This window comes from Castanea sativa, chromosome 7, assembly GCF_040712315.1.
Source record: "Castanea sativa cultivar Marrone di Chiusa Pesio chromosome 7, ASM4071231v1".
In the NCBI taxonomy this organism is placed as follows: domain Eukaryota; kingdom Viridiplantae; phylum Streptophyta; class Magnoliopsida; order Fagales; family Fagaceae; genus Castanea; species Castanea sativa.
In genome coordinates this window covers 24972655-25043769 of record NC_134019.1, presented here as the reverse complement: position 1 = coordinate 25043769, position 71115 = coordinate 24972655, and the positions used below count along the sequence as shown (strand labels likewise).

General features: G+C 35.0%; 9 protein-coding genes and 1 pseudogene across 14 annotated transcripts in view; 4 read left to right on the top strand and 6 right to left on the bottom strand.

Annotated features, from left to right (window-relative positions):
• The window catches only part of LOC142643638 (uncharacterized), a 7313-nt gene extending 6747 nt beyond the window's left edge, over positions 1-566 (bottom strand). For 2 of the 3 annotated variants that reach the window (XR_012845893.1, XR_012845894.1), the window contains exon 1: positions 248-541. Coding sequence is in view for 1 of the 3 variants with exons in the window: in XM_075818338.1 (XP_075674453.1) it covers positions 248-499 (252 nt within the window). In the remaining 2 variants the exon portion in view is untranslated. Of the gene's footprint in view, positions 1-247 lie in introns of all 3 variants that reach the window. The other variant, XM_075818338.1, reaches the window with a different exon arrangement.
• Positions 567-6057: 5491 nt separating this feature from the next.
• Positions 6058-6944, bottom strand: LOC142644216 (non-functional pseudokinase ZRK2-like). Its single transcript, XM_075818873.1, has 2 exons — positions 6492-6944; positions 6058-6408 (listed from the first exon to the last, which is right to left on the bottom strand). Exons 1-2 carry the CDS (start codon positions 6942-6944, stop codon positions 6058-6060), a joined length of 804 nt encoding a protein of 267 aa, XP_075674988.1.
• An 8985-nt stretch (positions 6945-15929) lies between these two features.
• Positions 15930-19765, top strand: LOC142644215 (SKP1-like protein 1A; annotated as a pseudogene).
• A 4097-nt stretch (positions 19766-23862) lies between these two features.
• Positions 23863-24678, top strand: LOC142644214 (uncharacterized protein At4g02000-like). The gene is made up of 2 exons (XM_075818871.1): positions 23863-24070; positions 24206-24678. The coding sequence occupies exons 1-2, from the start codon at positions 23863-23865 to the stop codon at positions 24676-24678; spliced, it is 681 nt and encodes a 226-aa protein (XP_075674986.1).
• A 7690-nt stretch (positions 24679-32368) lies between these two features.
• LOC142644213 (uncharacterized) lies at positions 32369-33109 on the bottom strand. Its single transcript, XM_075818870.1, has one exon. The coding sequence runs from the start codon at positions 33107-33109 to the stop codon at positions 32369-32371; it is 741 nt and encodes a 246-aa protein (XP_075674985.1).
• A 6519-nt stretch (positions 33110-39628) lies between these two features.
• On the top strand, positions 39629-44756 carry LOC142642113 (uncharacterized). 2 transcript variants are annotated; one of them, XM_075816461.1, is made up of 7 exons: positions 39629-39913; positions 40062-40088; positions 40190-40312; positions 41917-42163; positions 42647-42724; positions 43028-43111; positions 43905-44756. In XM_075816461.1, exons 1-7 carry the CDS (start codon positions 39858-39860, stop codon positions 44523-44525), a joined length of 1236 nt encoding a protein of 411 aa, XP_075672576.1. In that variant the 5' UTR covers positions 39629-39857; the 3' UTR covers positions 44526-44756. The 2 variants fall into 2 exon arrangements, with proteins under 2 accessions (XP_075672576.1, XP_075672578.1); XM_075816463.1 differs by having other exon boundaries at positions 39734-39913; positions 43935-44756.
• A 10774-nt stretch (positions 44757-55530) lies between these two features.
• On the bottom strand, positions 55531-56049 carry LOC142644211 (uncharacterized). Its single transcript, XM_075818869.1, has 3 exons — positions 56041-56049; positions 55792-55911; positions 55531-55641 (listed from the first exon to the last, which is right to left on the bottom strand). Exons 1-3 carry the CDS (start codon positions 56047-56049, stop codon positions 55531-55533), a joined length of 240 nt encoding a protein of 79 aa, XP_075674984.1.
• LOC142605337 (uncharacterized) lies at positions 55866-61900 on the top strand. 3 transcript variants are annotated; one of them, XM_075776795.1, is made up of 7 exons: positions 55866-55936; positions 57434-57460; positions 57584-57706; positions 58939-59185; positions 59669-59746; positions 60048-60131; positions 60962-61900. In XM_075776795.1, the coding sequence occupies exons 4-7, from the start codon at positions 58958-58960 to the stop codon at positions 61577-61579; spliced, it is 1008 nt and encodes a 335-aa protein (XP_075632910.1). In that variant the 5' UTR covers positions 55866-55936; positions 57434-57460; positions 57584-57706; positions 58939-58957; the 3' UTR covers positions 61580-61900. The 3 variants fall into 3 exon arrangements, with proteins under 3 accessions (XP_075632910.1, XP_075632907.1, XP_075632909.1); XM_075776792.1 differs by lacking the exon at positions 55866-55936 and adding an exon at positions 57229-57327; XM_075776794.1 differs by lacking the exons at positions 55866-55936; positions 59669-59746 and adding an exon at positions 57229-57327.
• A 1159-nt stretch (positions 61901-63059) lies between these two features.
• On the bottom strand, positions 63060-64936 carry LOC142644210 (serine/threonine-protein kinase ZRK1-like). The gene is made up of 3 exons (XM_075818868.1): positions 64634-64936; positions 64124-64497; positions 63060-63156 (listed from the first exon to the last, which is right to left on the bottom strand). The coding sequence occupies exons 1-3, from the start codon at positions 64934-64936 to the stop codon at positions 63060-63062; spliced, it is 774 nt and encodes a 257-aa protein (XP_075674983.1).
• Positions 64937-66824: 1888 nt separating this feature from the next.
• LOC142643851 (uncharacterized) lies at positions 66825-67624 on the bottom strand. Its single transcript, XM_075818570.1, has one exon. It carries the CDS (start codon positions 67506-67508, stop codon positions 67044-67046), a length of 465 nt encoding a protein of 154 aa, XP_075674685.1. The 5' UTR covers positions 67509-67624; the 3' UTR covers positions 66825-67043.
• Between the last annotated feature and the right edge of the window lie 3491 nt (positions 67625-71115).

The following is a 71115-nucleotide window of genomic DNA, read 5'->3' as shown; positions in this document are numbered from 1 at the left end:
CCTCTGTAAATCGCCAAAACCATTAGAAAACACACACACACAAAACAAGTTTTTTCTCATACCCAAATGTAATTGCTTCTATTACTTTAACTTTTAATCTTCACCCAGTACATTTCCCATTAATGATCACAAAACTATCACCATCATACGAACATTTAACAACTTAAAACTATTTCACAGCAGAAACACAAAAGCTGCACACATTGTAAACAAATTTTTAAAGAGAGAGAGAGAGAGAGAGAGGTGCCCTGGAAGGAGGGAGAAGTTCGGAGAAGAAGCGAGGGAGGCCACCGCGAGACTGGTCGGAATAATCTAAGGAAGAAGAAGATGAGAGTGTTCGGAGGCTGAGGAGCTCCGCAAAATGAGGCCGTATTGGTGTTACTTTTAGGGTTAGGGTTAGGGTTCGCATTTGATGAAACGGACTCTTCTTCTCCTTCTTCACAATCACACTCTGAAACGCGCACACAACGACAGACTGCATCTTCATCATCATATTCATAGCTTAGTTTCCACCAAACACTCAAAAGCGTAAAGACTGAGGAGGGACGGGACTAGGAGGTTCTCATATTTTTATATAATAAAAAAAATTCAAAAATATAAGTTTTTTTTTTTCATAACAAATTTTTTAAAATATTTTTCAAATCAATACTTTCATTAATTTTTTTTAGGCGTAAATGCACTTTTAATTCATACCTTTTGACCTGATTTCTATTTTGGTTTCTACATTTTATTTTTAATACTTTTAGTTCATAAATCAATTAACGCATGACATTTAAGTCTTTATCGTCACTTAACTAACAGAAAATGTTGATATAGCTAACGGCACAATAAAATAATAATTAAAAAATCTATTTTAGCATTAAAAAATTGCCACGTCAGCATTTAAATTAATTTTGATTCAATAAAAAAATTAAAAACAAAAAATTACAAATCTAAAAACAAGAACTTGTTCTTCAATGTTCTTCTTCAATCAAGAAAAAAACTCACGACATCAAACCCAGAATCAAAGAGCAAACCCAAAGACATCAAACCCAGCTTCGTCTTCTTCTCCGACCTAGAAAAACGGTTTGAGGAGATCTTCTATCCGCATCATGAGGTTCAGTCCAAGGAATCTTAGGCATCTGAGCATCTTGACCCATCTCATATGGGGAATGGTACTCACCTGAAACTGTAGATGACAACTTAGGGCATCCACCCGAATCCTCATGTGGGTATTTCGAGGATGAGGAATGACCACTCTCTTCATGAGTTCTTTAGGAACTCCACTCATAATGAATATCCAGTATAATTACACAAATCAATCTTTTATCCAACACAACAGCCAAAACTAAATCAGCTTGTCTTACTTCTCAAGTATTCGGAGCATTTGATAAATACCACCTACAAGCAAAAAAAAGAAGAAAAGAAAAAGGGTCTAATAAGGACAAAACAACTTCACATTACAGTAAAAATCATTCACAATTAAACAAAAAAAGCATGAATTATAAACTCTTAAAAGTTTTAATTTTTAGCTTCCGTTGTGACCAATCGACCTAAAACATTATACTACCGTACTTTTTTTTCTCAGCAACCAAACAGAGGAATAACGAATTCTCTTCAAGGATACCACTTTCTCTCTCACAAAGAAAATTATTATAAAACAAAAAACAAACAAAAAAACTCTTTACACTGGAAAACAAAACAATTGCCTAATAGGATCCCTTTACTAAGGTAGGGAAGTAGATACTTTTCATTCCAACTTCCGAGCTATTTTCTTGGCTGTCAAAAAGAGCATTAAACCAATTGAAATAGTAAGAAGAAAAATAAAAGGGACATTGTTAAAAGAAAATTTTAACCTTTTACTCTCAGATCTTCAAGAAGCTCATATATATATATATATATATATATATATATATATATAAACACACACACACACACAAATAGAGAATGAATGAAACGGAATCGTTTTAAGGTTTGATATCTTTGGGTTTGCTCTTTGATTCTGGGTTTGATGTCCTGGGTTTTTTTCTTGATTGAAAAAGAACATTGAAGAACAAGTTCTTGTTCTTAAATCTGTAATTTTTTGTTTTTAATTTTTTTATTTAATTAAAAATAATATAAATGCTGACGTGGCAATTTTTTAATGTTAAAATAGAATTTTTAATTATTATTTTACTGTGTCGTTAACCACGTCAGCATTTTCTGTTAATTGAGTGACAGTAAGGACTTAAATGTCACGCGTTAATTGGTTTAGGGACTAAAAGTGGTAAAAATAAAATGTAGGGACCAAAATAGAAATCGGGTCAAAATGTAGGAACTAAAAGTACATTTACGCCTTTTCTTTTTATAATTATCAAGTTGAGAAATTTGTGAAATATTTCACGTCTTTGTTCAAAAGGGGTATTATGAATGTGATTCTCAATGTTCTACCAAAAAAAAAAAAAAAGTGATTCTCAATGATAAAATAAAAAATTAAAAAAAAATTAAGGGCAAAAATACTATTTTGGTCTCTACATAAATAATCAATTTAGTCACTACATTTTAAGATCAGTCAATTTAGTCCATATTATTTTTAACTTATAATCAATTCGGTTCCTACTATTAACTCATCAACAGAAAATACATACGTGACAAACAATTTACACTATTAACATAACTAATATTAAAATATTAATTGAGATGTTGATGCGTATAAATTGCACTGGCCAAATCAAAGCTTTTAGATGGCAAAATAAGCCACACCAGCTTTCAAAAATGTTTTTCTTTCTTTACCAATTTTTTTCCCCTTTTTTCTTTTGATTCTATTATAATTCCTTTAACATATCAGAAATTCATTTTATATTTTGTTCTCCAATTGTTCTTCAAGGTCTCTGGGTATCAGTAAGAGCATCCGCAACAGATACTGTATATCGTATATCTAAGCCCATTTTACAATAGAAGCCCAAAAGAGCCACTCCAGCGGAACTTGTAAAGTGAAAGTATTGCAAAAAAATTTGCAATCGTGCTACAATGTGATTCTAAATGTAGAATCACACTGTAGCTCAATTGTAAAAAATATATTAATATTTTATTTGTAAATATCAATCCTTCTCTTCACGGTCTCTCATCTCTCTCCATCGCTGAAACTCAAACTCACACCAAGCCTCTCTCTTCTCTCTCATCCCCTCTCTCTCTCGCCATCGCTGCCGATTCACCCACCCATCTCCAAATTTCTTTAATCTCAGGCTTTTCTCTCTCAGTCGGTCTCTCATTTCTGGGTATTTTTTGTGGTTTATGGCGGTGGAGATCGGCGAGTGATTTGGGTTTCTAACGGTGGAGATCAGTGAGTTGTGTGGTTTTTGGCGATGGTGGATTTGTGACTGATGTGGCCGTGGGTCAGGTGGTGCGGGGCGGCAGCGGCGGCATGGGTCGGTGGTGGGTTTCTGGTTTTGATTTTGGATTTTGGATTTTGATTTTGATTTTGGATTTTGATTTAGATCGGAGATCGACGAGTGATTTTGAGTTTGATTTTGGATTTTGGGTTCAGTGGAGATCGGAGTTTTGATTGGCGTACATGGAGATCGGGTTTTGATTGCGTGGGTTTCGTTCCAATGGGGTTTTGATAGAGTGGATTTTCCCGGTGGGTGTGTGGTGTGGTGGTGGTGATTGGTGGTTTGTTGGGGTTCGGCGGCAGTGGCAAGTCCGATCACTTTAAAGATCAGCATGGATTGTTGATGGTGGGTTTTTCTTCAAATTTTTGTTTTGGGATTGTTGTTGTGATTTGCTGGGGTGGCTGGTGGTGATTTTTTGTTATAATTTTGGTATGAATTTTTAGATTTTTTGTGATTTTTTGTTGTGATTTTGCTGGGGTGGCAGGTGGATTTCTGGTACTTGTTTGATTTGGGTGATTTTTTGTTGTGATTTGCTTGTTTTGATTTTCCTGGGTATGGGTTTGCTAGAGGTTGAGGCCGGTCCTAGAGGTTGAGGGAGAAAAAGAGAAATAGTAAAAAAATGATTAAAAAAGAATATTTAAATAAAATGGAAAAAAATAGAGTTTTGGGATGTTGGGTGTATTGTAAAATGGTATGGTATAATTGATAAAGTAGCTTTCTAGATGGTAAAATAGTATAGAATTAGAAAAAAAGAATGCTGATGCTCTAAGTGGGTACAAGTCAATAGTTGCAAACTTGCCACATAAGTATTTTCAATTAATAAGTTAATGGTAAAGACCAAATTGATAGTAAATTAAAAATAATAAAGACCAAATTAACTGTTTTGAAAATGTAGGAACCAAATAGATTATGGCTCCAAAATGTAGAAACTAAAATAATATTTTTGCCAAAAATTAAAAGGAATAAAAAAAAGAGAAAGAAATAAAAAAGAAATAATGGTTTTTCTACAAAAATTGTCAAACTTAACGGGATGAATATTTGTTATTGTTTTTCAAGTGAACTTGTTTGTGTCCATTTTACCTCAACAAAGAAGAGAAGCACCAAGTAATAACTTAGTGTCTATATGGCATGATTAAATTTGCCAGCTTATCTTACTATTCAGCTTATTTTTGCTATTATTTATGGGCTCCACTGCACTTTTTGATATTATTCATAAGTCTTACTATACTATTTCAGCTCACTTTTATCTTCATTAACTGTACTTTCAACAAAAAGTTTTTAATTTCAGCAAAATAAGCGAATCTCGTACAAACCCTTAATATGTAACTAGCCTCATCACATGTGCTTCGCGCATGCGATGAGGTTTTTTTTAGCACAAAAAAAAAACTGTGTTTTTATTTTATATATATAATTTTTATTTTGACAATCTAATTTATAAGTGGATAAAGCAATTTGAAAATTAACAGAGTTGTCCTATTTTTTAGGCAATGTTTTAGTGGGAGTTAGAATTACATTTTTACCGGATTGTCATTTAGTTTTGTTTCTACTTAAACATAGAAGTGTAGGAGCATTTTTTAACTAAAAAATGAGGAATCCAAACAAGGGAAGCTCCTTAAATAGTAGTATAGATACCTCAAATTAGATTTGTGTGAATGTATGCCATATAGATGTATGTTGAGTCTCACATTTGTTAAGTGAATTTTGGATTTATAAAGTAATTGCGAAGAACTCCAACCACAACGTCATTTGGGCATAAGAAAAACAAAAGGGAAGTGGGTTTTATTTTTTGTTCATTCTTTTTTTTTTTTTTTTAAATAATTGAGGAATGAAATATGAGTTAGTGAGGACTAAAATGAAATGGGTCTATTCAATTAAAAAAAAAAAAATGAAATGAGCCTAGTTTTTGTTAATGGACAATTTTTAAAAAGTTTCAATACCACTTTTATGGCCAAAATGGCAAAATACTCGTTTCACCCAAAACAAGTAGCAAAATGCCCCTATTTAGAAACTATTTAGGGATATGCTCATGTTTTAAACTCATTTTTTGAAAATCAAGTTATAGGCAAAAAAAACTTGCAAAAACTTACATGGAACTCGAGTTCCATGAATTCGAGTTCCTATCGAGTTTCAAAACAGGGGCATATCCCTAAATAGTTTCAGAATAGGGGCATTTTGCTGGAACTTTTAGGCGAAATGGGTATTTTGTCATTTCGGCCCCACTTTTATAGGAAACATTAAAAGCTGTAAAAAAAATTTATTTTTTAATTTTTCCATAAAAAGTTCCTAAAAATATTTTCTAAATCAATATATTTAGAGTATTTGTTTAATTTTCCCAAATGAAATTAACAATTTTGTGAAGAACAAAATGAAAACATTCTTAAAAGTAGAGGACCAAAAACATATTTTAAGACAAAACAAAAAGTTGATAACTAAAAGCATATTTAAACCAAAATAATATAATGTTACACTATGAAATTGGTGCCAATGTTGAATCATGACTATTTTCTGATGATAACAAGGAAAAATCACAATGATTTCTCAATCCGTATGAGTTCTTTTGCTACATCGATCAAATCCGGCCTTGCTTCACTTTTCTTTTGGCTGCATGCTGATGCTACTTTTAGAAAAGATCCAATTTGTTGTGCTTTTCCATCTTCTCCTCCCTCGCTAGAAAGTTTAGGGTCCACAATTTCAGTTAATTTATCATTTAGAACAGGATGTCTCTCATATTTTTCAAAGTGTCATACATAGGCCTCTCTCCAGCTAAGAGAACAAGTAAAAGCACACCGAAGCTATAGATGTCACTTTTTTGTGTAACAGAGCGTGAATATCTATATGTAGGATCAAGATACCACAAATCCCCCTTCACTGTATCTATAGCAGGAGATTGGTCAGGAGGGATTGTGATGGTAAGTGAGAAGTTGCTAAATTTAGGAACAAAGTCATGGTCCATGAAAACACTGTTGGGTCTTATATCCCTGTGGATGATAGGCCTAGAAAGTGCAGTGTGGAGATATGTAAGTGCATTGGCAAGCTCCTTTGCAACCTGTAGCCTAATCTTCCATGGTAGATATTCGTTGGCTAACCTCCTTGATCATTTAGAGCTCCATTTTTTGTATTTTCAAGAACTAGAACTGGTACCGGGAACTCTAAACAATAGCTTAACAGTTTCAAAACATTCTTGTGCTTGCTCATTTGGGTTGTAATGACCATATCACGAATAGCAAGAGACCTGAGTTCATCTTCTCCGACTAACCCTATAAACTTCTTAACAATAATTGGGCAGTCGTCTAGACAACCTCTATACATAACATAAAAGGCATAATTATCATCTTCTCCATAAAGTTCAACCTCATCAACTCTAAACCCATGTTCTAGAAAAAGTGGATTGGGTCGACCCGAAGATTGGTTTTGTATCGGGAATGGGCATTGCTTGGCACTGCAGTGCCTTGGGGGAGATTGCCTACCGAGAACCAAATGGCAGTGGGAACAAGTTCGAACATAGTCACATCTATCATAGAAGGTGGGCCCCACTTGATCAAGAATATATCCCATAGGAGTCCCACCAGCATAAAAAGTCGCATCTATCATCATGACATACCCAATAAGGGAAGTCTATAAATAGGGATTGGAAGGGTGAGAGAGGGAGTTGGAAAAACAAGGGGTACGAGAGACACACGAGAGAAAAAGGGGGAACAACCATTAGAGAAGGGTACCTCATCATTAAGCCTATCCTCCTTGGGGAAGAGATACGGGCTAAAGATCCATGGGTCGGGTTTAAAGCTCCTCCATTTGGGCCGTTAGATTGGTCTGAAGAGGACTTTCCATTGTAAAAAACTTTTAACCCACAACATACAAGTAAATTTGGGGCTTGACCGCAAAGTCTGCCAGGTGATTTTTGGGTCGGGGGCCACACAATGGCATTTGTAAAACGCTGCTATAGGTCAATTTTTTGTTTTTAATTAGGCTATAGTAGCATTTTACAAATGCCACTTTAAGGTATGGACCTATAGTGGCGTTTAAAACGTTGCTATAGGCCAATTGTTTATATTTTTTTTTAATTAAGCTATAGCAACGTTTTAAAAAACCACTATAGGTCCATACCCTATAGTGGTATTTTTAAAACGCTGCTATAAACCCTTACATTTTTTTTTAAAAAAAAACTTGACTATAGTAGCGTTTCAAAACATCACTATAGCCAAAAACCACCAACAAAAAAAAAACAATTGATACCAAAAATTAAATTTTGGTAATCAAAAGTTTTTTTTTAAAAATTGAAATTTTTAAAATTAAAATTACAATTGTAATTAAATTAAAAAAATACAATACAGAAAAATACAAAACACTAGTCTAGCAAATTCAAAATGAAACACAAACCCACTCAAAAAAATTCAAAATCAAACACAACATGCTCACATGCAAATAAGAACCACAAAAAAAAAAAAAAAAAAAAAACACAGCAAGTAAGCAAATCCACCACACCACTATCTCTCTTTATCCAACAAACCCATCACATTCAGCCGCCAAACACCAACCCGTAAAAAGAAATCATCAAATAGACTTTGAATTTTTCACTACTTTCTTAATTCTATTAACAAAGATATTATCACACTTGAGATCTCTATACCTATCAATAATAAAAAGCCAAAGAATTCACAAAAATCAATCAAAAATCTCAGAGACCCATGAAGCAAAGTTGATAGCAAACAAGGAATAGACCAAAACAATTATTAAAAAAGGAATAGACCAAAACAATCATGAAAAATTTAAGAAAAAAAAATGCTTATTTGCAACTATACAACCAATGGCATCAAACACAATAGCACTCCTTCAATCACAAATCCCATAATAGTAGCACCATCTACCAATTTGAACAAAATCAACTAGCAGCAACACCATTTGCAAATCCAAAACCCACTAACATTAGCACCACCACAAATAAAATAGGGGAAATAAAATCAAAATGGAGAGGAAGAGAAAAGAAGAGTGAAAGAAAACGAAGAGAAAAATGGAGGCTTGGAGATAAGGGAGGGAAAAAAAAAGATGGAGGTGTGAATAAAAAAAACGAAGATGCAGAGGCGTGGAGATAAGGGAGAGAAAGAAAAAAAATGAGAAAAGAAGAAAGATGTAGAAGGGATGGAGATTAGGGCTATAAAGAAAATTGACAAACCAAATGGACTAACCAAAACTGCCCTATCACGCCCCAAACCCAAAAGGGTTCAAAGCATGCAAAACCAAACCTTCAAAAGAAATTGTAGGGGATTTTTTTTTTCTTTCCAAATGATAAAACAAATAAACATATTGATCTCTCCACAATATAAGTCAGAGCTCAAAGAGACATTTACAAACAATACAAATTACGAATCATGTCTCCAAATATACATGAAATTCCAAAGCTCCAAATGGATCGATGTAAAATCACAATTCTTCCTAGGATAGGCAACCTCAACAATAGAATCTAAGCCTACCATCCCCAAGTCTAACAAATCTCAAGAGCCCAACCTCCGATAGAATTAGCTATGGCCTTGAAAAATTTAGTAAGTTGAGTCACCAACCAATCATAGCATAACTCTCTCAATTAGCACAATGCTCCAATCACCACCAATTAAACAAGCTCCATGCATGGGGGTATAACAAATTTATCTGAATAACTGTTGGAAAGTGGGATGAGCTAAAGCCCAGTAAGTAGCATAATTAATGGGGGTGGGGGAAATGCAAGTTTCATTTTCAATAATAATAAAAATATGATATGACAAGAATGATTTAATAATGAAACACAAAGTTCCTCAAAGTAAATACCTTGAAACTAAATACTAGAATCTGTGAGCACTAACAATATAATTTCCAAAGCCATAATATCTAACATAAGGTTAATTATCACAAATATACCACACTACCACATAGATCAGTTAGGGGATCCACTCATTCACAACTGGCATGATATTGTCCTCTCTGTATGCAGACTCTTGGCCCCATGGACAGCAGCCTTACCCATACCTTCAAGGTTTTTCTCTCCCCTCATAGGCAGCAGAGAGAGTGCGTTAAATAGGACCTCTTTTGCATGTGGTCTTTTGGACCCATGGGCAGTAGAAAAGAATGCGTCATCCAAAGTGAAATGACACTGACCTGGATCTAATTTCATTGTCATAAAGACTACAGAAACCAAATCAGGCTATCACTCGGGAAATCACACATGGCATAAGGTTAAAACAACATAAAGCTCACAGGTATACATACTTTCAAATACATAGTTTATATCCACAAAGTTTGTAAGGTTTTTAACTTCATTCTTGTCAAAAGATTTTCTTTCAATTTCCCACATAACAAGACATGATAAGCATCTTTAAATTTTCTAATATACCATAAAATCTATGATTTCCTTATCAAAGATTAAATAAAAGATGTTCATTTTTTCATATCAACAATTCATGCATTTCCCCAAGTGCAATACCAAATATGATGCATTTTCATATATATATATATATATATATATATATATATATATATATATATATATATTAAGGTTACGACACAATAGTTTTTAAGAAAATATAGTTTCCATAAGTAGTTTCCAAAAGTATGTCCAACCCAAAAACAACATTTATGTAACATGGTTATTTTTCAAAAATCCCATTAAAAAGCTACTTACCTCAACAGACCAATCCAAATTTACCTCAACCGGGCACCGCATTCAACCAATCAAGTTACTAGTTCCATCACCAAGTACCTTGGAACCTATAAACACAAGTATTAAGCCTATTAATAAGAAGGCCTACTACAAAATTACACTATCAAATTTGTCTCCATATATCGGAAAGGATTCACTCAAAAATCAAACCTAAGGCCCTAAAGCCTAGCTTGACCATCCCAAGACAAGTACCCTTCCCAAACGGAAACCGAACAAGAATCCAAGAAACTCAATAGTGCTGACACAACCAAAACATTTTAAATTCACTACTGCAATAAAGTGCATCATAAGGTAATATAACATACTCATGAATCTCTTTGAGCACTAAATAATATATATAAGCCAAGATAAGATCAACCAGGGTTTGGGATTAATTTCACAATCTCTCAAACGTTTTAGTCTTACCTTCAAATTTTATACATAGCAGGGCAACCCTTTTTGTAAAAATTGTTTGGTCAATGAAAAGTTATCCGATTAATTCAAGACTTTAAGAGAACATTCCCCTATATGTATACAATGTACCACATAAAGTTCATCCCAAAACAAGTTTTCTATAATTTATTAAAAATCATGTATTGCAGCTGACTCAAATCTGTCCCTGACAGCTTTAGAAAATTGTTATAGTTTTTGGACTACCCAAATTATTTGAGAATCACTCCCATTAAAACCACAAGATTTAAAGTATATTAAAAACAAGGAATCAAACCTAAAATCTCATATAAACAACTTATCAAACACTTGGTATGCAAAAAGCACATGCTAACACTTCACTTGCATAAATTCGTAGTTATCACCTCACTCACACCCACATTTGCCAAAGTCATTTAAAATGCAAAGAACACACTTCCAAAAATCAACTCACATCAACATATGCAAACAACAAGACCCATATAGTTGATCTAGCAAACCAACCCTCAAATACCCTTTAGGAAACTAATCAACCAAAAACTTTTATCAAAGCAAAAACTCTTCAAATGATATGAAATTTTCGGATTTTAGCAAAACCATTGCTACCCAAATTATCTTAACCCTGTAATCTTCCATTATTCACCAAAACCCATCAAGTATTTACTATAATAATCATTAAATAGCAAAACGCAAAGGAAACTAAATAAACAGACTGCACCGACCGTTGTTTTCACAGTTCAGTGTCTTGTGGTTTTCTTTTTGTCTTGGTAGGTATCGGTTTTGAAGTAGGAAAAACCAAGGGTATTGGTTTGGGGCAAAATATGGCCTTCACACCAACCGAAACCGACCGATTACAACCCTAGTGGAGATAAAAAAAAGGGAGATATAAGAATGTGGTTATTTTCAATTTTGAATGGGTAGGTGGGGAAAATTTAATGAAGATAGTGGGGGTAGGTGGGAAAAGGTGGGGATTTTTTTTTTGCTAGACCTATAGTGGTGATTGCAAATGCCGCTATAGGCCCAGGACCTATAGTGGCGTTTGAAAACGTTGCTATAGGTCCTTTATTTTTATTTTTATTTTTTTTTAGTGCTGAACTCTAAGCTTTTAACTTTTTTTTTTTTGGTGCTAGACCAATGGTGGCGTTTGTAAAACTAGGACCTATAGTGGCGTTTATGATAGCAGCATTTTTAGAAAACGCCACTATAGAATACCTACAGTGGCATTTTTTGCAAATATCCAAAACAAAAAAAAACACTACTGTATGCAACTTTTTTTGTAGTGTTGACACAACTTAGATACTTGACAAGCAATAATTAATTGTGTCAAACTATCATTAAATGTGCCTCAATAGAATAACTGCTCAGTAATCTCCTTTCAATAAAGAAATACTTGACCTAACAAGATCAGTATAGTCTCTTATGAACATTTGTGGGGCTGAAATTACTTCCTACCAAGTTTAGTGAAATGACTGAAGTGTCCACTCCATTTGTTGGAACAATACTAGTCCATATTAAAAGCTTCCAATTGTTAAGTCTTAAGACTTTAGGAACTAATGTATTAGAACTTCAATTTGTAATATGTTGGCAAACCATGATCAAAACATAGAGTCTAAGTTTATGCTTGCTCAAAGTGTGTTTAATTGTAAAATTGGAATCAAGTGATTGCAGGATTTATTGGACAAAATCTGCAAGGCTCGATCGATCGAAAATTAGACTCGGGTGCAGATTTAATTTTCTGCAGAATTTCTAATTCAGCCTAAGCCCATATGACGTGTAGGGTTTTATTTTTCACTCCAAGTATAAAAGGAAAAACCCTAACTACATTTTACAAGTCTTTTAAGTGTTGTGTGTTGAATCTTCTGTGAGATATAGAGGTGTTTACCTTCATACACACACATGGAGTTGTCAAGATCAAGATTTGCGTCAAGAATTTGATAATCTCTTCAGTTGCTGCATAAAGAACTTTAAAGAAGATCTAAAACCTTTGAGTAGAGTCGCAAAGTCACAAGTAGGAGAACTTGTGATTGTAGTGAATCAAGGAAAGAAGTAGTTTGTGGACTCAGAGCTGTCACGTGGTCGTAGTAGTAAGTTTTCTACTTGAGGTCGCAATAGGATGTTAGTGGTCTAAGTTCTATTGTACAAACTTCAATTCTTTCATAGTGAATCTGTTTTACCTTGAGGATAGTTAGGTTAAATCCTCCCCAGGTTTTTTACCGGTTAGATTTTCCTGGGTTATCATATCATTGTGTTCTTTATTTTTTCGCATTATTTACATGATATGATTTTATTGTGTTAACCTAGAACTGAATAATTTATCTAAGTAATCACTTGGGTAAATAACTAGGTTAAACAACTTGTGTTAAGGGGTCTAACAATGTTCACCAATAATTTAATTTAGAATGAAACTTCCTCATTTTGTTCTTCAGAGTGGGTATCAACGTGCAGCATCATCATCATCATCATCGTCGCCGTCATCTTCGTCGTTGTCATCATCTTCTTCTTGTTGATTATTATTATTATTATTTAAAAAAAAAAAAAAAAAAACTTAAGGCAATGAGTAGTTCTATGCCTTTTGGTCCTATTTCAAATTTTTTTTTTTGTGTTTTTTTTTTGGTTGAAAAGTCCAGTGGCGGCTTTATGATTTTTTCTATGGTGGTCACTAAGAAATTTAAATTATACAAAATTTAATTAAGTGATAACTTGAATATGTGCTATAAATGTGAGTTGAGTCGCTAAAGAGAGAAAAATTGCTACGACCGCAAAACGAAAAATAGTATAACTATCATCACCATCAAGAAGAAATCACAACCACAATATTTTTCTTGATACCATTTTTTAAGGAAAAATGAAATTAGAGATCATTTTTATTGAATAGGTTGAATGAGCTTTAAATTTGAATGATTAGCGATTTTTATCTTTGTGTTTTATAATAAGCATTTTGTTGAATAATTTGTGTCACTTGATCTTGTATTATGTTTGTTTGGTTTACGTTTGTTGTTATTTGGGCTAGTATTTATTGTTGTTATTTAAGTTATTTTATTTTATTTTTTAAGAGATTAAGGATTATGTTTGAGAGGGGGGGGGGGATTTCATTTTGGAGTATTGCTATGTCCATAACTTTTTTACAATAAATCTTATGCAGAAAGCTGTTATTGGTGGGTAAAAAAAAAAAATCAGTATCGGGCCGAAATTAGAATCAGTAGCAACTTACTACATTGAATTTGTTGTGAAATTATTGTGAAAATGTTATGAATGTAGCATTAATCTTACTTTTGCTGAACCCAAAATTTTGCAATTCTCATATCAAAGCAGTCGGCATTTTTATTGGGGTAGTCACAATAGGTTAGTTTATCATATAATGCTGTGACCACCCTGACTTGCATGTGGAGCAGCGGGAAAAGTCTTAATTCAATTTGACATTTCTCTATCCTAGCGGATAGTTGTATCGGGTACCTGGATCTTGATCAAAGTATGCCAACAACAACTTTCGCAACCTTTGATAAGACTATTCTCAATCCCCGAATATCTTAGCAATTGCCTTTTGTTTCGCGATCCATACCTTATAGTAAGAAAGCTCATGATCATACTTAGTGTGTATGATGTCCCAGAGCTGATCAATACGAGCACTGTGATCTTGTCGTAATTTTGAAACAATTTCTGATGCAACAAAATTAGAATCCATCATTTTACCGTCTCTTTGCAGGCCAAAGGGTATACAACTGTGTGGACCCACATAAGACGTGACCACCCACAGATCATTAAGTTTAGGCTTCATGAATGCCCCAACATACCACTTGCAATTGGTGTCATTGCATGCAGCGCACAATATAGTTTTGGTTGACCTCCGGATTGTAAACTTTCTATTGCTGCATATATTATCAATGCATGCTTCACCGTCTCTTTATTTGCAAAAGTCAACCCTTTACTAAAATGCATTCCATCTTCCCAAGTAGAAACAAATGATATCTGAAGACATGAATGATTAATCATATTTTCCTAAGTATTTGCATAGAATGAGTCAGCAAGAGGTGTGTAGGCAGTGGTCGTATTTGTAACATGTTGGACGCCAATATCATCATCCACATCACCTTCTTCATGGTACTTCATATTTTCCTCTTCAAAATTGAGAGCAAGTTCATGGTCATCCACATTCCCATCAAAGTCGCCTCGCTCAATCCTCTCTTTGTACTCAACCATATCATCAAGATTTTCACCATTATTTACAGCACGATCTTCGTATTCGTCTTCCTCCCCTAAATGTGTCTCTTGAGGTTGGAGTGTTTCACCAATATTGGTAGCATGATCTTAAGATGGGAGTCTATAACCTCCCATTGTATAGCCTCCCATTGTAGTGCATCCATCATCTAGGGCTGTAAATTGTAAAGATGTAGTTGTTTGTTGCACCTCCTCAGCATCAACTACTGCAACCGGCTCCAAACTTACATACAACTCTGCAACATTTACTTGGGGCATTTTATGGATCCTATTAAACATGATCTTTACATGTTTGTCTTCTTTGATCGCCATATACCCGTAATTTATCCGTTTATGAAGAATTTCTTGTGGGTAACGGTAAATAATCTTTATGTCATAATAAGCAGGGTTTAAATTCATTCTTCCATTATTTTCATCTTCAAATCATTCAATGTCTTCAACTTACGACGTATTATGATATAATAGCACTGGATACCCGGCCTTTTAAATGGGAATCCGTCAATCTCTTCAAGATTGACAAGGGGTCCCCCGCAATATATATTTATATCAATATTCTTCAGAGATTGTGAACCTATTAGAGTCAAGTGTAATATGTTAGTGACATTTTATCTCTTTCATTTAATATCAATTACAAAACCTTTTTATCTACTCAAAGTACAAAAATTACAACTTCTTACATCATATGCATATACAAACACACCCCACATTTGCATATGCTCACCCCACATCACATACAAACACACTTAATCATTATCATTTCATACTCAAAAAAAAAAAAAAAAAAACTAAAAACAAAACTCACCCCCACTACAAAATTTCAAATCACTCTAACAAAAATAATAAAGAAAACTATTAAACCAAAAAAAAAAAAAAAAGTCAAGATAATAAAAACCTAACAATACAAATATATCTTAAATATTTTTTACATTTTATAAAAGCCTAGCAAATATATTCACTAACTTGTTACATCATATGCATATACAAACCCCACATTAGCATATACTCACCCTATCACATACAAACACACTCAATCATTATCATTTCATACTCAAAAAAAAAAAAAAAAACCAAACACACAACTCACCCCATTACAAACCTTCAGATCATTCTAACAAAAATATAAAGAAAAATATCAAACCAAACAAAAAAAAAATAGTCATGATACATACCCATAAAAAAAAAAAAAAAAACTAACAATACATATATATACACTAACAACTAGAGAGAGTGAGTGTTATAAAAACCTTACTTGACATGAGGATGTGTAAATGGGGGTGAGTTTTGTATGAGAGAGTGAGAGAGGAAGAGAGTACTCTGTGCTGCTGGGTTTTCTTACTTGTGCCCGAAAGACCCATAATTATGAGGATTAAGGACAAGATTGAAGCTGCCCTAACCACGTGGATTAATATCCACCACAGCTTACAAATCAAGTCTCTATGAGTTGATTTCCCTTTTAGAAAACCGAGTCTCTAAGGCTCGATATCCAAGTGGATTCCACGTGGAAACCACGTAATTCTTAGAACACAAAAATCGAGGTGCTAAGTGTCGAGACATAACTCGAGTTTTAGAGGCTCGATTTCCAGGTGGATGCCTTGTGGAGAAAATCCAAATTAGACCATGTAAATCGAGCCTTATAGTCTTAAGTTTGGAGGAGGAAATCAAGTTTCTAAAACTCAAGATGTTAGTCTGATATATACTTTCAAAACCTTGCCAACTAACTATATAGCTTGGCAATTGGAGTTAAATACTTTGTCCTTCACTCTTTCACCTTCTCATTTCAACACTACAGCTCTCTCTCTCTGCGCATCAACAAGCGTGATGGTGAGTGATAAGGAGAACAGGAATGAGAGCATGAAGAAGGTGACCCTAAAAAGCTCAAACGACGAGTCCTTAAAGGTGGACAAGAGCGTGGCTATGGAGTCACAGACCATAGTGCATAATCAAAGATGGCTGCGCCAACAATGAGATACCATTGCCAGACGTCTCGAGTGGCATTCTTTCACAGGTCATTGAGTACTGCAAGAAGCACAAAAAGGCTGGTGAGTCTGAGCCCTCTGTGACCTCTTACACTTCCAACAGTACCACCAACCCACTCACTGAATGGGACACTAAGTTTGTCAAGATTGATCAGAACACTCTTTCGATCTCATTCTAGTCCATACTACCCCTTTCTTTCCTTTTCAAAGTACTCTTTTGTGATTCTTTTCTTTATTTTACTGCTTTCATTGATTGTTTGTGTTGTTATCTTTTTTGGTTTGTTAATAGTTTAATGAAAAAAATGGTTTCTTTTCTTGAGAACCTGTTTGGATATTGAGAAAACAAGAGGGTGACAAGGAAAAAAGATTGGAACTTTACTTGTTGCTAGATTTTTTAGTTATCAGAAAGAAAAAGTATTGGAACTTCACCCATTACCAGCTCTTTAACCTATTAGAAAGAGAGAAAAAAAGATTGGAACTTTACGCATTACAAGCCTTTTAATTTATGTTTAATTTTTTTTATTTGGGGTTTTCAATGAGTTGTTTTCTTTTGCCCTTCATTTTGCTTTAGCCCTTGGGCTTGTTATGCAATCTTTGTTCTCGTTGTTGTTTAAAAAAAGAACAAGATTTTTGTTCTGAATCTCTGTTTGGATGTTGAGAAAATAGGATGGTGAAATGGAAAAGGACAGGAAATTTGATTCCTATTATGTTTTACTTTTCCAATGAAAAGGTTTTCTATTTTGGGGTTTCAATAGGTTGATTGATATTTTGCCCTTCATTTCTTTGATTAGTATGTGTCTTTTTTGTGGGTAAAAGCTCAATTAGTATGAAAACACTAATGCGTGTTTAGATCCCCAATTTTAAATTATGACTTACTTGCTTTTACTCTAACTTAACTAAGTGTGGAACAAGAGTAAAGCACGCGTTATAAACCGGTAACACTACTTTAAGCCATGAAGCACACGTTAAAAAGTAGGGAAGAGAGATGCAAACACAAGATAATACCGAGACGTGTTATCGAAGAGGAAACCGAAGTACTCAGTGAAAACCTCTCCACAACCTTCCAAGTCGAAATCGATTCACTAGTGAATAAGTTGGAGTACACGAATTTCAAAAGACTCTCCAAGCCTAATCTACCTAATGTACTTGAGCCCTCCAAACTCCTGCTACCAATGGACTTCACAGAGTTTTGTCTTCACTAGCTTTCCGGATCCCAAAATTCCGCAATTCCTCCTAATTGCATCTGCCACTCAATGGCTTCTTCCAATACTTCCCAAATGCACCAAACTTCTTTCAACACTCAGAATGGGTGAGGTAAGTGTTTGGGCTAAGAACCTCTTAAGGATGTATAGATGGAGAGGTAGGAGTAGAGGAAAACCAAGAGAATTTGTGTAGATGATTGCGGGTATGACAATCACTAATTCTCAAGTGTTTTGCTAGGGATTTCTCTCTAAAAATGACTTCTTACACTTTTGTGGGTAATGAGGATATATACATACATATACATATATATATATATATATACATACATATATATATATATATATATATATATATATATATATATATATATATATATATATATAGTGTGTGTGTGTGTGTGTGTGTGTGTGTGTGTATAAAGAGTTTAGGAAAGCACTTTTCATTTTTGCCAAATAGAGAGTTTCACGGGTACTTTGCGAGATGGCCTTTTCTCATGAAGTACTCACGAAATGACAGGCTAGCATAACTCTTCAACTTCTAGTCATATGCTTCACACGTGGCCTTTTCACGAGTTCCTTTACTTGTGAGCTCCTCGCGAGCTAGTCGTGAAACTGCACTAATCTTCATTGCATGCTTGATTCTTCACCGATCTCTCACACTCATCTCTTACAATTAAATGCACATAAATACAGGGAAATGATTGATTGAATTACAACCAAATTTGGTATGGAATTAAAGCCAACAAAGACTAGTTGGAAATCACAACTTTACAGTAGGATTATGCATTGAGTGGATTTTTTTTTACTATAGTAATAGTTCTTTTTTTTTTTGAAAATCACTAATTATGTGTTGTTTTGATGCTGAGAGAATAAGAGGTGAGAAGGAAAAAAATGGGTTCTTTTATCTATTTTAATGCTGGGTAAATAAGTTAAAAAGGTCAATGTTGTTTTTGATGATATGTTGATTATCTTGAGCTTTGCCTCTTCTTTTACCAAATTTTTTCTATGTTATTAAGTTGTGTTCTCTGTACATATGTTACGGAATATGTTGTCAGTCCTATTGTTAATGATTTTGTTGTCTTATGGTGTTTTCATGAATTGTTTGCTTGGTTGCAGAGATATAGTTGGGTTTGTTGGTTTAGGTGTTGTTGAGCTCATGGTTATTTTGTTATAATTAGTGAATAAAATAAATATTGATTAAGAGGTAGAAGTTCTGTAAATTGTTGTTCCTAGATGTCATTTCAATTACAAAAGATTTTTTGCTACAATGGGTAGCAGTTTGATAGTGATATCAATGCTATTTGCTTTTGGTTTAAAACTTTTAATTTGCATGATTACTCCTTGGGTATCAAAGGAATTTAGTTTGATGATGAGAAAAGGTGTTCTCTTAGCTCTTGATTGTTGACAAATTGTATTTAGAACCTTTAAGCGATTACGCTTTACTGTCATTGCTACTTGCTATGTAGTCATGCATCCATGTTGTAAGAAATTGAGCAAACAATGTATGATGCCTGGTTTTATAGAAAGGGCTACTATAGGATTATAACTTAGAATTTCTTGTATTTTATATGTTGTGATGCAGTTTTTGCTTTAGTATCTTTTGGTATTTGTGGCGTGCATGCCCTTTGGAGGATCTTATATTGACCAGTTTCATTTACGTTCACTCGTTTATAAGACATTATCATAATCTTCTGCAATTTTGTATTCATTGTATTACTTGGTGGACTGGTGTTCCTATTGTTCCAATTTTTAGGCGGCCAACTATCTAAACATTAAGGGGCTATTGAACTTGACTTGAAAGATTGTGGCATACATGATGAAGGGAAGACTCCACAATAGATTCGCGAGACATTTCACATCAAGAATGATTATACTCCAGAAGAAGAAGCAGAGGTTCGAGAGGAGAACCAATGGGCATTTGAGTGACATAGAATTTCCCTTCCATGAAGGAATGTTGATACAATGATAGGGTTCATTTTTGTTTTGTCCAAGAAGTAATAGGCTTGAGGGAGAAAGTTTATGTTTTATTATGCTTTTAATTAACCCTAAAACTAGCTTCGCTAACTCTATGGTCAAAATGAGTTAAAGATTTCTTATCATAGTAATATCTAGGTTTAATATAGAACTATTTGCATGGTGGAACATGGCTTTAAATGGTACTTTGCAGATGGTGTGTATCAGCCAATTAAAGTTATGGTGCTAATATATTCATAAAAAGCATATAATTTTGATGTCATCTCTTATGTTTTTGGTTTGCTTGGCAAGATTTCATATTTATCATATGTATTCTTGGGTGAGAAACAATTTAGTGTGTCATGAATTAGATTGAAGGGTTCAGTTAATAGGTGCATTTAGGGCATTTGTTAAAACAACTGATTATTTCCTCTTTACTTTTTAACAATAGTTTTAATCATTCTCTCCTATACTATCTCTTCCTAAAGGTTAGGAAACCTTATCAACAAAAACCTTATCAACTAAAACTAAACAATGCTACACTTAAAACCAAGCTTGGCTTTGGCTTTATCCAATTTTGGGTGAATCTTGCAATCCATCCTTGAATTATTGCTATTCATATGCCACACCATTTCCACATCTAGGCTGTCTTGACAGGCTTGGTCATCAGTGTGATGATGTTCATATGTATTAAGCTGATCTAATTAATTATACCCATTTTCACGTTGCCTACCTATGGTTCAAAATTTAACACTTTACCTACTTGAGGACCACTTTGTTAGAACTTTGTTACCAATTTCTGTTAAAAACGAGGGTAAATAAGTATTTTTTACTCCCCTTTTATAACTCTCTCCTCTTAAAAAAAAATCATACAAAAACAAAAGTAAACAATATAAAAAAATGCCATTATTGTAAAAATGGTAAAAAGTTGCTAAAGAACTCCAATTTTACAGAAAACTTTGAGAATTGTTTAGTAGAGGGAGGCAATGTAATCATAGGCACACCATAACAAACTCTCTCCAACATAGAATTCTGTCTTTGAAGGTCTTTCGAACAACCCAAATGAATGAATGGTTGGAAGCTTCAATAGCATGAGGCATCTCAACAAACTATCCCAGAGCAAAACTAGGTTTGCTTCTAAAACTAGTATAAAGAACCAAATTGGGCTATTTCTCAGCCTTATCAGTAACATTTGTGTTACATGATACTAGTCCTACAAGCCAAGCCTTCTTTCCCATCTCCTTTCTAATATAGTCTGCATAAGTTGGCTCTAATTCGTAGAAACTATTAACCAAAGACCCAAAGCTTTTTCTTCATCGTTTGGCATCTTTATCAAAATGTCCGAATTTGTCTCTCTCTGTGGTCCCTCTCTCTCCCGTCCACCAATAGTCACTACAACCACCTTTGAAACCCATAACCAATTGCAAAGCACAACACACAACCACTGCCAAAATCAAATCAACCACCACTACCACGCAAAAATTAGATCTACCCATAACCCAAAAAACCACAAAAAAGAGACCCACGAAGCAAAAACAAAGTCATCGTAGTCTGAATTAAGATCAGTGGTAGCTACTGTTTAGGGGTGTGTGTGTGTGTGTGTGTGAGAGAGAGAGAGAGAGAGAGAGAGAGAGAGAGAGAGATGATGAGAGAGAGAAGACAACAAACCCAGTGAAGCTTTGGCCATGGGTTCCTTGGATGAGAGCATACAGAGTGAAAGGTGGAAACTGAGATCGGCAGTGGATCGGCCATGGATCTGAGATCGGTGTGGTGGTGATGGTTGTTTGTGTGTGAGTTTCTGAAAGTGTAGGATTTTTTAAATTTAAGGTTATTGTATGTATATAAGTGTAGCTTGCGAATTGTTTTTTGGATTTATATGAATATGAAAATTTTATTTGGATTGACTGGCTCAAGAATGTTCATACCAAGAGATAGTGTGCTCTTCAACTAGAACTTTACAATATTTACAAATTTGCCTTTAGATCTTATTTCTATTGTTTTTTACGTATTATTTTGTTTTGGTAGGAGAGAGATATAAAAGAAAAGGTAAAACTACATATTTACCCTTATTTTTAATAGAAGTAGATAATGGAGTTCTAACAAAACAAATATCAGGTGGGTAAAGTGTTAAGTTTTGAACCACGGGTAGGCAAAGTAAAAAACGGGTCTAACTGCAGGTGGATTTATTGTAATTTGCCCTTAATTATATGATACTTAATTCTACACACAATATTGCATATACACACATATAATAAATGATTTAGAAAGGAAAAAAAAAAAAGTGAACGATTCTTTATAGCAAGATCATACAAGCCAAACCAGCGGAAACAAACATCAAACCCATAAATTCTTTGCTTAATCAAAATCCAACAGATTACGTTGGGTTTGCTGTGTTTGAATTTGGGCGTGTTGCATTTGCAATTGCATAATTTGTTTGAATTGGGTGGGCTAATTTGCTTGAATTGGGTGAGAAGACCACTTCAAATGGGTTTATATCAGTTCTATATAATTTTAAATATTAAATAAGGTACTACATCATTTAAAAATATCACCTTATTGCTCAGTTAGACACCTAGATAAGGAATTTGATGGAAGTTGACAAAGAGACCAATAGTACACAGTTTTTAACTTTAGGGATCGATAACGCTAGTTTGAAACTTTAGGAACTGAACATGATTAGTAGGTCAATTTTAGGGACCAATTCTTATTTCTTCTGATCCAAAAATATATATCTAATGTTACATAGTTTATGAAGTTTTAAATGACATTCTGTATGATGTCATATTCAAAAAATTAGTTACAAAAGAAAATGAGAGATCCTTTATATAATATAAACAAGGAGTTTTGTTTCCGTTTGGTTGGGAGGATAGAAAAGTGAGATGATAGAAAATAAAGAAATGACAAAAAATGAAAGGATAACAAATGTTTCAAGTTTCTCTAACATGTGTTTCATAATAAGGATAGAAAAGTAAAATGATAGAAAATGTGATTTTATTAAATTTATAGTTATACTTATACCCATATTACAAGAGGAGGATAAACAAATTTCCATTTTTTATACTTCATTTTCCATTCTTCCCTTTTCCACCCAACCAAAGTGAAACAAATAAACAAGACTACAAGAGGTGGAAGTGAAGGAAACCCCAAGGGAGATGTATATGATCCCATATAATTATATTAGCAATAAAATGGAACATTTTGGGATAACACACTCAAAATCAACTTACAAGAAGGGTGATGGTGTTATCGTGTTTTGTTTGCCTACTCTTCTGGTCACACATTACAAAGATTAGAGAGCTTAATTACTTTTCAAATTATGAGTTTATAAATGATCTTGAAAATAGGTTTGGATCCTCTTTATTTCACTTGAGTAGAGAGCGTCCATTTCAACGCCATGATTTAAAGTTGAATAAATTTAAGGTTTAGATTTTGTCAATCATTAATTCTAGTTTTCTTTAACTACAATTAAATTTTTTACCATAATTTAATTTTAAATAAGATAACAAAATTTAGATCTTAAAATTTATTCAACTTTAAATCAAATCATGGCCTTGAAACGAGAACTCTTCATTTATCCAACCCCAAGAACATTTTATGGTTAAACTTTGTTTTGCAGTTTGCTCCATTTCCACAGCTATTTACAGAGCCATTAACAAACCCACCGATTAAGGTTGATGATTCTTTTTTTCTCCTCTAAGATAGAGAGTATTCGCCGGCGGTCAGCCCAATGGCAGTTAAGTCTCTTAGTTACACCCTATTCTTTCTAACCAGCTGACATTCTTGTTCCTTTAGTCTTCTCTTTCTTTGTGTAGTTTCCTTACCTGTCTTTTCCTCCAACTACCAACTACCCCTCTTTATTCCGTCTCGTTTCCTTCAATTCATTTGCATGTGTGTAGTGTGGCCTACCACCTCAAACTTGCAATAATCATTCCTTCCCTTTGTCTTTCACCAGTTGACTCTCAGTCTCCCTTTCTAGTTTCTCTACTTCCCTTTGTGGTCCCTTTGTTTTTATCTTTCCTTTTCTGTGTTGTTCCTTGCATGCACTTTGTTTTTTGTCTTCTGTGTCTATCATGGTTAACGTTTTCAATGCGAGAGAGTATAGATGGACTGAGAGCAGTGACTCTAATGACAGCTCCGAACCTTTTGCCGATGAGCTTGAGTTAGAATCTCAGTCTAGTGATGACAATGAGGTTCCCTTTACGCGACATGGCCCCATTGTTGAAGCTGACCCATCGGATTTGTCAAACCAAAGAGAATTTTGGAGCAACTATGCCATAGGTTTTCTCTTGGACTACAGGAAGTTCTCAGTAGGGTATTAGCAACACACCATCAACTCTGCATGGCGGCTTAGAGGCCCTGTTTCAGTCGTAGGTAGAGACTCTTACTTTTATATCCTACATTTTGACCATCTAGATGATTTGAACCATGTTTGCAACGAAGGCCCCTGGTCAGTTGACAGAGCACTCTTTGTGCTCGAGAAATGGAGGCCAAATTTGATTCTGGGGAGACTGCAACTCAACTATGTCTCCTTGTGGCTCCAACTGCAGGGTCTCCTTCTAGAATATCAATACCCGGAATTTGCAGAGAAGCTGGGGCAGATTATGGGTATATTCGAAAGGGTGGATGTCAAAGACAAGCTACGAATGAACATTAGGTTCATGCGTCTACGGGTGCCGGTGGATCCATGGTCTCCTTTGCTGACAGGTTTTATGTTGAAATTGGATGATGGAGTCCGGGTATCGATACAATGCCTGTATGAAAGAGTTCATAAATTATGCAACCGTTGTGGTCTGATTGGCCATACCAGAAGCCAATGTACCTACAGCATGGATGATGTGGAAATGAGCTTATTCAGGCAGCGTGTACGAATCCAACAATTACATTAGGTACACTTTAGATTTGATGCATTGGAACCCCATTTCACCAATGAACTCAAGGCTTTCCACAATGTTAGAAGAGGTTGGACATCCCAACTTCGTTTTGGCAATATCCACCACCCCTATCACTTTGTCCCACCACATCAGCAAACACATACCCCTAGACCAGGCCCTAGCCTCTCTGATTCCACCTCAAACTCATATGCAACGCCCTCTCCTCTCTATCCAGACCCAGATACCCCCCATCCCCACCCCCTCCACTGTTTACAGATACTGCCTCACATCATCTGATACCTACTCAACCAGAAAATGCACATGCAACCTTAAAATCTGCCATAAATTCCCTTCATATGGGCAACCAACCTAACCCCCCCAAATTCCCCTGCCTTTGCCTCTAACCTTAACCTCCCCCCAGGTACTTTACTATGAGACCATCATGGTTCCCTCCCAAAGCTACAGGATTGAAACGGACATAGGTTCAGATTCAGGGCCGTTTATCACGAATGGTGACGTTGAGGTCTCGCAGATTCAGACTTTAAACACACACACTGATTCAATGACAGCAATGATGTTTAACCTAGACAATCTGAATGACATCAGACCTGAGGTTAGACAAGGATCTACCTGGGAAAAAGGGCAAATTTCGGAATCTCCGGACTCTTTTGTAGAATCATTAGTACAACGTGTAAATAGGGGGAGATTTCACTTTGATTTGGGTGACTCAAGTTCAAGACCTGGACTACTAGGAGCACAGACTCAGGGCCCAAACCAAGTTGCAAGCATGGCCCCAATTAACCCCTCAAACCCTGGACTGAACCCCATAGATGACCTAACCGATTCTTTAGGCCTATGCCCAGCTTCCCCAAACTCTATCCACTCTGACCCTGGCCATTATCAAAGCCATAGAGAAGAAGACCCCAGCTGTGATCAAAGCTCTGATACACGATCACTACAACTAGATGGATCAAGGAAGAGGTTTTGGAAGGAAATGGAGAGGTTTGGGCGAAATATCAGGCGACGTTTACTTTGTGGACTGTTTAGAAGGTAGATTGTCTATAAGGAAGAGTTCCCTGTGAATGGTCAAGCAGACATAGAACCAAATGTCGAGAACTCACCATCTACACTCTAGACGACTCCCCAAGCATCATCCCCTGTGAATCCAATTGGACGTTGGGAAGTTGGCCCTTAGTAGCTTCCCCAATGCTCATGAGGATCTTATGCTGGAATTGTAGAGGTTTGGGTAAGTCCTCTACAATTCTACAGTGTCAAAAGACTGCCCTCAAGTCCAAGCCTGATATAATTTTCTTTATGGAGACTTGGTTAGCTAAAAATAAAGGGAAGAGGATCTGGCAGAAATTTGGCTTCTTCAATGGATGGGAATTCCCAAGAGACGGCTTCAATGGTGGTTTCTTGTTGGCATGGAGACCCAGACAGCAAGTCAACATCACCTATGAGTCAAGAACCTAGTACACACTGATTTGGTGGATGATAGACTAAGAATGTATTGACCATTTGTGATGAATTAATCAATTAATTAGCTAAGTGAATTAATCAATTAATTAGCTAAGTGAATTAATTAGGTTCAATTACATGCAATGAGCGTGGCAGCACAAACAAATCACCAAATAACTAAATGCAGCGGAAATTAAATTTAACAAGGTGATATGTTTACGAATGAGGAAAACCTACATGGCAAAAACTCTACCAAGTGATTTTAAGGTCACCACTATCGAGAATCCACTATTATAAAAAAAAAAAAAAAAAGCGATTACAAGTAAAGGAATCTCAGTACCTTATACCAACGTACAGTTGAACCTTTACCCCAATACCCAATTGGACTTGTTCTGTAGTGACAATCCCCCCTTATATTGCGCGGATCTTAGTATGTGATTTGATCACCAACTTGAGAAAGATGTTAGCTACAAAGTTTTTCTGTTCTTCAACACATAAAGATCACGAAGTTGCTCGGTCACAAAACCCTACAGTGTATAAACACAGCAACTTCTCAAGAACTAGGGCAAACTAGGTTCCGATCACACTTGATGAATTATACTCTTGTACAATTGTGCTCTTAGCTATGCCACCTAATACAACCCTTAAAATAATCCTTATATATGTTTAGGGTTGTGAGAAAAGAAAGCCCAAACACATACTCACGGATTGGATGAAAAACAGTTCAGAAATATTGAGTTTCATAAACCTTGATAGATAGCCATCTATTGAGCTAGCTGTCGAGCCACGGGTTTCAGCAGCTTTTAAATTTCGATAGATACTAGCTGTCGAGCTTTAAAATCCAGCACTTCATTACTTGATTCTTGGACAAACTTGCATGGTTTTAACACTTGAACTTGAAACCTTATTTCTTGAAGCATTAAACACATCCTAAATCTACCCAATTACAAGTAAAATGTGTTTTGTCAAAGGATTAGCCAATACATACAATGTTGACATATGTTCCTAACATCCAATCACATATGTCCTAACAATCTCCTCCCTTGGCAATCCATGACAAAACCATAACAAACAAATGAACATATGAGAGAAGTCATAAATCATTCAACTCATACTCACTTGTTAAGCAGCTTTTAAACCTCGATAGATACTAGCTGTCGAGCTTTAAAATCCAGCACTTCATTACTTGATTCTTGGACAAACTTGCATGGTTTTAACACTTGAACTTGAAACCTTATTTCTTGAAGCATTAAACACATCCTAAATCTACCCAATTACAAGTAAAATGTGTTTTGTCAAAGGATTAGCCAATACATACAATGTTGACATATGTTCCTAACATCCAATCACATATGTCCTAACAATCTCCTCCCTTGGCAATCCATGACAAAACCATAACAAAAAAATGAACATATGAGAGAAGTCATAAATCATTCAACTCATACTCACTTGTTAAGTACAGTAAAATCTATCCTAACACAAACTCTTGAAAGCTTTGCAAGAAGAGAGTTCATGGCAAGAAAGACTTTGACAACCTGTATTTCTGAAACACTTAAACAAAACCCATCAAGGCATCTTTGTGTGAAATAGAAATAAAAGATTGCATACAATATAATAAGAAACATATGTATAAAGAGAGAAAAGAAACAACACATGTAGAGATAGGTGAAAGAACATACATCAAAATATATATAAATCAAATGTAAGTACAATGTATGTCAAAATGGTCACAAGACCCATGTACAAGATCAATGTATCTAAACTGGAAACAAGAAAAAGATACATCAAAATCCTCACTACATCCCTCATGAACACTCAAGAACACTCCCCTTATCTCCTAACTAACCCTCCTCCTATGAGTATGACTACTCTCATTTCAAAACTACTCCCTTTTTTTGTCACGGGTGACAAAGGGGTAAGTACATCAAGTAGACATTTCATCATCACTAGGCGAGCCAGCATCCTCATCCTCATCACTGCCGGAGCCATCGTCACTCTCATCCTCGGATGCCAGTGGAGATGGAGAAGAAGCAACCACGAAACCACCCATCACAGCCTGTGGTCGCGCAATACGAACCACACAGACGTTCACCTGACACAATTTATCACTAAGTGTGTCTAAGCGAGCATCCATGCGCACAAGCTGTGCCATGATGGCCTCAAGAGTCACTCTACCCGTTGAAGACGAAGGAGCAGAGGTGGATGGAGCAGTAGAAACTAGAGGAGCAGCCGTCTCGGTCTGAGTCCGCCTTGAGCGAAACTGTGCAAAACTCCGCTTAACGATAATGACATTAATTACACATATGTAAGAGAAGTGGGGAGACTCAGGATAGGAGACAAAGAAATGGCGAAGGAGCTGCGTGATAGCTGAAGGGAAAATGAGCTTATCACAAGTCGTCGTATCCTTATAGATATCTACAAGGGATAGAATGAAGTGAGAGGGAAAATCTATGGTAAGGTCCTCAATAAGGGAAAGCAAAAAGTGAGCACGAGGCTCTGTGATAGTGTTATAGTGAAAGAGAGGATGAAGAACAAAGGTCATATCCATGTTGAGAAACTGTGGACCTTTAGCAAAGGTCGTGCAACAGGTGAACTGACGATCACCCCAAAAAGAAGGTGTCTCATAGAAATGAGACAAGAGTTCGTCTTTGGACACAATCCTCAGATGCTCACAACCAGGATAGTCTAGGAAACTCTACCCTAGGAACGTGTAGTACCTCGAATACAATACCTGGAGTAACTTCCATGCGTATACCCCAAACGAAAGTGACAAACTGGGGTATAGAGGTGTCAAATCCGTGCATATTGAAGTAGAACTCCTGTATGATCACGGAAGGACATGTGACAAGAATGCCACAAAGAGACTCCCAACCCCTAATGTGAATGACAAAAAATTGGACAAAATAACTTGGCGTTCCGAATGAATGCTTCTTCGTGAAAAGTTCTCAAAGAAGTTTGATTTGGCCTTCTCATCACGGAATTGTACGTGAAAAGGAGTAGGGTCAGAAGAAGAAGAAGATGAAGAGGCCCTGGAACGAAGAGGGTTCTAAGACAGAACAGATTTATGCTTAGGTGCCATGATGCAACTAACGTAAGAGGGAGAGAAAGAGAGAAAGAGAGAGACAATCAAAAAAGTACCAAGCAACACATATATCCAAATATGTAGAAATGAAGGTACGTATGCATGAGAATGCATGAACATGTGACATGCTAAAATAAATTCATCATGGGCTCAACCCAATCCAAACCTACTAGCATACAACATAGCAATAATGTAAACACACATCTAAAATGCATGAAACATTGTTATAATGCATATATGATGCAATGCATGAAGTTTAAAGATCATTTTGACAAAAATCCATCAAAATTTTCCATAAACTCATCAATTTTGAAAAACCCCCCAAAAAATTTTCAAAACTCAAAACTTAGGTCAGAAAAGAGTGAAATGCATGATTAATGACTGAGAAAGAAACATACAGATGAAGAACACTTGATTTAGACTGAAGATCAAGTGAGGAATGTGTGGGTTTGAGTTTGAAGAGTTTTGGATTGAGAAAAGAGAGAAACTATAAAGAGAGATCGAGGAAATGAGTGCAGAAATTGCGAAGGCTCCTTATATAGAATCTTTATAAAGCTTGATCAATCAAGAGCTATCGAGCTTTAAAGAGGCACTTTTCAGCTGTTGAACTAGCTATCGAGGATCAAACGAGAGATTTGTCAACAAAGAAGCTCGATGGATCGAGGTAGCTATTGAGAAGCTATCGAGGAGACAGAAAGTTTCTCGATTGATTGAGATAGCTATTGAGAGCTATCGAGATTGCGATAAAGAAAAGCTGAAGAGTCTCGATAGATAGCCTATCTATCGAGAGCTATTGAGGAGCCATCGAGATTTCTTAAAAACAAATTTTCAAGGAAAAGAAAAACATAGATATGAATACAATTAAGCATTCTACTCAACCAGAAATTCAAACAGCATTTTGAGCTCTCAAAATCTTCTCTCAATGAAGAAAAATGTCATGTATTTAGATCAAAACACACACACACACTAAACAAGTCTAACCAATTTTATATTTCAAAAACAAATTAAGACAGTTTAGTGAGCATACATCAACACATGTAAATCTTGTGATGGCCAAATCACATTGTATCTGCACATGTATCAAAAGTAGCAAAGAATATTGCGTGTTGTATGTGAAAACATCGCAAGATTGCATAAGTGTCTTTATGTTATGATGATTTGAGGTATGAGTAAATCAATTTAACTCACACACAATCATAACTTTTTGATGGAGACTATCACCTTCGACGTACATCTTCGACGTACATCCTATAACTCCCACATCTCCTAGAATACACATTTGCAATCATTTATAAAGCATTTTGATTTTTTGCTTTTATTTTTCTTTGCATATTTTTCTTTTATTAAGCATGTCATGCATGGGTATACAAGAGAGAGAAAAGAAATATCCAATTATGTTAAGCTTTTTGACATTGCACTTTTGCTATGCGAAAGTATACAGATGTCATTTCATGATAGGCGGGCAACAGTGGTGAGATGGTTATTTATGCCTTTCTCTTAAGATTTTTTAGTCCTTCTTGTCAAAAAAAGTGATACGAGTGTTAAGTACAAGAAATAACTTAATCTTACTCATCACAAACAAAGAGCCACAAAGCTCACTTGCTTAGTTGTGCATAGAGATGCTCATCTAAGTTCCAAAAGATACAAAATTTAGAAAATTTTGTTTCATTGGCCATTCAAGGTACATAAGTACCAATGTAATCAAACACACATGTTTTTGTATTTTTTCTGATTTTTCAATTTTTATTTTTTATTTTTATGAATGAAACAAAATAAAAACTAAAACTAAAAAACAACCAAACAAAAGCAAGCCAAATAAAGCAATGCATAAAAACTATATGCAAATGCATGAAGAGAAGGAGGAGAAAAGAAAATCATTCCATGGAGATAACACTGATGTTTTGATGAAGGAACTCAAACCGTTTGCTATCAAGAGGTTTGGTGAACAAATCAGTCTTCTGGTCATCAGTGTGAATGAACTCAAGAGTAAGGGTACCATCTTCAACAATGTCACGAATGAAGTGATGTTGAATCTCTATGCGCTTGGTTTGAGAATGTTGAACCGGATTCTTAGAGATATTGATGGTATTGTTATTGTCACAGTAGATAGTGAGGTTTCCTTGACAAATATTATAATCATGGAGGAGTTTTTGCATCCATAGAAGTTGGGTACAACAGCTATTGTCAGTGATGTATTCAGCCTCCGCAATGGATAAGGAGATGGGTTATTACCTACATAAAAACAACCCCCTGAAAGTACTCTTCCTATCATCAGCATTCCCAGCCCAATCAGCATCCGAATATCCGGCTAAGACATCATTTGTGTCTTTGCTGTACCACACACCAAAATTGGTAGTGGTTTTGACATACTTTATGATTCTCTTCAAAGCAGTCATATGGGACTCTTTGAGATTAGCCTGATATTTAGCACACACTCCCACAGTGTAACTAATGTCTGGTCTACTAGCAGTGAGGTACAGAAGACTACTTATCATGCATCTATAGAGAGATGGATCAACACTCTTTCCCGAGACATCAACAGTGAGTTTTACATTAGGACTCATACGGGTTCTAATAGAACTAGCAGATTCCAAGCCAAACTTTTTCACAAGATTTCTAGCATATTTAGATTGGGATAAAAAATATACCTGTTTCTTGCTGACGGATCTACAATCTAAGGAAGTGATTTAACTCTCCAATCATGCTCATCTCGAACTCGGCCTGCATGAGTTTTGAGAATCCATGAGCAAGTTCATCCTTTGTGGACCCAAAAATGATATCATCAATATAGACTTAAGCAACAATTAACTCGCCGTCTTCCTTTTTGATGAAGAGAGTTTGATTAGTCTTTCCTCTTGTGAACTCATGTGACACTAAGTATTGTGGGAGCCGATCATACCAAGCTCTAGGGGCTTGCTTTAAACCATAAAGTGCCTTCTTAAGGTACAACACATGATCTGAAAAATGGGGATCAATGAATCCTTTTAGTTGAACCACATAGACATCTTCTTTAAGGAACCCATTTAAGAAGGCGGTCTTGACATCCATTTGGTAAAACTTGAACTTCAAATGGCATGCTAGTGCTAGAAGGATCCTAATGGACTCCATGCGGGCTACTGGAGCAAACGTCTCGTCATAGTCCACTCCTTCCATTTGTGAGTATTCTTAAGCCAAAAGACGAGCCTTATTGTGGATCACATTACCCTCTTCATCAGTCTTATTGCTGAAAGTCCACTTTGTGCCAATGATGTGCTCACCCTCAGGTCTAGGTACTAGCGTCCAAACATCATTCTGTTGAAATTGAAGTAGTTTATCATGCATAGCCTCCACCCAACTTTCATCTTGAAGTGCTTCCTCAACCTTGGTAAGTTCAACCTGCGACAAATAGCAAGAATAAGACATAAAGTTAGCAACACATTTAGCAACTGTGTATTTTCTTAGTGTAAGTTCATTCACATTTCCCACAATAGTTTTACGAGGATGATTCAATTGAACTCTGGAGGAAGGTCCTTTCTCTTTATGAGATTTAGAATCAGATGAGACAGATTTGTCTGCTGAACCCTCTGCAACATTTGGAGTACTGGGAGTACTTAGAGAGGCAGGCTCTTGATCAACAGGTTCTTGACTGTCCTTGGGCTCCGGAGGAAGAATTCCTTTGGGAATTTCCTCATTAACATTTTCAGAGCAAGACTCTGAAGCTTCATCGTTAAAAACATTTACAATTTCCATCACTTTCTTGGCTCTCTTGTTGTATACCCAATAAGCCTTGCTTGTGGAGGAGTATCCCAAAAATATTCCTTTATCACTTTGAGAGTCAAATTTTCCCACATTCTCTCTATCCTTGAGAATGAAGCAAGTACTTCCAAAGATTTTGACATACTTGACATCGGCTTCCTTCCCTTCCATAGCTCATAGGGAGTTTTTTTAGTACTGGGTCTGAAATATACCCTGATACCACTTGATAGACCAAGAATGTCTTGACCCCTTGTAATGAATTAACCAATTAATTAGCCAAGTGAATTAATTAGGTTCAATTACATATAATGAGCGTGGTAGCACAAACAAATTACCAAATAACTAAATGCAGCAGAAATTAAATTTGACACGGTGATTTGTTTACAAATGGGGAAAACCTACACGGCAAAAAGTCCACCAGATGATTTTAAGGTCACCACTCCCGAGAATTCACTATTATCAAAACAAGTAGTTACAAGTAAAAAAATCTCACTATTTTATACCAACCTGCAGTTGAACCCTTACGCCAATACTCAATTGGACTTGTTCTGTAGTGGCAATCTCTCCTTGTATTGCACGGCTCCTAGTACGTGACTAACCAAAAGATGCGCGGATTCCAGTACGCAACTTGATCATCAACTTGAGAAAGATGTTGGCTGCAAAGTTTTTCTATTCTTCAACACATGAAGATCACAAAGTTGCTTGGTCACAAAACTCTACGGTGTACAAACACAGCAGCTTCTTAAGAACTAGAGCAAACTAGGTTTCCAGTCACACTTGATGAATTATGCTCTTGTGCAATTTTGTTCTTGACTGTGCCACCTAATACGGCCCTTAAAATAATCTTTATATATGTTTAGGGTTGTGAGAAAAGAAAGCCCAAACACATATTCACGGATTGGATAAAAAACAGTCTAGAAAAACTGAGTTTCATAACCTTCGATAGATAGCCATCTATCGAGCTAGCTGTCAAGCCATAAGCTTTAGCAGCTTTTAAACCTCGATAGATACTAGCTGTCGAGTTAGTTGTCGGGCTTTAAAATCCAACACTTCATTGCTTGATTTTTGGATAGACTTTTATGGTTTTAACACTTGAACTTGAAACCTTGTTTCTTGAAGCATTAAACACATCCTAGATCTACCCAATTACAAGTAAAGTGCATTTTGTCAAAGGATTAACCAATATATAAAATGTTGACATATATTCCTAACATCCAATCACATATGTCCTAACAGTGGACAACAAAGTTAAACCCTTATCCATCACTTTTGGATATGAACACCATGACCATTCCAAACGGGAACATGTATGAAAGAAACTTAGAGAGCTTAAGGCCATATCACAATTGGCTCTGCATAGGAGATTTCAACCAAATTTTGTCATTTGATGATAAACTCTCTTTTAAGTGGGGTAAATTACTAAGCACAAATATTTTTCAGCAACTGATCTTTGATCTAGAATTATGTGAGTTAGCAGCTTTAGGTTAAAAATTCACCTGGTCAAACAATAGGGAGGGGGATGAGTTTGTTATGGAGAGACTTGATAAGGCTTTTGTCAGTGTAGATTGGGTGAATACATACCCCCAGTATGCACTCAAAAACTAGCCTATTCTACACTCTGATCATGGCCCGATTGTTTTGGATTTTGATCTCCAACATCCCTTTAGGCATAGACCCTTTAGGTTTGAACAGATGTGGCTATCTCACCCCTCTTGTAGAGATGTGGTTGCAAAAGCTTGAAGCACCCTCTCTGTTGGATCAAGAGCCTTCTAATTCAGGAATAAAACATCTAGACTTAGAACCGATTTGATTTCTTGAAATAGGGATTGCTTTGGCAAAGTAGAAAAAGAGATTCTTCTTAAAAAAAACCCAACTCCAACAGATCCAAGATGCCATTCTTACTACTGAGGATGTGGATAGAGAAAGAATGCTTAGGGAGGATTTGCAGGTTTTCATGAATAGGGAGGAAATGAAATGGGCTTAGAAGGCTAGAAACAAGAGCATAATTTTAGGGGATAGAAACACAAGGTACTTCCAAACAATTGTCAAACAAAGAAGAGCTAGAAATCGCATTTCGCAAATTAAGACTAGTGAGGGTACTGTCTCTGAAAACCCCATGGAAATAGAAAACATCTTTTTCAACCACTTCAAATATGCTTTTAATAGCTCATCTACTAGGGACTACCTCTCTATCCTTGACGAGCTACACTCCCTACCTATCCCAAAGCATTCTACCCATCAACTGGACATCATTAACAGGCCTATAACTAATGAGGAAATAGAGAATACTGTGTTCCAACTTGGGGCCCATAAAGCCCCTGGCCCAGATGGCATCCTTGCCTTTTTCTATCAGGAGTTTTGGGATATTGTCAAGTCTGATTTTTTCAATACTGTGCATGCCTTCTTCCACTCAGGTTTCCTTCTTAAGATCCTAAACCACACCTGCATCACCCTTATCCCAAAAACACCTTTCCCTGATGAAGTCTCCCATTTTTGTCCTATTAGCCTGTGCAATGTTATTTATAAAATAATCTAAAAGCTCATGGTTAATAGACTCAAACCTTTCATGGATAACCTTATTACTCTTTTCCAAAATGCCTTCATTCAAGGGAGGAATATCACTGACAACATTCTTATTACCCATGAAAATTTTGACTATCTAGGCAAGAGAAAGGGGAAAAAAAAACTATTTTGGGGCTCTCAAAATTGACATGACCAAAGCATATGATAGGGTTGATTAGGAATTCTTGAAAGCTGTCCTTACAGCTATGAATTTCAATGAAAGATGGGTTTAATGGATTATGGGGTGTGTCACCACTGTTTAATACACCCTATTGATAAATGGCATCATTACACAAACCTTCTTCCCGGGAAAAGGTCTAAGGCAGGGTGACTCTCTTTCTCCCTATCTTTTTCTCTTGTGTGCAAATGTCCTCTCTTTGGATCTTTCATAGGCAAAGAATCAAAAGAGCATCAATGGGCTTAAATTAGGTAGACATGGCATATCCTTTACCCATCTCCTCTTTGCTAATGACTCCCTGCTCTTCTTCAAGAAGGACAACCACTCCTTAATCAAGATTCAAGAGATTCTTACTTGGTATTGCTCTATATCAGGCCAAAGCATCAATTTTGCCAAATTTGACTTGTATTGCTCACCCAATATGGCGGATGAGGATAAGGAAGCTTTGGCACATGACCTTCAAGTCAACCGTGTTCAGTCTCCAAGCAAGTACTTAGGTTTAAATTTCAAACTGAGGGGTAGCTGATTTTCAATTCCTTGTGGATAAATTGCAGTCCAAGTTGCAAGGTTGGAAGGCTAAACTCCTATCTTAGGTTGGTAGGATTACCTTAATTTCTTCAACCCTCCAATCAATATCCCTGTACACCTTCTCCTGTTTTAAAGTTCTAGAAGCTATTTGCAAGAGAATGGATGCTTTTTGGTGGGGTCATGATCTTGGGGAAAGAAAACTTCACTTGATTAACTGGGACCAGATCTATAAACCAAAAAGAGAGGGTGGCTTAGGTCTTAAAAAGTTTTGCCTCATGAATCAAGCTATGTTAGCTAAACAATTTTGGAGAATAAGCCAAAACCCCTAAGCCCTCATTTCTAAAACCTTTAAAGCTAAATATTTCCCAAACACCTCAATTCATGAATGCTAGCCCAAACCATACCACTCTTGGTTCTGGAGGAGCATCATCACTCAAAACAATAGTAATTTGAAGGAAGGAAAATGGATCATAGGTTCTAGGTCTCAAATCCCCCTTAGCCATTAGGATTGGTTTCACTGTGACCCTCAATCTCTATGTGATAATAACTTAAGCTCTAGTACAGTAGCAGACCTTATTGACACTTCTAACCATTCCTGGAAAAGAAACCTTGTCAAAGCCCTTTATCTTCAGCACATAAGTGATGAAATCCTAAGTATCCGAATTCCTAGGACAGGTACAGGGTCGGACAAGTTAGTTTGGAGACACTCTTCCTTAGGAGACTACCAAGTAAAACAAGCATACAACAACCTTCATTGGGATGAAAACCTATCTTAGTCTAGCCCTTCCCTAGAAAACCCCCTTCCCCCTAGGTTATGGCACTTGATATGGAAATTGCATATTCCCCAAAAAATCTGCAATTTCGTTTGGAGACTTCTACATGACAATCTACCAACTTTTCTTGCCTTAAGGAATAGAGGAATCCCAGTCAATAATGCTTGCTTTTTTGTGAAATGGAGGATGAATCTACCTCACACCTTTTCTTGCTGTGCCCCTTTGCTAGAGCCACTTGGCATGGTTCTACCCTTGCTGTTCACACCTCTAATTTTGATGACATTACAGTCCAACAATGGATTGGAAAACTTCTTTTAAGGCACAAGAACATGGATCAGAATGATTTATACTATTTGCGGGCAGTCTTCACTACTTTGTGGACTATTTGGAATCACAAAAACCTTGTGGTTCATGAAGGGAAGTCTCCTAACCCTCTGGAAGTTGTGTTAATAGTTCAGTCTATGATGTGCAGGTTTACTAAGGCTTTTCATGACTGCTCCAACCCCTCTCAAAGTACCACCAATCGGAGTAGGAATGCTCAGGTAGTTGGAGGTCCTTGGCAGATCATTATCAAGGTTGCAGGTGCTAGAGCAAAGAAATTCACTAGGGCTGGTTTTGCCTACGAAGCTAGAAATAGACTTGGAGATATTGTCATGCAGGGGATAGCTAGTTGTACTGACAAGTCTTTGCCTATTACCATTTAGGAAACGATGATTGAGGCAGCTACCAAGGCTAGGACTTTGGGTTTCAAGCAAATTTTGTTCCTTTGTGATAGAAAAAGACCTGTCCAGATTATCAATAGAGGGTGTACTCCCAATTGGCAGGATAGAATTTTGATGGCGGATTATCTGGCTCAAAATGACACCAACTATCACACTCTGCTTGTTCCCAAGTATGTTAATAGCCCTGTAAATAACCTAGCAAAATTGGCTTCTATAATGCCAATTCAAAGTTTCTTAGTCGACCAGATTGCTTTTGTACCTTGACTATTTTCTTGAATGTAGGGCTGGTCCTAGGCTTAGGCCAATTAGGCCATTGCGTAGGGCCCCCTTACTAGAAAAGGCCCTAAATTAGGGGGCAAATTTTATTTTTATTTTTATATTTATTTTTTATATATAAATTTTTTTGGGAGATATTAAAACATTTTAGTTTACATTTTTTTTTTTCACTATTAAGAAGGCTGAAAGAATTAAGTAATGCTAGAGATAGAGATAAGACAAATTTAAATAAATAGGTCTTATATATAGACGTGTTACTAATCATAAGTAATTCAAATAGGAAAATGTTAAAAATACTATAAATACATAACTTTTATTTATTTAATTATTTTTATACAAGATAAAAATTATACTCTAGCCTAATCTAAGTGTATATGTGTGCGAAACTCTCTTCTAGAGACTTAAATCTCAGCTATTACCCCTCACACCCCACAATAACTTATACTTGTGGAGTGATCACTACACCAAGGGTGCGTGATAGTCTCCAAAACTTTTATAATTTGATGTGAAAATGAATATGATAGGTAGATTTCAACAAACTATTGAATGCATTTTTGAATGAATATTTGTGATTGATGATATATCTTTGTAATTTTCATGTTGTATATTTTATAATATTTCTAGTATTTTGTAAGCATCATGTCATTGATCACATTCATTACAACACCAGTTTGCAGTAAAATTTGTTATAACTTCAGCATTTTCTAAAAAAAAAAAAATCATGTTAAAGAGTAAAAAGAATGGATTTAAAAAAAATTATTATATAAAATACTAGTTAAATGTTATTTAAGTGACAATTTAAATGCCCCATTTGAAAATTTTGCTTTAGGACTCTGAAACGCTTGCGCGGGCTATGCTTGAATGGTATCATCAAAAAAAAAAAAAAAAACCCCGCCGTCACAGTCTTGGATCCGTTTTATAAAACTGCTTTGGGTCCTAGAGATTATACCAAATGCACCGAAAAATTGAAGCAACGTAGTTTATACCTACTTCCCTTAGGAATCAGGACTTACGAAGAGAATTCTAACATGCAATTGGAAGGGGCATTGAACTTGGTAATCTATATGGTCGGTGGTCTATGAGTGTGGACATACTTAAAAAATTTGAACAACCAATACCAAGTTTGAAATCCCTCTTAAAAAAAAAAAAAAAAAAACGAAGTCTGAAATTATGAGCATTTTTTCCCGTTGGAATTTAGCGTCCACATTTGTACATTTATTACACGCAAGTAGCTTTACACAATTTTATACAAATTACAAACCCTCAAAAACAATTGAAATCGTGATTTTACATAATAAAAAAAAAAATTGAAATTGTGATTTTTAAGATGAGAATCATGATTTCAATTAAAGATTTCAATTACTTTTTTAACTTAAAACCATGTAAAAAAGTTTGTACGTAATAAGTTAATTCTACGGTGTGTTTGGATACCGTTTATTTTACAGAAATTAAAAAATTATTACTAAAAATATTATAAATAAAAATAAAAATTAATTAAAATAATATAATAAGAATCATAAATAATACTAAAAATACAATAAAATTTATAAATAATAATAAAAATAAACTAAATAATGAAATAACGTCGTGAAACTCGGGTCCATGAGTCAATCCGATTTAAATACTTGCCACTCGTATTCAATTGGAACATAAGTTGAGCAGAGGAAATCCGTAAGACTATGAAAGCGACTGTTGGACTTTCCTCTGAAATTGCTTTTTACTTTTGTACAAGTTTCCTCCTTCCGCTTTCCAGCTCAATCTATTTGCTTTTCCTTTCTTTCACATTCATTATGTCTTTCCCCATCTTTACTTATATATATATTTACATATATCTTGGAGATTCGAGCTGAGAAATCCAAACAGATTAGTTCTATTTCAAGATGAGTCTACTGGGTATTCTCATATTTGCACTGAAATTCCTTGATGTCCTTTCATGGTATACATTTTGTGCAGAAGGGGAGAGAAAATTTCTTCTGCTTAAAAGAATGATAGAAATATTACATTTCATTTCTTTAACAGTATTTGATGAAGTTAGTTTTTTTTAATAGTATTCTCTCTGCTTTTTGTTTGTGTTTTACTTGCAGGCCTTTCTTTGCTTTGGGGTATCCTTTGTAAGTCTCTCTCTCTCTCTCTCTCTCTCTCTCTCACACACGCGCAAGTGGTACTTTTGGTGCGTGAACATGATATGGGCTACCATACATTTTCTTAACAGATGTGCTTCCATCCGAGCAATTGAGAACAGTTCAAATTCAGACACTAAGAAGTTGGTCACATATTGGATTGTCTTCTCTTTGATTTCACTCTTTGAGAATGCTTTCTTGAAGTATCTTGTAAGGTAACTTTGCCCTGCATTCCAGTGTCTAGCTCTGCATGAGTGCCAAGAAAACAAAAGAGAAAATGATTTGCAATCAACATTTGTGTGAATTAAATTTTATAGAAAACCTTTATTTTTGGAATGTAAATTTGTTCAATTTTGCGCTTTGTTTGAAGAACTAACGACATGAACAGGGATATCACTACTAAAGATTATTTGATGTGAAAGATCAATTGGGTGCTTAAATCAGATTACTAATAATCATTCACAAGGATATGCAGCGAGATTTGACAGGATGAACACACATACTTTAATGAATATCTTTTTCTGATCAAATTCATTTATTCAAAGAATTCTTGCAAGTTAATAGATTGTTGAGTAACAATTGGACCAAAAAAAGTCTTTTGATTTATACTTTGCATTGTTTAAATCATATGCATATTAAATTGAATGTTTTCTAAACCTGAAATTCTACATATTTCATTTCACACATTCATGTAAGTGGATTTATGTAGATGCCAAACTTTTTTTTTTCTTGCATTAAAATTTTGGCAAGTCATTCGCTTCTAAATGCACACATACACACAACATATGAGTCCAGTACTCCTCGGATTACTTGATAAAGAATGAAACTTCATTTACCTCAAAATTGTGCATATCATGAAGATCAAGATGTTACCATATTATGTGGTCAGCCCCGCCTCCCCAAACCAAAAAAAAAAAAAAAAAAAAAGCAAAAAGAACTTTATATGTTTAGTAGAGATTTCAGAAAGAAACAGATATATGCCTGATGGTAATCAACAATTAGATGGTAGACTAGCCAATAGGATACCTACAAGAACGAAGAAAGCTTAGAAAGCTACCAATATGGCCGTGGTCTAATTACACTGATGCTTAAGTCAGAGGAGTTTCCTTGATTTTAGCTGCCATATCATGATCATAATGGGAATATAACTCAGGGTGATTTTGGGCATGTGACTGTTGATCCCACAATGTGTTTAACAGTTCTGGGATATGGTGCTCAGTCCTCTAGTTTGAGCTTATCCTTCATGCTTGAGCTCTTATATATTTCCTCAGTACAGACTCCTCATCATTTGGCCAAGTGCCCCCTAGTCCTTGTTCATCCTAAGATGGATTGTGTCTAAGGAGTGAGGGGGAATGTTGTTATATTTTCATTAGGTTGTCCTTTTTTTGTAATGACGTGTCCAGTTGTGCTTACATGGCATTGTTTGACGAAATTCTCCATATATCAATGTCTACGCTCCCATCTCTAACTATTTTAAGGTTGTGATCTCTTACGCCCTTTGTTTGCATGATACTTGTTTCCATGTCAACAATAAATTGAGTAAACTAGAAGTTAGTGCAAATTCAATATTCGTTTCATGTTCTTGGGAACCGCTTGAAGCTCACAAATATAAAAGCTATAGGTTGGACTTCTTGAATTACAGAATTCTGTCACCTTGTGTTTAGGCTACTTCAACAATAAATCTGAGGGATTTCATTCACCATGTTATGTGCCAATGTTTAACTTGACTAGATTATTGTTTTTGTCTTTTCTTGATATGTGTTTATATATTCATGTGACATGTCTATTATATGTCTTGTTTACCATGTTTAATTGTCAGGTTACTGTTCTGGCCACGCATTAAGCTAATGATTGTCTGCTGGCTGGTTGTACCTCACTTCGATGGTGCCATTTATGTCTATAATCACTTTATTCATCCATGCCTCTCCATGAACCCACTTGTTGTCATTGATGAATTCAATAAATGGAAGGAATTCTTATTCAAGAGAGAGAACTTTCTAGCTCAGGCAGAGAGATATATAAACAAGAATGGACCTGAAGCTCTGGAGGAACTTATTGCTACCAAGGTATGACACTTCATGTTCTTTAGCTTTCAGTTAAGATAAAATGTTATATCAAACTTTTATATACAATTGGAAAACTGTTTTTTAGTTAGATAATTAGATATGTTGGAATTGACATTCAAATAAATGGGTTTTTATAATTGGAATTACCACAACCCAACTAGTCATATTTGCATGATATCCCAAAAGGATTGATCACAATTAAAGCTTCCCATAGTGACTTGTATAATCCAGATGGACTTAGTACTTGCTTGCTGTGCAACACAACACACACTTACGTTACACTTCACAATCCATATTCACATAGAATTCGAAAACTACAACTTTTTACAAGATGGAACAAGACTGATGCCCAAACTTGATAAACATTTTTTTTTTACTAGATATGTGCTTTTCTTTTGTTATATTTATTCGGATCTCATTGTGGGTGACAAAAAGGACTAATGATACACACCTTTATCTCTAATTTTGCCTTCTTTTTTTCAGAAAAAAAGCAAAAAGCCTAATCATGGCATGGAAGAGTTCAATGCTTTTCCAGTTATGGCCAAGAAAGAAGTGGAGTGGGTAAAGCTTTAAATGTTACTCATGCAACTAGAACATTTACTATGAGTCTTTTTATATTTTCTTATGCCCATCTGTTGTTGGTTTTAGTTACATGAATAAAAGGATATATTCCAAAGAGTTTTGAAAGAATCTTATCAATAGAATGTTTACTATTTTGGCAGTCATATGACAAATCCTAATTTCAATTATTCTTTAATTATTGAAGAAAAAAAGAGCTGTAAAGTATGTTCCTAATGGAAATAACGATTTTTTTTAAATTAATTTTTAGATGAGCTAATCTACAATCCTTTTCTCTCGATGCAGTCAAATAGCAAAGAGGCTAGCATTGTGCAGAAAGATAATAAATCTATGGAAGTAATAGAGAAAAAGGAAGTGCCTACTGCCAAGGTATAATTTTGTATTTTATTCACTAGGAAGTATATTGTTCAACTTTATGAAAAGTTTCTGTGGAAAACCCAATCTTTTGAGAAGGGGGTCAAAATGAGTATTTTGCATGGAGAATCGGTTCTTTGAATTCTTAAAATTGTGGGTTGATAATGTGAGTGGTTAATAATCAAGGTGTGGGAAACCAGAAGGTGGCAATGAACATAGCTGACTTAAAATGGCAGGACATTCTCAGGGGCTTCACATTTTGACCTGGTATAGGTCAGTCTAGACTATCAGGAGGGTCAGCATCATAATCATGATATAAATAATGACTCAAAAGAGCAATCATCATGGGGGTATGACCTTGGTGTGATGGAAAGTGCCTTCCGCCCAAGGCGAAATGTCACAAGTTTGAATCTCATGATCACTTGAAAAAAGAAAAGAAAGAATGGGGGCAGCTCACTAGTCATGTCTCCTAGAGCCTACAAAAGTGGGAGCTTTGCGCACTATTGGATTTTTTTTTTTTTTTTTTTTTCCTTCATGAATTCAATGCCATAGTTCCCCCCACCCACCCCAAAACAAAAAGGAATGGTTTTTTTCCTATCATTTGTTGTTAATGAGTTCTCATCATCATTTGCATTGTACATGCTTTATGTTTAAATTAAGAGATTTCTATAACATTGATTAAGTATTTTAGGTTGTTTCAGTAATGTTTTCTTTTTGGCAATGGAATTCTCATGCTTTTTCCACAAATAGGATGGAAATGACTAAACAACTGATTTGCTTCTAATTTATGTTATCACTGCATATCCAGATAGTTCTAACAGAGCCTATCCTTGATCAGACTGAGAACAGAACATCAGCCACTGAGGAGGAAACGGCAGTGGCAGTTGCAACAGTTAGAGAACTTCCTGATATTCCCATGCCTAAGGAACTCCGAAAGGAGTGGACTTGTGATATATGTCAGTTAACTGTTTTTAGTGAGAAAAACTTAAATTTACACCTTCAAGGAAAGAAACACAAGACTACTGAGGCACTGAAAGCAAAGAACCAGCCAAATATTGTCCCAGCTTCAACCACAAAGAAAACTGAGCAGCCAGTAGAGGAGCCACAAAAGACTGTATCCACCAAAGAATGGAAACAAAGAACTACTACAAATAATGAGGGTGAAAAGCATGCCCATTCAATGAGTGTCTCAGCTTCAACTGCTAAAGAATTTGTTCAGCCCTCAAAAGAGGAGCATGAAAAAAGAGTTTCAATGTCAAACAGTGCACTAGAACAGAAGAATGAAGCTGTTAGTGAGAAATATTATAGGTGCAACATCTGTAATACAAACTGCACTGGAGAGAATGACTTGGCTTCGCACTATTATGGGAGGAAACACAAGGCTCGGATTCAATTACACAATAAATTGGTTGGGATTGGGCAGGTCTGACCAATATTTTTGGTTCATTTCACTCTCAGAGGAACCATTGTGCTTGTTGCAGTAAATATGAATATGAAATTGGCTGAAAATTACTGTGTTTGTTTTACTCTTGAATTTTAGCTGATTGCATTTGCTGAAGTTGATAAACTTGCTGGTTTGGATAACATTTGTATTAGTATATTTACAACACGACACCAATACTAGATTGTGTAATCTACTGCAATAGAATTTTTTTGTGAATCATATCCTTTAGTAAGATACCTCCGTTAAAAAAAAAAATGATATCTTTCTTTCCTCAATTCTAAAACATGTAAGGCTACCTTAAATTCTTTCTCATTAGAGCCTGAATACAATCTAGGAAAAGCACAAAAGCAAGTTAATTTAGAACTGAATAATGAGAAGAAAATGATCAAATGGGACGCCCTGCCCTGATCTTCAACAGTCTGATTCTCTTAATAGCAAAATTAATCACTTCCACAACCATTCTTTATATATATAGATGTATTATTGAATCAGTCTAGCTGGGTCAGTTTTGGCATAGTACACTTCCTGATTACTTAAATTTTTTCTTCACTCCAGCTGCATAAAACACTAGGTTCTTTTTTTATTTCGATCCCGGGCGTTAATATGCATACTGTATTCCTAATCTGGTCATTTAACTATTTGTTGCACAAACAAAGGCCATAAAATTGTAAATTATTATTTTTCTTCCACATTAGAAACTAGCAGAAGACAGGACAGGGTTTTGATCTCCAAATTTAGAAAACCATTTAAGCTCCTCCTTGTCTAGGGGACATGGTTTAAGTTCTGTTCCTGATGATAAATCCTCCCTCTCATTTAAAGAAAGGGTGAGGCAACCACCAAAGCAGTTGACTAATCATATGTTAGCGTGTGCTTGGTTAGACTTTGATGAACTATCTTCCTTACTCTTGGTATGAACTTTTTAAAGATGAGAAGTACAAGAAATTTAAGAGAAATCCAAAACAACCAGTAACAACATCCACATCAGTGTGTGGATAATCATGTATAATGCAAAAAATTTTCAATTTTACACATTTTGAGCTACATCAGTAGAGCTAAAACTAGGTAAAATAGTGTAAAACCATCCCCGAGCTACAGTACCGTGTATATTTACACGGTTACTGTAGCTCGGGTAAACAATATTTTATCATTTCTCCTTCGCTCCTTTTTTTCTCTCTCTGATCCGTTCTCAACAGACTCCATCATTTTCTCAACACAGAATACAGAGATATACTTTGCTCAAAAAAAAAAAAAACACAGACATACACAAACAACCACAGATCGGTGCTTGACTTGTAGATCGGTGCTTGATTGGTCGGAGCTCATGGGTCTTGCCGTGAATCGGAGCTCGCGGACGTTGGATCGGAGCTGGCGGATCGGCAATCGGAGCGCTAGATCGGAGCTCCGATCGAGCGTTGATCTGGGTAGAGAGAGAGTGAGAGAGATGATCTGGGTAGAGAGAGAGTGAGAGAGAGAGAGAAATGAAGAGAAGAAATGAAGAGAAGGAGAGAGAGAGAGAGAAATTAATCAGAACTGAAGGAGAGAAGAAATGAATAGGCGCGTAGGTTAGTTGAGGGAATTAATAAAAAAGTGAGAAAATTATTATTTAATTAATAGATGGAGTAGGATAGATGAACTGATGTGGATAATTTGTAAAAATGAATGTGTAAAATTTTAAAAGGAGGTTTTTTGTGTAAAATAGAGGAAATTTTTACATGATCTGGTGTGATTGCTCTAAGAAGAAAAACCGAGAACTTCAGACACCCAATATTCTGGGATGTGCACAAAATCATGTTTGTGTAGCAGCGCAGGAAATTAGTTAAAGATAGTAAACAGAATTTGAAATGCATTAATTGTGTGCTGAACCCATTTACTGCAGTGGAGAATTTCAAAGGTAGGATTGCAGTGCTCATATTTAATTACTCTGGATATCTAACCTTATTTCTGTATCAAGAACCTCAAAGCTCTCGAGGCCTTGGAGATTAGTGATGGCTACAGACTACAGTATAGTTTGTATGGCAAATAAGGGAATTCATTTAGTTCGGTTTAGCAAAGATGGGAACTCCAAAGCTCCAATAGGCATTAGAGTAAAGGTTTTAATCCTCATAGGAATAGAATTAACAGGAAGCAAAAGAACATAATTAAAAGATTTAAAAAAAAAAAAAAAAAAGAACTTCGTCAATCAAAATTTCATTTGGAAAATTGAACTTCAAGTGTACGCTGAATGAACAAACTCTAAACATATTATGATTTCAAGAGTTCACAAAATTTCATTGCCTCAAAACCATCATATGGACCTCTTTTGAGGGCTCAATGAATGGAACTTCGATGGCCTGTTGTTGATGAAGATATTCTCTCTGCATCTCTCAAGAAACCCAGATTGATTTGGCTTACACTTACAGGCAAGGAGAACCTACTGCTACCTGCATTTCAGTACTCATTTCTAAATTCATCCCACAATAAATTTATTTATGTTATAAATTACTATGATTTGAATTTTATTCTCTTTTGCTGGACACAACAGCTACAGACACCACCAGAATTCCAAAATGTAATATAAAATTTGAATATCATGTGACAGCCCTCGCGTTAAATAAACAAGACCATAGAGCCATCAGGTTAGAGGAGAAGATGATTAGTAATAAGTAGATTCTATTTCATTCAATTTGTCAATGGTGGTTATAAATTCGCAATTCCCATAAGAATTTTAAATTCAAATCACTATAAGTTGTGGTTAGCTGACTCCGCTGATACTACTGCATGGTCAGTTTTAATATAACAAGACATCAATATACTTTGTCCACATATTGATGATGACAACAATCATCAATCAAGTAATTATATCAAGTAAATAACCATATTGAACACTGAGCAAAAATGACGAGGGTTCATCTAAGCCAAAGGGAGACAATGCATATATATATTAGACCACTCTCCATTATGTTTCGTTTATTGTAAGACTTAAGTCTTTTATTTGTCATTGTCATTTGTACCAAAAAATAAAACCCAACAAAGCTTCTTCTTTTTTTCACTCTCTCTTGCATCTACAAACAGGACATAGATCCTAACAAGGATTAACAATGATGTTGGAGCAACTGAACCACAGTAAAGAAGGCCACTTGGTCCATTTTGCTCGATCATGTTAACTATTACAAGATTAATCTTTTATTGGTCTATGTAATGTCACCAATCCACTACCCTAGCAAATTTACGCACCATTAACCATATTACCAATCCACAACCCTTTTATGTTGTATAATAACGCGCACAGAAATTTTCACTTCCACATTATACCAAAATGCATCATTCATCCCAATTCCTATTCATTGTTCAACAAATCGCATAAAAACATAAAACAACAACAACAAGAAGCCTTAATCCCAAACCACAATAAAAACATAACCCCAAAAAAAAAAAAAAAACCAACAGCACACCCATCAATATTGTTACTGTGGTGCCAGGTCCCCCTGGTACTTCCCTTAGGGATGATGAATTTGGGCTCCCAATTAATTTGTTGGCGAGTGTCCTTGCACTTCTACTAAATGTTGCCTCAAACACTGCCTTGACAGCCCAAACTCCTCTTCTTCCTTGTCACAAGCCCAAGCCTATCCCTCTTTGATCTCTCCTCTCACTCTCCTTTCTTCCCTTCTTGAATTTTCTCTTCTTTGTGTTTACCAACCAACCCCCTTCCCATTTGTCCTATCTTTTCTTTTATAGTCTTCACCTAGTGGGGATTCAAATTATTACTTTTGCATCAGTTCCCATGCAATTCCACTTCTGCCTAAAATCCCAAGGAAAATGATTCCTTTTGAGGATTCTCTTGAAATTTGTTACTGACGTCAAATTGCGTTTGGCAACAAGCTTCCCAAAGGCACTAATTGTGCTCGGGCTAGTTTTAGTTACCTGGGACAACCTTGGTTACCCAGGCCAGCCTTGGGCCTTGGCCAATCTTGGTCACCTAGGCCCAAGTCCCTACAGTTACCAATAATAAACCATCAAATACTTTTCAATCTTTCAAAGTAAAAAAACATTTAAAACAATAAATTCGCATTATTATCCAAATAATCATCCCACAAACATTCCATTCACATTATTAGCAAAATTACCATCCCGCAAGGAGCACAACCATTCCATTCACATAAACACACACAAAATATGCAAACTAATAACAACCCGTTGAAACACACACAACAAAGAGATATATTTGTTGATGCCCACTTTGACAAGAAGGCCTAGTAGCAAGAAGAAGCCCAACAATATATGAGGGAATAAGGAAGAAGAATTAGTAAAGTGAGAAGAAAACTATTAAGCCTGAATGGCAGAAATAATGGTCCATGGACCTATAAAAAGGTCCCAAAGAAAGCAAGCGGGCCCAAGAGAGCAAAAAAAAAAAAAAAAGTATTAAGCCCATGGGAATTATAAGAAATGAAAAGCAAGCCAAAATGGGTCAAAGGAGCCTAAAGGAATGAGTTAGTAAATGGGGTTGGCACAAAGGCCAATAACCCCAAAAGTAAAGGATGTGGTAATTGGGCTGGAGAAGCCCTGAAAGATTTAGCAAAACCCACGTGAATGAGGAATTGAAATGGGCAGAGGATACCCAAAGGAATGAAGTGGGCTGAGGATGCCCAAATAAATAAAATAGGCCGAGGATGCCCAAGATAGTGTGAGAATTAGCTCAACAAAAGTACTGGGGAAACGCGAATTGAGTAAAGGAAAAGTATATGGCAGGCCTAAAGGAGGCCTAACAAGCATAGGTTGGGTGATAACAAGGCAGAAGCAATGAGACAGCGTGGAAAAAGTGTCAGCCGATCCACAAACTAAAAGTAAGAGAAGGCAAGGGCTAGATTAAAGAAGGAAAGGCTCATGTCCAAGCAAAACCTAGTCCAAGAAGGAAGTGAGATACAAAGAACGAAGACCTAGTGACTCATCCATGCTACAAGAGGTTAAGAATGAGTAGCCAAACATGCAGCAAATACCAAACAAGCCCCCAGGCCATGACAAATGCATGAACAGCAGACAGGTCATGGACTTACATGAAAGTGGAGCACACACAAGGCTCATGCACCACCCACTTGTACCCAGCCAATACAAGAGCGGTGGGCCATGGGTCAGAGGTAAAAGAGGGTATGGTTTGGCGGTGGGGAGAAGGGAGAAGTCTTTTTTGGGGTTCTCGCTCAAACTTTTTTAGGGGTTTGCTGAGATGACATACCACCCAAAAGAGGAAAGGATGAGCTGGAATCATTAGGTGCATGCCATAGGAGTTAGTAAGAGAGAATACTCAACCCCTATCCTGATGGGAATGCCACGGAGACCAAGAAAACAAAAACCAAACTCTTTTGTCTGGGATTGGAACTTGGCACAGCTAGCACAGAAAAGTGGTGGTGGTTGGGCACCTAACGGATCAGTGGGTGGTTTGGGAAGGACACCCACACCAGGACAAAAGTAGTTGAGAGGTAAAATAATTAAACTCATCATGGCAGGCAGTATAAAAAGACCTTGGCTGTGCATAGAAAAAGGGAGAGAGAGGCAAGCAAAGAAAGCAAGAAGAGTAGGAAAAGCAATGAAAGACAAAACAAAGAAAAGCAAGTGAGAAAACAGCGAGAAAGAAAAGAAGCAAAAGATAAGAAAGAAAAGAGGGAACATAGGAATAAGAAAGAAAATGGAGAGTGTAAAGAAAAACAGAGAGTGGGGAAGCAAGAGTGTGATAGGGGCATGCACCAATAGGCTACTCCCTTCTTTGCCTTTCAATAGCCTACTCACTAGTAAGGTTAAGGGATTCGAGGATAAGACATTTAGGTTCATTCTTTCAAAGTGAGCAATTTTCGTGGCAGGACTTCCCTGCGAGATTGCCCACATTGAAGAGTGGTTCCTTTCTTGGACTTAAATCTCTTCAGCATGACAAACTAACAATTCTTTTTTTTTTTTAACTTTTTTTATTAAGCAAGCATTAATATTTTTTACTTTTTCTTTATTGCTGATACTAACCTATTTCTGCCATATGCATATCATTGTGTTTTTCTCTTTACCAAGAAAGTGGTTTAATCATTGTCTTTGGCTGGCAGCAAATATATTCTTCTTATTTTGTCATATTATACTCTCCTGCTATAACATTTTTGTGACAGCATCATCTGCAGTGGGCACGTGACCAAAGTCACTGCAAAGGGGTCCTAACTTGAGCACAAGCTAGCTTGAGGTGAGTTCCAATCAAGCCAGTCTTGACTCTCCTACCGTGGAACTATTGGGTCATAATGCGGCAGTAAGCAGTCCAACCTAAAAGTATAGAAAGGCCCACCACAATATTTAATATGTTGTTATGTTGGGGACATTTGACAGTATCATCAATAAAATTGTGCATGCACAAGAAGATGGAATGGAGAAATATACCCTTGAAGGAAGTGACCCACACTAATCTGCACATAACTTTGAATTCTTCTGCATAGTGCCATTAAAGGCACCACCATCACTGCAATAATGTTAATTTTTTATTAGACAGAGTGTTACATTTAAACATTTAGATGGGCCATGAGGATGTTGTAAAGAGCTAGGAAACTTACGGCAACACGGCATTACAGAAATCTATGCTGTGATCTAGACGATATTTTTGGGTTGAAATGACTGAAATATGTAGCTTCTTGAAACTGAGCAGGTCCTCCTCCTTCTTGAAATCCTTTGATGATTCTGGAGAAAAATAAAATGCAAAAGAATAGAGATACCAGTCATGCTTCACTTCAAATATCAGCATCCCATAGAACCACGGGTGACGGATGTAGGATTAAAATATAGAAGGCAAAATTTGGTACTAGCTAAATGGATAGGAGTTGGATCATTTATATAACCTAGAGTTTATTTCATCGTAGTGATTCTTCTCTCAATGTTAATAGAACCCTTGAACAACTCATTTTCATATAAATTGTAAGCATGGACAACCAAAAACACATCATCCTTTTTCAGCAAAGCCCAGAAGTGAGTATCATCAGCAGCTACTAAAGCTCTATTAGAACGCGTTATTGAAGACGCACAACGTAGATTGAAGGGGGGGAAAGTCAAATTCTGTCCAACAACTAGTAGGGACATCATATATGTAAACCACACAATCACCATCATAATCATAATGGACCTTGAAGTTGTTCCTAAGGAGTAAAGTCAAAAGAATTTGTTTAGTGTGCTCTAAAACAACAGAAACCATGCCAGAGGGAGCAATCCGAGAGGGAGGATTAGGCAATGGTTCCCACGTTTCACACGCTGAGTCAAGAACCTCCATCCAAATGTATTTGTCTCTGGCTACCGTCTAGGACAATGGTGTGAGGATAGTGTCTAGGAACATTCATTTAAGGACCAAGCTTCCAACAACAACCATGATAAAAAAATCCACATCTTTGTACTTGTGCGGTTAAGACAATATATAGATGAATTTAGATCGAGCTACAAAGGAAAGCAATTTGTGAAGCTCCACTACGAAAAACAGACTCATCTTTTCTGCTTCTTCTACATCAACTGACTCTGCATATGGGATTGGAATGGAATACCATTTAAACTTTGGCCCACCCTTCATCAAAATCGGTTCTTGTCCTAATCCGTTATAACCACCAAAAACTATGACAAATTCCCAGTCATCAGACCTTGATCTTCTTGATTTTGCCATTTGAGGTTTCGGAATTTGGAGTTTGGGTTAGGAAGAGAGAGAGAGAGAGAGCGAACGAAGATAACACAATTCTTTACATTTGTGAATGGACGGTTAGGTTAAGGGAACGTAGATTCAGTGCATGTGAGATGACACATAGGAGCTTAATGCAAAAGTTGACATATGGGAGTTTGTCTTTGTTTTTGTTTTTGTTTTTGTTTGTTTGTTTTTTTTTTTTTTTTTTTTAATTTTAATAATGAAAACATACTTTAACTCTTTGACCCCCATTTACCTACTACTAAATTTGAAATTTTGTAATAAATAAAGTGGGACATGAATGAGTAAATTCATTTCAAAACAAACATCATGTCTCTTTAGTACAAATCATATGTTTATTTTGCTTTCATTTTATGTTAATTTTTCCTTAGTCTTTTTTGAAATGTGACTTCTAGAATATCTCAAGAATGGGGAGTGGAGTTTTCTTGTCAAAAAAAAATATATATATATATTCTTGAAAAGAATACATGAAATTTAAATAAATAAATATTCATGATTCATACTATTTTTGTAATTCCACAAGAATATAGTAATGTTATATCCAGACTGAAATCTACTCACTTAGGGGTGCTTTTGTTTTAAAATGGGGAAAAACTCTTTCACTTAAAGTGTGAAAGTGTGTTAAACTCAAGTTTTCAACCAATTCATTAAAATACACTGTATGAAAGAAACACTGTGCTTTCAAAATATTATCCTAAAATCACAATCTTTAGTTAGTAAGAGTGAAGTTTGAGAGCACAAACTGTGTTTAACCCATGTGGCTTCCACTAAGTCTGCTCTCCAACGATTTCGTCGATTAAGTTAAAAAAGAAAAAAAATAGGAAGCATGGAATAAGCTATTCTAAGTGGAAATAGAAGAGAATATAGCAATAATGTTGAATTTGGAAAGTAAAGCAGTGAAGATAAACGAGAACCAGAATTCATTCATCTATTACCCTCGGATAAGTGAAACGAAATAAGACCAGGTCTTGGAAAAATGTGAAAACACAAATGTCTTAGCAAGCGCTAGTTTTCTAGTACCTTCCAATGTAGAAAACATCTACAAGCAAGTTTGATGTTGGACACAACTGTTTTTCTAGAAAAAAAAAATTATAATAGATTGAAACCTCACTTTACACGCTTCAAATGTGCCATATATTTTATAATTTTAATGCTATTCTGTAATATGACAATTAGTTGATATTATTTCAATATTAAAAATGTTCAACATATCCAACTATATGAAGATAATTATGTTTTTAGCAATACAATGGAATTAAAATATCTAAATATATGAAGATCAGATGTCTTTTTTACCATCTTTTACTGAATACACATGAAATTTAGAGATAAGGACTTCAAAATTTTCAATAGAGAAATATGATAATGTAGAAGAGTCAAAGCAAATCAGTTGCAATGCATTGAAGTAGGCATCTAATTATTTGGAGGACAACAATCTAACAGTAAAATATAAATATGATATCATTTGGGCATGAAAAAAGTAACCTATAATATAGTATTAGTATAGAGTACAACGGCAACACTAATTTACAAAATGTGCATCAAGGTTTATTTATCTAAGAATTTACAAGAATATAAAACAAAGTCGTGTAAAAATATAGTATTGTTACTACATGGTCATGCAAAATTGCGTAAAAATATATTATTACTACATTAGCCAGGTATTCATTGAACTATTCATTTTGTATTTCATTTTTTATTCTTTTTTGACATATTACAATTAGAGGAGTGTTATGTCCACAATATTTACACAATACTTTCATAACAAATCACATATAGTAAGTTGCTATTGGTTATAATTTGAATTCATAACTTCAATTATTTTTTTGTCCACTCATAACAACCTATCATTTGAAATTTGTTGTAAAAATGTTGTGGATATAGTATTTCTCATCACGATTACAAAGGAAAAGAGTAAATAGTGGTTGTTGTGTGCGAACAAATTAAGAGAAACAATTACAAAAATTAAGAAAAATTAATATTTTAATGAAATAATGTGGTGTAAAATAGATAATATAATGTGGGGTGTTTTAAAAAGTGAGTATGTAAAATAGAAAAAATAGGTTTTTGTACAAAAATAGACAAAAAAATTTGCACGAGCAGATGCGATTGCTTTTTAGGCCTATTTTTTAACAAACCATGGCCAAAATAAATTTTTTTTCCAAAATAGAAGATGACATTTCCTAGTGTGTATTGCTTAACAATGACATGATAGTCATAAAACAGAACGTGTATAAATAAGTAAATAATCAAATTTTAATGTATATTCTCAATTTGAAACAGAATACCAATCACAGTTGATATTAGATTATGAAATTAGTATTCAAGATTCTAAATTTCTTATATGTTTTTATTTATTTTTTAAATCAAATTAGTTATCCAATAATGCATTTGTAATTTAGTTTTATGTTTTGGAATGTTGATATTATGTAGACATGAAACTTGTGTGTTTATTTTAATTAGATGTTCAAAGGGTATCCTAGACTTCTTTGTGCTATTATTATTATTTTTTTTGTTAGCAATGAAAATATTTGTTTAATTTTATAATTATGGAACAAGTATTAATTTGTTGAGATAAACTCATTCTTGATATGAGTGGTGAATTCAATGTCATACATTTTACACCAAGTAATTTTTTGCATGACTTATTAAATGACAAGTAATTTTTTTTTTTTTTTTTTTAAAGATAGTGTGAAAAAAATACCTGTTTCCAACCTGTTTAAAGTGACACTTTTTTAAAAAAAAAACTGAACCCGTTTTCAATTTGAACTTGACTAATCTGACCCGATCCAACTGTTTTGCCATGTCTAAATACAAGTATGGATACGGTGACACAAGTAGTTTCTAAAAAATTATAGGGTAAACTATAAAGTTAGTCCATGTCCTTTATGCCATATATCAATTTGGTCCTTAACCTTTCAACTGTGTCAATTTGGTCCCTAACATTTTTAGTGTCATGTTATTTTGGTTCTTACCATTATCTCTTGGATGGAAAAATCTAATGTGTCAAACAGAATAACAAAAAATAATTTTTCATGCCACATCAACTACCAACTATACCGCCACATCAAATTATTAAAAAAAAAAAAAAACCAAATTTTCTGTTCACACCTGAGATCAAGTTTGGGGAAGATTAAAATTCTAAAATCCCTATCTTTCTCTTTCTCGTTGGATTTGCTAAAGAAATATCTTGATTCTGATAAATTCAAAACCAAAAGCAAAATTACAAAAAATTACACACTCAATCCAACTTCCATTTTTGTTTACATGGAGAGTATGTTACAAAATGGAATACAGACTCATAAAAAAAAAAGTCTAAAGAGTTGTGCCTTCATAAATTGTGCTCAATCTGTGTCTAAAGGAACAAACTGCCATCTTAGCTCTTCTAAAGGAACAAACTGCCATCTTTGCAACTTCCTGACCGACCTAGGCACTAGCTTGAGATAATCCACCAACACCAATTACACCCGATGGCTTGGCATCAATAACAAGGGTCTCGTTTGTATTATTAGGTCCATACCCATAATTACTATACTCAAACCCATTATTAATCTTGTTATAATTTTCTCAAGAAACCGATTTATTAACCACAAGAATACAAGCCTTCTTGCAGCGATGACCGTCCTTGCTCGACGCACTTTGAAGAGCCACGCTGACTTTAATGGCCAAAGTGGCCATATCTGACATGGTCAAGTGCTGCGAGAAGCACAAAGTAGATTTGGTTAGCATCAACTCAAGTTCATCGTTTAAATTCTTTAAATTGTTTTTGTTTGTTTGTTTTATTTTTTAAATTTAAATTTAATTTCTTTATTCCATATGGCGTACATGTGTCATCTGTAGTCACGTAAAAATAATTTTTTTAATTTTGACTGTTATGTATCATTTTTTATATGGCAGATACTATTTTGATACAATACTCAAATGTTAGGAACTGAACCGACACATTTAAAAGGTTAGAGACCAAATTTGTAATTTAACCAAAATTATAATATAACATGATGGGAAGAACACCCCATAACATGATAGGTAGAGCACTCCAAATGAAATGTGCTTACTTCCTATGGATCTCTCGAGTCTCCATACACTTCGAAATAGAGAGGATCCAAATCCAAAACAAACGAACATTGGATGGTTAAACTTTGTTTTGCACTATTTCCACAACTATTAGGAGTCATTAACCAACCCACCGTTACAGTCTTGATCCCTTTTATAAAACTGCTTTGGGTCCTAGAGATCATACTAAATGCATCGAAAAATTCACTCAGGAGTCAGGACTTACGAAGAGAATTCTAAGATCTAAAAATCATGGTCGATAGTCTACGTGGTCGGTAGTCATTATGGTCGATGAGTGTGGACCATGTACTTATAAAAATCAATACCGAGTGTGAAATTTTGAGCATAGGCCGTGTGCATTTTTTTCCCACTTGGAATTTAGCGTGTCACATACGTATAATGTCCTCAGGTACAACTTTTGTACCTACAAACTGTTGAGAATGTTATAGGCATAATTTTTTTTACAATATTTCTACAAACGGTTGAAGTAACAAATTTTTATTAGTTTGCATCTGAACTTACAATATATATAATTTTTTTACTTACTAATAATCATTCACCGTGTCAGGAAATTTTTTAAAAAAAGTTCATTACTCTAGCATTTTCCTTTTTTTTTTTTTCTCAAAAAAGTTAGCCTAACAATAAAAATTATCAATAGTAAAGCTAAAAAAAAATGACTATTAATCAACTAATTTTATCCAAAACAGACAACCTAGCAAACAAAGAAAAAAAAAGAAATAGCGGTTAAGCAACAGAGTCGGAGGCCGAACTCCCACCCTGTTACCACTCGTATTCAATTGGAACGTAAGCTGACCTGAGGAAATCCTTAAGACTCTGAAAGCGACTGTTGGGCTTTCCTCAGAAATTGTTTTTTACTTTTGTTGTAGTTTCCAGCTCAATCTATTTGCTCTTCCTTTCTTTCACATTTATGTCTTTCCCCATCTCTACTTTTATATATCTTTGAGGTTCAAGCTGAGAAATTTAAACAGATTAGTTCTTTTTCAAGATGCTACTGGGTATTCTCAATTTTGCACTGAAATGCCTTTATGTCCTTTCATGGTATTACATTTCATTTCTTTAACATATGGTGCATTATCTAATCAATATTTCATGAAGTTAGTTTTTCTAAAGTGGTCTCTGCTCTTTGTTTGTGTTTCACCTGCAGGCCTTTCTTTTCTTTGGGGTATCCTTTGTAAGTCTCTCTCTCTCTCTCTCTCTCTCTCACACACACACACACACACACACACACACACACACACAAGTGGTACTTTTGGTGCATGAACATGATATGGGATACCATACATTTTCTTAACAGATGTGCTTCCATCCAAGCAATTGAGAACAATTCAAATTCAGACACTCAGACGTTGGTTACATATTGGATTGTCTTCTCTTTGATTTCACTCTTTGAGAATGCTTTCTTGAAGTTTCTTGAAAGGTAACTTTACCCTGCATTCCGGTGTCTAGCTCTGCATGCGTGCCAAGAAAACAAAAAAGAAAATGATTTGCAATCAACATTTGTGTGTGAAATAAATCTCATAAAAAACCTTTATTTTTGGAATGTCATATAAAAAATTTGTTCAATTTTGCATTTTGTTTGAAGAACTACATGAACAGAGATATCATCACTAAAGATTATTCTGATGTATAAGATCAATTGGGTGCTTAAATCAGCTTACTAACAATCACTCACAAGGATATGCAGCGAGAGTTGACAGCATGAACACCATACTTTAATAAATAGCCTTTTTTGATCAAATTCAAAGAATTTTTGCATGTTAATAGGATGGTGAGTAACACTTGGACCAAAAAAAGTCTTTTGATTCATTCTTTGCATTGTTTAAATCATATGCATAGTAAATTGAATTTTTTCTAAACTTGAAATTCTACATATTTCATTTCACTCATTCATGTTAGTGGATTTATATAGATGCCAAACTTGTTCTTTTTCTTGCATTAAAATTTTGGCATGTCATAATGGGACTATAACAAAGGGTGTATCTGCCTTATGGCAGAGATTTTGGGCATGTCACTGTTGATCCTACAATGTGTATAGCAGTTCTCTGATATGGCGCTCAGTCCTCTAGTTTGAACTCATCCTTTACACTTGAGCTCTTATATATTCCCTCAGTACTGACTCATTGTCATCTGGCCAAGTGCCCCCTAAGATGGATTGTGTCTAAGAAGTGTTGGGGAATGTTATCACATTTTCATTAGGTCGTCCTTGTTTGTAATAACGCATCAAGTTTTCTTGCATGGCATTATTTGACGACAATCTCCATATCAATGTCTATGTTCCCATCTCTAACTTTTTTAAGGTTGTGGTCTCTTACACCCTTTGTTTGCATGATACTCATGTCCATGTCAACAATAAATTGAGTAAACTAGAAGTTTGTGCAAATTCAATATTCGTTTCATGTTCTTGGGAACCACTTGAAGCTCACAAATATAAAAGCTATAGGTTGGACTTCTTGAATTACAGAATTCTGTCACCTTCTGTGCTTCAACAATAAGAGAGTACTACATCTGAGGGATTTCATTCACTATGTTATATGCCAACGTTTAACTTGATTAGATTTTTTTTTTTTTTTTGGGTCTTTTCTTGACGTGTGTACATATATACTGGTGACATGTCTATAATATGTCTTGTTTACCATCTTTAATTGTCAGGTTACTGTTCTGGCAACACATGAAGCTAATGATCATCTGCTGGCTGGTTGTACCTCACTTCGATGGTGCTATTTATGTCTATAATCACTTTATACATCCATGCCTCTCCATGAACCCACCAATTTTCGTTGATGAATTCAATAAATGGAAGGAATTCTTATTCAAGAGAGATAACTTTCTAGCTCAGGCAGAGAGATATATAAACAAGAACGGACCTGAAGCTCTGGAGGAACTTATTGCTGCCAAGGTAAGGCACTTTGTGTTCTTTAGCTTTCAGTTAAGATAAAATGTTATATCAAACTTTTATATACAATTGGAATACTGTTTTCTTAGTTAGTTAATTAGATAGGTTGGAATTGACATTCAGATAAATTGGTTTTTGTGGAATTACCACAAACTGAGTATGCACTAGTCATATTTGCATGATATCCCGAAAGGATTGGTCACAATTAAAGCTTCCCATAGTCACTTGTATAATGCAGATGGACTATGTACATGCGCACTGTGGAACATAACACACGCTTGCATTACACTTCACAATCCATATCCACATAGAATTCTAGAACTAGCACTTAACAATATGGCACAGGACTGATACCCAAACTTGACAAAAAAAATATTTTAATAGATTTGTGCTTTTCTTTTGTTATATTTATTAGGATCTTATTCCGGGTGACAAAATGGACTAATGATCACACCTTTATCTCTAACTTTGCCTTCATTTTTTCAGAAAAATAGTAAAAATCCTAATCATGGCATGGAAGAGTTCAAAGCTATTTCGGTTATGGTCAAGAAACAAGTGGAGAGGGTAAAGCTTAAAGTGTTACTCATGCAACTAGAACATTTACTATGAGTCTTTTAATATACTCTTATGCCCAACAGTTATTGGTTTTAGTTAGATGTAATAAAAGGATTCCAAAGAGTTTTGAAAGAATCTTATTAATAAAGTGTTCACTATTTGGAAATCATATGAAAAATCAATTTTTTCCAAATTTCAATTATTCTTTAATTATTGAAGAAAAAGAGCTGTGAGTCTGTGATGTACATTACAATTTTTTTATTAAAAATTTCTAGATGAGCTAATCTCCACTCCTTTTCTCTTGGTTCAGTCAAATAGCAGAGAGGCTAACATTGTGCATAAAGATAGTAAATCTATGGACGTAATAGAGAAAAAGGAAGTACCTAGTGCCAAGGTAAGATTTTGTATTATATTCACTAGGAAGTTTATCGTTCAACTTTATGAAAATGTTCTGTAGAAAACCCAATCTTTTTAAGAAGGGTGTAAAAATGAGTATTTTTCATGGAGAATCAGTTCTTTGACTGCTTAAAATAGTGGGTTGATAATGTTAGTGGTTACAATCAAGGTGTGGGAAACCAGAAGGTGGCAATGAACGTAGCTAACTTTTAAATCGCAGTACATTCTCAGGGGCTTCACATTTTAACCTGGTTTGGGTCGGTCTAGACTATTAGGAATATATAGCATCATAATCTTGTTATAAATAATGACTCAAAAGAGCAATTATCATGGGGGTATGACCTTGGTGTGATGGCAAGTGCCTTCCTCCCAAGGAGAAATGTCACAAATTTGAGTCTCAAGCTCACTCTCCAAAAAACAAAAATAAAAAGAAAGAAAGAAAGAATGGGGGCAGCTCACTAGTTATCTCTCCCAAAGCCCTCAAAAGTGGGAGCTTTGTGCACTATTGGACCTTCTTCTTCTTCTTTTTTCTCATGAATACGATGCCATAGTTTTCAAAGCCTATCATATCTATCCCAAATAAATAAATAAAATGAATCCTCAAAAGGAATGGTTTTTTCCTATGATTGTTGTTATTGAGTTTTCATCATCATTTGCATCTGCATTTGTATTGTACATATTTTAGGTTTAAATTAAGAGATCTCTATAACATTGATTATGTATTTTAGGTTGTTTCAGTCGTGTTTTCTTTTTGGCAATGGAATTCATATGCTTTTTTCACAAATAGGATGACTAAACAATAGTTTTGCTTAATCACCGAATTTCCAGGTAGTTCTAACAGAGCCTAATCTTGATCAGACTGAGAACAGAACATCAGCCACTAAGGAGATTAAAGAAACAGCAAGAGAACTTCCCGATATACCCATGCCTAAGGAAGTCCGAAAAAAGTGGACTTGTGATATATGTCAGTTAACTGTTCTATGTGAGAAAAACTTAAATTTACACCTTCAAGGAAGGAAACACAAGGCTACTTATGAGGCACTGAAAACAAAGAACCAACCAAATATTGTCCGAGCTTCAACCGCAAAGAAAACTGCTCGGCCAGTTGAGGAGCCACAAAAGACTGTATATAGGAAAGAATGGAAACAAAAAACTATTACAAATAATGAGGGTGAACAGAATGGCCAGTCAATGGGCGTCTCAGCTTCAACTGCTAAAAAATCTGATCAGCCCACAAGAGAGGAGAATGAAAAAAGAGTTTCAATGTCAAACAGTGGACTAGAACCGAAGAATGAAGCTGATAGTGAGGAAAATTATACTTTTAGGTGCAATATCTGCAATACAAAATGCAATGGAGAGAATGACTTGGCTGCTCACTATAATGGGAGGAAACACAAGGCTCGAATTCAATTACACAATATATTTGTTGGAATTGGACAGGTCTGACCAATGTTTGTGGTGCATATCACGGACAGAGGAACCGTTGTGCTTGTTGCGGTAAATATGAATATGAAGATGAAGATGTTTGGCTGAAAATTACAGTGAGTTTGTTTTACTCTTGAATTTCAGCTGATTGCATTCACTGAAGTTGATAAACTTGTTGGTTTGGATAATGTTAATATTAATATATTTACAACTGGACACCAATACTAGATTGTGAAATCTAGTGCAATAGAATCTTGTTGTCAATTATCTAAAATGTCTAGCCCCTTCATATGATGTACCTTGGTAATTTTTGTGATTATAGCAGAGAACCCTCGTAGTTTCCTTGGAAATACGAATTTTGTAGTTATTGCTCCCTTTTCTTGAGAGTTGAGAGAATTGAAAAGAAAACAATAATCACTCACTTACAATCGACAAAATACCATGGAAAGGTATTCTTATTCACAATACTAAAATTCCTTATTTGCATGGATATTGCATTATGACACTCTGTAAGTAAGACAGATCCTTTTACACTTTGAAACTGCCACGCAGTTGAATGGCACTATCAAGGAGAGATCCTTTTACACCCGCATTTAATCTCACATAGAGGGTAAAAGATAATTTTACCTTGAAAATAGGCATCTTAATCATAGCCACTAGATCCTTAACTTTATTTCATCAAAGTGGTCTTGATGTTGTAACAATCAAATTAACTGGTTATAAGCCATAATCGGACCATTAGATTGAAAGTTTTTATCAAATCAAGTTTTAATGGTTGAGATGCATTATCACAAATTAAGTCCGAATATATGTGATTATGAACAATTAATCCTAATTGGTTATAATTATAATCAATCTAAAACTAATGATGTGTCATAATTTGATTGACTAGGACTACATCTTACGGTAAGATTGCACACGCTTGATTAATTAGATCATCAAACATTAATGATTAATTATTTAATGAGTAATTTATATAATTATCATTTTAATTGGGGTAAACTTGGAATTGATTAAGTTTGAAATGAAAGTAACTGGAGCCTATTAATGTTAATTGGAAACTTATTTGGGCCTATTTCCTAGAAACTAGACATCTGGGGCTTCCATTTGAGCACAAGAATAAGGCAATTTCGATCAAAATTAAGCAATATATGATTTTTCTCAATTAGCTTTGAGAACTGTTATAGAAGCTACAGGAAGAACCAAGGTTTTAGTCATTTTGCTTACTCATCACTCCCACCAACCTCCAAATTTAATGCATTAGCTTTCTCTAAATACTGAAATAGTGTTTAGGTTCATGATTCTCTTTGATGCCTTGTCAACCCTCATTAAAGGTCTTTCTATTCATATTTTCTACTCTATTACTGTATAAACCCACTCTCCTCCATTTCCAAGCACATAGGATAACATCATCTCTTCTCCCCTCTTGAGTTCTAGTGAAGTAGAGTTAGTCTTGTCATATCTTGGTCTTCCTGAGACTTAAGAAATGGAGTTCCCTCTCCTAGTTCTTCTTCTCTACTTCACCCTTACGACCTCCATTAGAAGCCTCCTCCTCCAACGTGTAGATCTTGCATGCAAGTACAATCTCTTTCCTTAACCTATTTTTCATTTTCATATAATGTTAATTTAAGATTAAATAATGCTAGTTGATTATTTAAATTCCTTGAATATATTTGAATGTTCTTGATATTCTCAAATGTTCATGTGTTCTTTACATGTTTTTGGTTATTCATCACATGTTCATGCATGATACTAGTTTTGATCTTAAATCTATATCCAAAATATGAAAAACAATTTTCACTATTCTCTCAAATTCTTGAATCTAGGATATCACCATTCACACACATTCACTATAATTTATTTTTCAATCCAAATGCAATAATTAATATATGGAGTTAGTGTTTATCACATGCACATACATTAAATTCAACTTGCAATTGATTGATAATATAGTGGATGATATATGAATGTTAGCCACAGTCTAGAAGACCGGTTTCATTAGGCAAAGTGGGTGCCTAACACCTTCCCTTCTTGTAACATAGCTTCCAAGTTTAGATCAAGGGTTCAAGTACTTATCCAAGTAATTTTCAAACTAGATTGTAATTAGGGAATAAAGCCATGTACTTTATTTTAAATTGTATCTAGGACCAAAGTCATGTAATTTCCTATAATCAATGTACATTCATTCTCAAATCAATAAAATGATAAAATTTTCAATTATGGTTTTCTTATTTATTCTGACAATTAAATAAGAGGCGACTCCATTGTAAAACCCTTAATCTAAAGGGAAAAATATAATCAATCAAACCTCCATTTTGAGAGCCAATAGGGTTTAGCCCAATTCCAAAACAAGCTGGAGTGCGGTCTCTCACAATCTGGCCTTGAATGGAGCTATTAAGGAGAGATAGGCTTCTCAATCTGCATGGGTTCTTTTGCCACATCAATCATATCTGGCCTTGATGTTTGCCTTTGGTACAGGCCAGTGCTAGAAAATCTTTTAATTGCCGTGCTTGATTTTTGCTCACTCCCTCTCCTAAAATTTTTGAGTAAAAAATTTTACTAAACCGATCATTCTGAATGTGAGCTTTCCCATTTTCAATTATTGAGCAAAATTTTGTTCCCCATCCTGCATTGTCACGCATCTTCCCAGCCAAGAAAACAAGTAAAAGCACACCAAAGCAATAGACGTCACTTTTTTCTGTGACAGAGCCAGATATAACATAGTTAGGGTCAAGGTAACCATAAATCCCTTTCACATCATCATCAGCATGCAATAGGTTAGGAGGAATTTTTTTAGAGAGTGAGAAGTTGCAGAACTTAGGAACCAAGTAATGGTCCAAGAAAAATGAGCCATGTCTTATATCCCTATGGATGACAGGCCTAGAAAGTGCTGTGTGAAGATATGTAATTGCATTAGCAAGCTCTAAGCAATCCGCTGCCTAATCTTCCAAGGTAGAGAGTCATCATACCCAAAACCTCCTTCATCATTTACAACACCATGGATTGGATTTTCAAGCACCAGAAGCAGCACACAAAACTCTAAACAGCAGAACAGCAGCCTAAGAGTTTTAAAACATTCATGTGGTTGCTCATCTGGGTTGTAATGACAATATCATAGATAGCAAAAGACCTAAATTCATCTTCCATTATTGTCCCTTCAAACTCCTTGACAATAATTGGGCGGTCATCTAAAGAACCCATATACATAGTGTAATGTGCATCATCAATGGGGTCATCGACTTTAATAGTATGACTCCAGGGAAGTAATTTACTTTTCCGAATAGTGCAAAGTGGATTAAAGTTGTTTGTTGCTCTCAGGGACTCATCAGCAGAGAAATGGGGAATGGGATTGCATTTACCATTACAAGAAGCAATCATATCCTCTAGTAAGGTGCCTCCATTTCCTCCATTCTCAAACACGCAAGGCCACCTTAAAAACTCTTACTTGTTAGAGTCTGAATACAACATAGGAAAAGCACAAAAGCAAGTTAATTTAGAACTGAATAATGAGAAGAAAATGATCAAATAGCATGCCCTGCCCTGATCTGTAAGCAACAGTCTGATTCTTTTAAAAGCACTTATCAGTTTCATAGAGGAGAAATTTGATCTGGCTATTGTGATCTGAACTCTGAAGCTAATTACTAATGAGATTTGTCGCTTATTTATGTTGGTTGGTTATTTTGGATAGGCTGTCCAATTGTAATAGGACTGCCAAATGGGGTTGACTTTGGTTACTCTTTGTGTCTTTTGCAAAAATCAAATAGAGTGTAGTAATCACTTATCCTTCAGCTGTTCCTATACTAAAAGGATTTGGCTGCAGATTCATTAAAAGTGTTTGCTTAATAGAAGAATATATGGATTGTTCATGAGCTTAGGGTGGAGATTTTAGAGTGAAGCTGTGCAGACTTGCATGGGCAGCTTCCATTTTTTTCAAATTTCATTGCAGTGTAATGCAAAGATTTATGGTGGGAACATAAAATCAGAGTATCATGCTATTAGAGAAGACGTAAGAGGAAGGACTAGCTGCCTTGCTTTTTTTGAAATGTTAGAAATTCTGTATTAAACAGAATCTTTGTAGCCTTTGGGGCGTCTCTTTTCTGCTTTTGCTCAAGGAGAGAGAGTAACTTAGAGGTTTTGTCTTAGCGGTTCTGGCTGTATGTCTCTTTTGTTTGGGTTTGCAGCTTCGCTGCTGTGTGTTAGTTGTGTTGTTTGAAATGTCGCTACCTCTTTTATAAAATTATGCCCATTCATAAAAATGAACCTTATCTACCCTTCATCTCCATTTCAAATCCTCCTCCTTTTCCAAGGGTTTCATAATTGGACATTGAACCCATTTCATATGATGAGAGTTGCTGGTGTGTCCATTTCGTCAATTTCACAGTTCAGATTAAATTTTCTATCTAGCAGTGTACAAATTACCACGTTATTTAAAATTTTAAATGACTTGACAATCTATACACCTTTAGATTTGTAAAACTTAATCTGAACCATGAAATGGACAAGACTTTAATTGGAGAGGATTAAATGTATATGATCCAAGATCAGCAATAAAATGAAACTATATGAGAGAAGACAATCAAAATCAACATACCAACTGGTCGTGATATTGTTGTCACCTTTTGTCTGCCTGCTCTTCTGGTCCAATGAGACCAAGATCTGAGATCTTTTGTTGTTGGTGAGAATTGAGAGCCTACTATCCACTTAATGAATGAGACACCATCACAAAATCTTTTGATAGTTAAAACTTTGCTTTGATTCAACAACCATCTCGAGTGCCGTTGACCAACCCACCATCACGGTCACTGTCTTTGTTCCCTTTCATATACCTGCTTAGGGTCGTCAGTCCTAATTTCATCTGTCTAAACTGTGTAGAGAGCTCACACGGTTGTGTGGGTGTTTTTCCAAATGCTTTCTAAATACAAAGAGGCATTTTTCCAGTGCAGGTCAATTACTTCATTCCTTTCAAGCTAATAAGTCCATTTTCTAACTTGAAGACAATATTATAATTGCAATTTGTAAATGAATGCTTATTTGCAACAGGTAGTGGTTTGCGCGTTTGTTATGCAGAAGTATATAACTCATTCAATTCTCTCCACCTTTCTCACTGTGAAGCTACCTAAATTAGCTTTCCATATAGATGTATTTAGGTTTGCTTAGTAGTCTCCAAAGACTCAGAACAACAACAAATTGTTGTTAGAGCAGTTGACTAGGGCCATCATAGATAAACAATACGAAAATGTAGCAATAACATTAGACAGCAATTCAAGCAAAAGCTCCTTTCATCACATCTACTTACTGGACAATCGTCAATTTATATTACCCCCAATTTCATTTTCCCTTTCCACTAACAAAATATAGGCTGCAAAAAGAGCACCAAACAAAACAAGCTATATATACATATACTATTACACTTCCCATCACTTTTTTTACAAAAAAGAAGAAAGTCAGCACACTGTGGCAATATCACAAACACCTAGTACTGGGTCTAATCTTCACCTCCATCATCATCTTGAACTTGATCATCTTGACCATCCCCTTCAAACCCACCTCCCAAACCACAAACCCTTTCCCACACATCCTCCGAAACAGGCACAACCGACAGCCTTGGCTGCCGAAACAGAGCAAAACCCTTCAACCCAACATCCCCTTTCATCTCCTTCAAGTCCACAGGCCTCCTCATCTCCCCCACTGCCTTCACATCCACAGCCCCACCACCATCTTCATACCACTCCTTGACAACAGTCACCACGCCGACAACGCGGCGGGCCTTGGAGCCAGAGTGGTAGAAGAAGCAGAGGTCACTGAGCTTCATGGACTTGAGGTACTTCTGGGCTTGCTTGTTCTTGACACCATCCCAGTTGCTCAAGCCTCCATTGGCAGCTTGGTCCTCCCATGACCACTCTCCTGGCTCTGTCTTCAAAAGCCAGAACTGCTTGTCTTCTTTGCCCATTGTTGAAAGCTTTCTGTGCGGGTTTGTTATTGTTTGTTGAGGTTTCTTCAGGGGTTTTTGTTTGTGCAGTGGAAGAGTATTATGGCGGGATTTTGTGGAGTTTGGCGCCAAGGGAATTACCGCAACTAGTTGCTAACATATAAATACAACTTAAAATAATTTTATAGAACCTTAAATTGACTAAAAAAATCATTGGATGAATTACTTTTATATGACTTCAATTTGTATTAGAGTTTGATGAAGAAGTCATTATTTAAATGTGTAATGACTTACAAAAAATTCATCAAACAGTTTCAGATACTGAAAAAATAACTCTAAAATTCATATATTAGTGTGTGTGAGATTACACAAATTCAAATGTTAAAATTTTAAAATGCCAAAAAAAGATATATAATTAAAGAATAAGTTATTGAAATAATTCAAAAAATATATGACTATTCAAAAGAGAAATATAAGAAAAAGAAAAAAAAAAAGTACATGAACTTATAAAGCAATAAGTCTTAAATTTTAACGGATTTAAACTTTAAATGAACCTTATTAACATATGACTCACACTAAAAAATGTTAAGCAGGAGCCAACGTTGAAATAATAAAAGCCATACCTCTTCTTAATATATCATATATAAGTTTTCTACCCAAGAAATTTACATTCTTTCATATCATGAGGTGAAGCAAAGACATATGCTCTAGCAATAACCTTAAATTTCAATTATTGCAAACTTTTTTATCTTGTAAAAAATGGTTAAAAAGAGTTTGGTGGTTCATATACAAAATTTTTTTAAAAAAAAAATACATGAAAAACCATTATATATATATATATATATATATATATATATTTATTTAACAAAGTAGAGGAGACAAAAATAATAGAAGAAGAAGAGTTCATACCTTTTTTTTTTTTTTAAATATTAGAGTTTGCACTGCTTTTATAGTGTTCATGATGAGTTTGAGTTTGAGTTTAAGTTAGACTTGTTAAAGAGATAGAGTTTCACTTTTTGTTAAATTTGGATTAAATAAAAATAATTTTTTTTTATAAAATGGTAATGTAAGTTTGAGTTTAAGTTGAACTTGTTAGAGAAACAAAGTTTTACTCCTTGTTAAGTTTGAACAAAATAAAAATAATTTTATTTAAAAAAAATGATAATGATGTGACAAGCTCTGGAGAGGTCAATAAAAAGTTGAAACTTTGGTTTATATATATATATTTGTGTGTGTGGGGGGGGGGGTGGGCGGTGTAAAGCCCATTGTTTTAGAAGTTAGAATTGGGTCTTATATTTGGGTAGTACTATGTACTGGCAATATGGATTACGATATGGCAATGCCAACTCATATTAAAGTGGACCAAACTTTTTGGATGGGAATATCGTTGAGTTTGGGCCTATAATGTAAGACATTGGTATGTTCCTAAAAATGACATTGGTATGTTAAAAAAAAAAAAAATAGAAAGAAAGACATGATATTATCTCCAAGAGGTGAGTTTAATATTACTGTCATTTTTTTTTTCTTTTGTTTTGTGTACCACTTTTTAAAATTTCATATTTTTTTAAATACAATTTTTTATACCAATTTTCAACATAAAGCAAAGGCAAATCTGGGGACAAAAATTGCAATTGACGTTTTGCTTAATTTATGAAAGAAAAAGTTTCTTTCCAAATTACTTTGGGAAGAAAACCTTTAAAATATGTTTGGTTTGGAATATTTTAGGGAGGATGAAAAAAATATATATATATGAGAGAAAATAGGTGAGAGTAATGTTTGGTTGGGAGGGGAAGGAAGAGAGAAAATTGATGGGGCTCGGCTGTTTTCCCTCCGGGCCATCAAAACTCTATAAGTAAATTTATATAAAATACTTCTTCTATTCTCTCACTTTTTTTTCTAACTAAACAAAAGAGTTTTTTATTCTCTACTTTTCCATCTCTTCAACCAAACACACATGAAGGAAAACTAAATATTTTCTATCCTCTCACCTTTCTATTCTTCACAATTTTCTATCATTCTACTTTTTTATATCCCCAACCAAACAGACCCTTAGTTACATCCTATATCTTTGTATTTGATATGAATTTTGAAATCTAATTATTGGATTATATGTTTTTATTATATTCTTTATTCTTGCAAAATTAAAAAAAGATCAAAGATCAATAGCTATGTTATTGATCAAATGTTTAAATTTCTCAAGTTTTTAAAGTTTAAAATCATGTATAAAAAATAAAATTTATTGATCGAATAATAAATAGCATCTAATTTGAACAAATTTAATGTTCATGCTAAGAACATAAAAGATATGCAACCCAACTATTAAAATTTTAAAATTCACATCTAATAAAAAAATATAACAAGAGTTTTTGGAGAGAAATCTTGTCCATTTTTAAATTTTTTTGGGGGGTCCCACTTTGTGAGTCTTGGATAAAGCAGCTTTTTTTATTATTATTATTTATGTACTTACTTATTTTGCTTTGGTTAACTTATTCCTTAAACACCCATAGTGACTATTTGTGGGTCCCACCTAATGTTTTTGCTCAGAAGTTAACCACAACTAGCTTCTTGAAAGTATCACTCTACTTTTCCTACAGTAGTTTTAGGAAAATAGCAATTAATTTATTTTGTTTCTCTTTTATCTTTTTTTCTACAGTACCTTCAATATATATATACATATATATATATATATATATATATAAGCTGAAGCATAACATTTATTCTTGCTACACTCCAATTGAGCCACATTATCTCCATGTCACAAAGTTTTTTATTTTTTTAAATTTGGTTTCCACTTCATACATTCTCTTTAATTAATCTCATTTTCTCTCGCTCAATTCATCATCTTTCCATCAAACAAACGGATAATTTTTATACTATTAATAACTTTCCTATTGAATCCAAATTGCCTTAAATTCAGCGATCAATCATTCTCTCTCTCTCTCTCTCTCTCTCTCTCTCTCTCTCTCTCTCTCTCTCTCTAACTTATCATCTCCTTATCAAACAAACGGCTTCTCTCCCCCCATCAAAGCATTCAATTGCCTCCCTTTGGATTTAAAACCCAATGATTTAGTTTTTTTATATATATAGGTTTTGAATTGCTTTCTTTCCACCCTATAGGTCATTTTTTTTATCCATCCCTTGAACTACTTTGCTTTTTTGCTGCAATTTTTTATGGTTTGTACTGGATTTTCTTTTCTGGGGCTGTAAATACCATGTTTTTTTTCCAAATTTCAATTGATAGTCTATTTCATTGTATTCATGCTTACAATTTTTCTTTATATAATTATGGTTTACCCATTAAAATTAATTGTGACAAAAGAATTGGAATGTGTTTTATTGATTTAGTACATGATCATTTGCCTTCCATTTGTTTATTTTATTTTCTAAATGGCTTTTTAATTTTTAAAATTAAATACTACATAAATTCTTGCAAGTTTTCTTTTAATCTCATCTAAATCTATGCTAATTTTCAACTTCTAAGGATAACTTGGAAGAGGAAACAAAATATTATGATTGATAGGTATGGACCGTATGCTGTTCCTCTTTTTCTTTATATTTGGGATTATAACTTAGTTTTATATGGTTATTTTCATTAATTTTTTGACAAATTACGATGTAAAGGTATGTA

Excerpts from the sequence above, each read along its gene's own strand:
- LOC142642113 (XM_075816461.1), top strand. The coding sequence starts at position 39,858 with ATGAGTCTACTGGGTATTCTCATATTTGCACTGAAATTCCTTGATGTC. Across the intron at positions 42,164-42,646 it reads AGGAACTTATTGCTACCAAG|AAAAAAAGCAAAAAGCCTAA; the intron begins GTATGACACTTC and ends TCTTTTTTTCAG. Across the intron at positions 42,725-43,027 it reads CCAAGAAAGAAGTGGAGTGG|TCAAATAGCAAAGAGGCTAG; the intron begins GTAAAGCTTTAA and ends CTCTCGATGCAG.
- LOC142644210 (XM_075818868.1), bottom strand. The coding sequence starts at position 64,936 with ATGATTGCTTCTTGTAATGGTAAATGCAATCCCATTCCCCATTTCTCT. Across the intron at positions 64,498-64,633 it reads AGATGAGCAACCACATGAAT|GCAGCGGATTGCTTAGAGCT; the intron begins GTTTTAAAACTC and ends TTGGAAGATTAG. Across the intron at positions 63,157-64,123 it reads GCTCACATTCAGAATGATCG|GTTAAGGAAAGAGATTGTAC; the intron begins GTTTAGTAAAAT and ends AATGAAAAATAG.
- LOC142644214 (XM_075818871.1), top strand. The coding sequence starts at position 23,863 with ATGGTTAACGTTTTCAATGCGAGAGAGTATAGATGGACTGAGAGCAGT. Across the intron at positions 24,071-24,205 it reads TTGGAGCAACTATGCCATAG|ATGATTTGAACCATGTTTGC; the intron begins GTTTTCTCTTGG and ends TTGACCATCTAG.
- LOC142644213 (XM_075818870.1), bottom strand. The coding sequence starts at position 33,109 with ATGGAAGGGAAGGAAGCCGATGTCAAGTATGTCAAAATCTTTGGAAGT.
- LOC142644211 (XM_075818869.1), bottom strand. Across the intron at positions 55,642-55,791 it reads TTCTTGTGGTTAATAAATCG|GTCGGTCAGGAAGTTGCAAA; the intron begins GTTTCTTGAGAA and ends GCTAGTGCCTAG.
- LOC142605337 (XM_075776792.1), top strand. The coding sequence starts at position 57,275 with ATGCTACTGGGTATTCTCAATTTTGCACTGAAATGCCTTTATGTCCTT. Across the intron at positions 57,461-57,583 it reads TTTTCTTTGGGGTATCCTTT|ATGTGCTTCCATCCAAGCAA; the intron begins GTAAGTCTCTCT and ends TTTTCTTAACAG. Across the intron at positions 59,186-59,668 it reads AGGAACTTATTGCTGCCAAG|AAAAATAGTAAAAATCCTAA; the intron begins GTAAGGCACTTT and ends TCATTTTTTCAG.
- LOC142644216 (XM_075818873.1), bottom strand. The coding sequence starts at position 6,944 with ATGATGATAGATGCGACTTTTTATGCTGGTGGGACTCCTATGGGATAT. Across the intron at positions 6,409-6,491 it reads GCTATTGTTTAGAGTTCCCG|ATTAGGCTACAGGTTGCAAA; the intron begins GTACCAGTTCTA and ends CTACCATGGAAG.
- LOC142643851 (XM_075818570.1), bottom strand. The coding sequence starts at position 67,508 with ATGGGCAAAGAAGACAAGCAGTTCTGGCTTTTGAAGACAGAGCCAGGA.